This window comes from Plectropomus leopardus, chromosome 14, assembly GCF_026936395.1.
Source record: "Plectropomus leopardus strain MGB_pleo_1.0 chromosome 14, ASM2693639v1, whole genome shotgun sequence".
Classification (NCBI taxonomy): Eukaryota; Metazoa; Chordata; class Actinopteri; order Perciformes; family Serranidae; genus Plectropomus; species Plectropomus leopardus.
In genome coordinates, this window is record NC_142189.1 from 33,276,490 (window position 1) to 33,348,578 (window position 72,089).

At 40.7% G+C, this 72,089-nt stretch overlaps 2 protein-coding genes across 2 annotated transcripts in view; one reads left to right on the plus strand and one right to left on the minus strand.

Annotated features, from left to right (window-relative positions):
• Nucleotides 1–8,103, plus strand: part of LOC121954043 (leucine-rich repeat transmembrane protein FLRT2) — an 8,385-nt gene extending 282 nt beyond the window's left edge. Inside the window, exons 1-2 of the mRNA XM_088087699.1 lie at nt 1–947; nt 3,251–8,103. The exon at nt 1–947 is cut by the window's left edge and continues 282 nt beyond it. Coding sequence (XP_087943825.1) covers nt 3,699–5,714 — 2,016 coding nt within the window. The 5' untranslated portion in view covers nt 1–947; nt 3,251–3,698 and the 3' untranslated portion in view covers nt 5,715–8,103. The remainder of the gene's footprint in view (nt 948–3,250) is intronic.
• Nucleotides 8,104–21,790: 13,687 nt separating this feature from the next.
• Nucleotides 21,791–31,105, minus strand: LOC121954098 (uncharacterized). Its single transcript, XM_042501426.2, has 9 exons — nt 31,043–31,105; nt 30,629–30,650; nt 30,240–30,397; nt 29,639–29,783; nt 29,221–29,280; nt 28,872–29,110; nt 28,580–28,727; nt 28,220–28,329; nt 21,791–22,579 (listed from the first exon to the last, which is right to left on the minus strand). Exons 1-9 carry the CDS (start codon nt 31,103–31,105, stop codon nt 22,268–22,270), a joined length of 1,257 nt encoding a protein of 418 aa, XP_042357360.2. The 3' UTR covers nt 21,791–22,267.
• Between the last annotated feature and the right edge of the window lie 40,984 nt (nt 31,106–72,089).

Here is a 72,089-nt window from a genome sequence, read left to right on the forward strand (position 1 = left end):
CGTGCTTGTCTGTAACACCACTTTGTATATTGTTAGCTCTCAGCAAGTTGCAGCATTCATTAAAACTAGTTATAAAAGATACTCAAAGCTTGGTCATTCTACAAGACAGACAGAGACAGAAAGAAAGAAAGTCAGAAAAACAGACAGAGTGACAGGCAGACATAGAAAGAAAGAAAGAAAGAAAGAAAGCAAACACACTATGTACATCATGTACATCATACTATGATGATACTTTCTTAAATTGGATTTTAAAAAAAAAAGTCTTGGAAAAAAAAACAACAACAACATAACACACGTCTACGAAATGTCAGAGAGGGAGAGGGCTGTGAGGAGAGAGAGAGAGAAGGGGGTGTATGTATACAGAGAGAGAGAGAGAGAGAGAGAGAGAGAGAGGGGTGGTTGGTCCACACAGATAGTGGCTTGCGGGGCTCGGGGAGAGAATAGGCAGTCTCTGGAACACTTTACCCACACTATGGACTTCATATCCCGGGTTGCTCTCGGCGGAGCGGCGGGGGTCAGCAGGCTGGGAGCCTCTTTCTCTCCTCTCCTCTCTGCTTCATGTCCTCTCCTCCTCCTCTGAGAGCATCGGGGGAACTTCATCGGCAGCTCCGGAGCAGCGCGGCCAGCCGGGACTCTCAGGCTACCGGGGTGTGTTCGAGGAAGGCGGGAGGGGAAGATGTGAAGCAGACCGCTGGTGACCTGAACTTCCTTCCCTCCTTCCTCCCTGGCTGCTTCGGTCAGGACCTTGCTGCCAATTCAGCAAAATGCTCCAGATCTCCACATGCATCAAACCAAGTGAGAGTAGTGGGAAGCCGCGGCGGGAGCTGGGAGCGGACGCAGCGGACATAATGCGGACTTTGTGCCCGGTGTGAGCGCAGCGCTGTGCGGGGAGACGAGCTGAGTGCGCGCCTGGATGTACAGCACCGAGACTTTGTGCTCTCCTGAAGGTAAGAAAATTGAAAATATGTGCAAATGTTATGGGGCAATTTTCAACCTAGAATTTTATTTTTATTGTTATTTTCACATATATAAATTTTGTTTTCACATGAACTCAAAATAATCATCAGATCAAACAGTTACAGACAGAAATAAGCGGAAAAAAATCGCTCCAGTTTAAGATTTACTCCATTGTAATAACCATACACTTTTTTCATTAATGTCACCATGCACTTTAATTTCATTAGGTATGAACGCACAAAAAACAACCAAATAATGAAATAGCTCTTGGCGGATTATTCTTATCATGGACTGCGCTCTCTCTCTAAAGGCGCAAAGCGAATCAAACACCCGTCAGTTTATCTCCAAACTAGGGCAGGGAAACAACTATCTTCTTCAATAAAGGCTGCTTTCTGCCTGAGCAATATATATGTCACAGGATTGATGCCAAAGAGCCTGCTGATAAAAACCACGGTGAGGTCGGGTCACCCTAACAAGACTCAGTTTGATACCTTGTTTGCCCCCCCAAGGAACATTACATAACTTTGAACCGCCTTGGCCACAAATCAATGCAATCTGTCAATTGGCTGCTGCTGCCATTTTATTCATCATCACTACCACCCAGCTAACAACCACTAATAATACATTATCATCACTTCCACTGCTGGGACTCTATTGGATTATAAACTAGTGTGTAGCAGGGGGAGTTTTATTGATATTTTCCCTCTTGAATTTACCTGAATAATGAGGCTTTTGTTTGTGAGCCACCGAATACTGATGCTGCAGGAGATCTCTCCACTTTATTTAAATTCTATGACCTTGTGCGCACACCAGCACCTTTCCTCATTGTGCAAGGCCCACATTGATCTTAGTTTTGTCCCTGTGCAAGAAATTTGTCTCATCTTATCTCTGCTGACAGGCTGCGTTCATCACCATCCTGCACTCCACCTCTCCTCCAGCAACTTAATGAATCAAGAGGAGAGAGGAATGCAAAGTCCAGTACAGTGATAATCAACTTATGGCCTGCAGGACAAATCTGGCCCCCGATAGGGTGCAGTGTGCCCCCCCAATCATTTTCTAAATAACAAAAAGAAACCCAAAAAACTGGTTCACACTGGGAATTGTTTTCGTACTTTTAGTGTAGGTTTCAGAGTGCATAAAGCAGCGTCAAAATCAAGCTTGTTTATGAAACAGAGTGGGAGATTCCATGCATCCCTCTAATGTCCTAAAAATCCCAAATGTCTAAAAATCCTAGAAACATCCCCAAATCCTAGAAACGTCTCAAAATCTGAGTAATGTCCAAAAGTCCTGGAAATGTCTTAAAATCCAAGAAATGTCCAAGAACCAGAGAGATGTCCTCAAAGCCCAGAAATGTCCAGAAATCCTAGAAATGTTATAAATGTCACAACATTCTAGAAATGTCCTAAAATCCCAGAAGCATCCTATAATCCTAGAAATGTCAAAATAGTTATAAACATCTTTAAGTCACAAAATCTGAGAAATGTCCTAAAATCTTTTCATTGTCCTAAAGCCCTACAAATGTCCTAAATTTTCAGAAATGTTCTAAACTTCTAGAGATTTCTTAAAATCCTAGAGATGACCTAAAACCTTAGAAAAGTCATAAAATCCTAAAAAACATGTATGGGGCCTCTTGTCATTTTGCAAAAATGACCCCCCAAGCAGAGCATGATACTGGATAGTGTACTTGCCCCATCATCTGACACCCTCTTTAACCTCTTGATAGTTCGGATGAGTCTTCCCCTGTGCAGGAGCAAGGCCCTGTCCTACAGGGCCAGACAGTTTCACGGTGCTCATCATCGAGTCAGTGTGTCTCCCTCATCAGCTCACCTCACACCTCATTGCTCACAAAATACTTTGGCTGTCATGTTTTAATCCTTTGGATCTGGACGTTTTTTAAATGCTCTTTTTGTCAGTATGTTCACGTTCATGGTTATCAACTAGGGAAGGGGAAAAAAAAGAAGTTTGAAGCCGCTTAGCGTCTGTTTTCATTTTAGATTAGGGCCCATGTTATTAATCTGCACGTAGACTTTTAAATTTGTTTTTCCCACTATTTTCCCACACCTTTGCCCTCAGTATCTTTTCAAATATCCTTTGCCACTAGCTGTGTGTCTGAGGAATATGCAACACATCTTAAGTCATTTGTATGCGAGCTGCTCTGCTCTCCCAATTTACAAGGCTTTGCATTTGTGGGATAGAGAGGGAAAAGAAATCCTTTAGTCTTGAGTGGAAAGCATGCATTCTGAAGAGAGGGAAAAAAAGACACTGATTTTTCCATTTTTCTGTTTTGCAACAGGTTTCTGGATCCAAATGTCAAGTCGCAAAGAAGCTTTATCATTGTGGAACCAGCAGTGTGTGACGTGAGAGAAGGGGAAGTGAGGACGTCCGATGATAACGGTCCAATGTGTTGTACACAGCTCTGTCAGCATTGAGTGGCATGCAGAGAGCTCTACCCGCTGGTAAAACAGAAGAGGGTGAAAATGTAATGGACTTAACTAATGTCTCCCAGCTCAATTATGGACAGTGGCTGGCAAAGGAATCATACTGTCTAATGAGACCATTGCTGTTTTGTTGGGAAGCTTAGGACAACTAATTATCGAGGGATTACTCAAGACCTTGTTCAGCAGCAGCCTGGGCATGGTGCTGTTATTACACAAACAAAATACAATGACTGTTCTTTTGGATACCTTGAATCCTAATTTCTTTTAGTTTTTCTCTGATTTCGTGTATTTTTTTGGTTTGAAATGGAGATACAGTGGCGTTTGTGGAATAAGGACTGGGCCTCCTTTATACGGCCGTGGATACCTATACTGTTAGGCCTTCATCTCCAGTTCTCCCGGGCCTCCAATTGTCCCGAGGAGTGCCGCTGTGATCGAACCTTTGTTTACTGCAACGAGCGGAGCCTGACCTCAGTGCCTCTGGGAATTGGTGAGGGTTACAAGACTCTTTACCTCCACAACAACCAAATCAACAATGCTGGTTTTCCCTTGGAGCTCCATCACGTGGCTTCAGTGGAAACTGTGTTTCTCTACGGCAACCAGTTGGACGAGTTCCCCATCAACCTGCCCAAAAATGTAAGAGTTCTCCATCTGCAGGAGAACAACATTCAGACCATCTCCAGAGCAGCTCTGGCTCAGCTTCTTTGGCTGGAGGAGTTGCATTTGGATGATAACTCCATTTCAACTGTGGGGGTGGAGGAAGGGGCCTTCCGTGAGGCAGTGAGCCTAAAGATGCTCTTTCTCACCAAAAACCACCTGAGCAGTGTGCCTATTGGTCTTCCAGATGATCTAAAAGAGTTGCGATTGGATGAGAACCGGATTGCAGTTATTGCAGAGGAAGCATTTAGAAATGTCACCCGCTTGCAGCGCCTCCTGTTGGATGGGAACCTGTTGACAGATGAAGGGATTGCACCAGGGACCTTTCAAGACCTGGTCACCCTGAGGGAGCTGTCTCTGGCCCGCAACTCACTCACCTACCCTCCTCCGTTCCTCCCAGGGGAGGTGCTTGTCAAATTAAACTTTCAGGAAAATCAGATAAACAGGATCCCTGCCAGGGCGTTTGCAGGGTTGCACAAGCTGGAGAGGCTGGATATTTCTAACAACCAGCTGCAGTTGCTGACAGAGGGGGTCTTTGATGGTCTCGTCAGTCTCAGACAGCTCACTGTTCGCAACAACCTTTGGCTGTGCGACTGCAGCATCAAATGGGTCGTGTCGTGGCTCAAATCTCTGCCAGCCTCGCTCAATGTTCGTGGCTTCATGTGCCACAAACCTGAAAAGTTCCGGGGCATGGTGATCAGAGAACTGAGTGCTGAGCTGGTCCAGTGCCCGCAGAGCACATCAACGGCACCCAGGCCCACCTTGCCAGCTGACCCTGCTCTGGTTCCATCCCTGTCATCTTCCACAGACTCCCCCCTCATCACTCAGTCTCTTTCCTCCTCCAGGCCACCCTTTCCCACATTACCCACACTCTATCCTGTGTATTCAACCAGAGAGGGGGGGGTAAGGACTAAGCAACCTGTGGACCCCAGGAGGGAGACTTTGCAGGTCACGTTTGCCATACTAAATGGCTCGGCTATCCACGTAAGCTGGGTGGCTGCCTTTCCAGTCACCGCCTACAAGGTGACCTGGGCCAGGATGGGGCCCAGTCTGACAGGGGACACCGTCAGGGAGAGGATAGTGGGTGGGGATCACCGAGGGATCCGACTGGCTAATCTTGAGCCAAAGTCCACTTATCGGATCTGTGTCATTCCCTTGGATGCATTCAATAATTACCGCCCCAAAGATGATACAGTGTGCACCGAGGCCGTGACCACGGCGGCCTATTTCAGCCCTGACAACAACAAAAGACCGTCGGGGCCGGAGCAGGCCACACAGCAGGAACCCAGCTCGCCTTTCTTGTTGGCGGGGCTGATTGGTGGGGCCGTGATCGTGGTGTTGGTGGCACTCCTCAGTATTTTCTGCTGGCACATGCACAAGAAGAGCCGCTCCAAGTCCTCCACCAAGTGGAAATATAACCGCGGTCGGAGAAAAGATGACTATTGCGAGGCAGGCACCAAGAAAGATAATTCCATCCTGGAAATGACTGAGACTAGCTTCCAGATAGTCTCACTTAACAACGAACAGCTCCTCAAGGGAGACTTCCGTATTCAGCCTATTTACACCCCTAATGGGGGCGTTGGCTTCCGAGACTGTCCCCTGGAGAACAACAGCACAGTCTACTGTAAGAACAATGTTCAGGAAGCAGACTTTCGTGGCACATGATGGTTTTGGAGAGCATTTTTACTGACAATTACCCACACTTTACTGGACACTGTACAGTGTTAATATTATTTGAAACCCCTGTGTCTTCAAGAAATGTAATTTATACAACTAACTGGATGATATCTTTTATATAACAATAATGGATTTATAAGTTATTGGTTTCTGGAGTTGTGCTGTTTGAGTTCTGTGCACACAGACATGTACAATCAGGATTAATTTCTTTCTAAGTATTTAAGTGGAGATGAAACGCTGAACAATATGACTGCAGATCATTTGATTTTTACCTTAGGAAAGAAATGACACTGCATATCCACCTGGATTTGCCAGACAACTAGACTGTAATTCTTGTTTTTCCGACAGCAGGGTGCAGCCATCTTCCAACAAGCTAGTTGGTGATGTCACTGGGTTGGTTGTTCACTAAAAGTGGCAAGTACAACACCATACTTCAGACAACTTTAACTAGTTTTTAACATTTTAAGTGTTGATACAATGGAGTGTGAGAGTTTAAAACTGGCTGCCTGTGCTTTTTGTCTTTTCCAGTAAGACCAAATATAGTGATCAAGTAAAAGTGAACAGGACTAATTTTACATTCAGTGTTAGGTTGCTGCAACTGAAAAACTGACACATAACCCTTAACACCAAATATGTGCTCTACCATTGTCTCCATCAAGCTGTTGGACCACAACAAAAATGCAAGATGCTCATAACGTTATGTTAACATTATTAGTAAACAGAGCTAATGTTTGTCTAACCCAGTGAAAATATCCACAAGCCACCTCAAATCATGGTCAACATCACTAAGAAACAGCATGCATCACAAAGTATTGGTGAAATAAATTAACCTAATGATTCGCCATCAGAAAAAAAGGTCAGGGTTTAGAGATACTTCAGTTTGTCCTGTTTCCATGTGTGTTTAGTTATATGCCTGTAAGGTTTAGTGATGATCCTCCTCTCGGTGTCCATAATAGATGTTATCCCTGACGTAGGGGACAATATCGACATATTGCTGGCTCTTCAGTAAAACTTTGGAAACAAAGAGCTCCGTCTTTATCAACAGAATCGGCTCATTATGTCAGGCAGGTTGATGATGTTTGGCTTGGCCTAGATCATAGACCAAAAGTTTTGCTGTTTTCTTCTTACGACTGTCCTAATGGATCCTCTTCTAGTTTTGTATATTCATAGAAGTAATTCCAAACTGCACTCTTCCATCAAAACAATTAAGGTGGACCTGCACCCTACACTTGAAAATGATGATGCAATGTGTCCCACTTTTCGGGTGCTGCATGACTCACTTATGCATTACTCTACTCAAAACACCTCCCGCACTGACCGTAAAAAAAAAACATATTGTAAGAGAACAAAACATTAAGATCAAAACATGCTTCTTCATTCTTCAAACAACTTCTAATGACTAACAAGCGGACAAAAGATATGAACCCACCGAGTGACGTCATCAACTAGCTTGTTGGAAGATGGCTGCACCCTGATGGAAATAACGTGAAATAAAATATAGTTGTCTGGCAAATCCAGGTGCATATCAAGTTGAATTGCAGTGTCATATCTTACCAAAGGTAAAAATCAAACAAACTCGTCGTACTGTTCAGTGTTTCATCTCCTCTTTAAGGCTGGGTTTCCTTTTGTTTTTCAGTAATAGTGAATGATTTTGAAGTCATTGTATACTGTAACCACAGCAGATACAGAGTCCACCACACTGTAGTTTCAGTGCATCACAGCAGAGTCTCATAGGATTGTGTGTGAGAGGAGAAAAGAGACAGGCACAAAGCAGCTACACTCACCAGTAGAGGGCAGAGTTTCCCAGAAATCAGACAGTCCATCACACTTTCCGTGTGTGTATTTAATCAAGTCATCACAGTTGTGTGGCACATTTGTCTAATTACTATTACAGTCAATAGAGATGCAAATGACTGGATTTCTGCTCTTGGAAAAGGACATATTTTTATGCAAATGTGATTTTTCTCTGCTTCAAAAGGAAACTTAAAGGTCATACTCATTAAACATTCACAGGAAGTGGCAGGCCGCAGTGCTTTCACCTGCTTTTTCAAGATTAATACATCATCACTGTTAAGAGGTCACGTTATTAATGAGGCTGTGTTTGATGGTGGGTGTCACAGAGTGAGCAGCAAAAAAGCACATCTGCTATAACCCTTGAAGAACCGACTCTTTCCTTTTGTTCAGCAAAAATAATGTCATGGTATCACGGTATATATATGTGCCTTGAAGTTATCAGCTTACAATGTCTTTTGAATCCATGTTTTTTGCACAAAAGGTGTACTGTATATACATTCAATTGAATTGTTGTTATGGAAACCTCTTGATTATTTATTTACCTCATTACACATTTAATTAAAAATGTATCTCCAAAAATGAACTTACTGGTCATGATGTGTTCCACGATGATGTTTGACTCAGTCTGTTCAGAGTGTGCTTGTGTGGGAGAGCTCAGTGATAGTAGCAGAGGTATGTTTGGAGAGGGTCCCGTCCTCTGAGGATGACAAGTGTAAGCTCAAAAGTCACAAATAGATTGCATTTAAAGTCTACTTAACACAAAACCATATCAACAGCCTCACTGCTGAACTGCACACAGCTGTGGGCGAGCACATGAGAACCACTTACTGCCGCATTCAAACAATGGACTGAATCTGTGGCGGATTAGGTTATTTTGTACCTGGATGACAAACTAAATACGTTTTTAATGACATGTTAAGTGTTGGAAGTTACAGCTTAAAATCTGTTGTTAACCATTACAACAGCCCAGTTGCCAGAACAACATATTGGCATTGTATGTTTCTGCAAACCAAAAATATGTTACATTTCAACATGTTCTCATCCATTGTCACATATTACCGCTTTGTCAGAGGACTTCTGTGCCTACATATTACGCTCGAGGTATCCCTCTGTGTCTGCTGCTGACGTTCCGGGATGCCGCAACCAACTTCACACAGATGCCTGACCACTGTAGACCACTGTTAGAGACCAACAAACAACAAAACTGCTTGTTTTTAGTGAGTCTTTGCTGTGTTTCCAGCGGGGATAGTGGCACAAAAAGCATTTTATCTATCTATCTATCTATTTTATCATTATTTTTCTTGCTTTAACAGCACAACAGCATCAACACAAATTTGGTAGAAAATGTAATTTTATATTCCATAACAATGTATCAAGTACTGTCTTAAATCTGTATTTTCAAAGATCTGCTCTGATTTTAAATGAATAGTTCAGATTATTTGTAGTGAGCTTGTTTGAGGTACTCATCCATAGTCAGTGTATTAACTTTGGTAGATGGCAGTGGGCACGTTCCCCAGTTTGAAGATGAAAGCTTGAGTACCAACACAGAAGCTCAGCAATGTGTCGCTGTAGACTGCAGGCAGGGTTTGCAGAAAAACATATTTAAGCCACCTAAAAATTCAAAATTAATCTAAGTGGGGAGGTAAGTTAAGATAAGACCTTCAGCAGTTTATGGAAGAGATAACATATACAATGAAAAACGAAGTTCTACAGTTCAGACAATGTAGTTTGGCAAGGTAAAGCAAAATACTCTGCAGCGTCCACTTAGACTGGTATTGATTTTTTAGGTAAGCCTTTTTTAAGTGGCTAAGACATTGTCTTGCTGAGAACCCTTTCCACAGAAGTACATAACATAGCTTTGGTGGTGCTTCTCTGTACAGGGAGCATGCTGACTGCCATTTACTGTAGGTTATAGACTGACTATTGATAAGTACCTCCAGCCAAGCGTGACGCTAAAAGCCACCTTCTGTGTCCAACTGGGACATGCCTGGATGGTGTCAGATGAGAAAGCGTTCCAGGTGCCATTGCTATTTTACGCAGTGGAAGGCACCAGGTCCACATGCAACATGAACGGGCTGCAACACTTGAGAACTGGTCGCATGCACATCAAATGCTAAAGGACAGCATCGGGTAGATGTGTGGATGTGAATGTGTGTGGGTTTTTGTTTTCTATGCCTTACCATGTGCCTCTTTTGCCTGAACCTAACCAGTCATGACTCTTTGTTGCCTAATCCTAACCATAGACAGTCGCATTGGTTGCCATGTGCTGTTGTGTAGACATAAGGACCATGCTGTCATCCCATCATGTGCATTTGCTGACATCACGATAACGGCAGTGTAAACAGCTGATGCAGAAGGATACCTAAAATGTCATAAGTACACACAGAAGTTCACTGACAGGGCGATGAGTTGGGATTAGAACCTAATACAACTCCACCTTAAAAAAACCTAAATTTTCTCTGTAACTACCTTCAAGGGCCAAATTACAGAGATTTTTTTTTTCCTTGCCACTTGTCGTATCTAGCTACAGCTTCTCTTTGGACAAAAGATTTTTGACTCAAGGTCCACTAAGAGCTCATACAGTTAGTTGGCAAGCTGTCTCAAAAGTACATCCCAATGCTGATAGCGACAATAACTACTTCAGGGGGTTATTTTCTGTGTTTACCTTCAGTCAGACTTAGAGAAAGACTTTGTAACCATTGAAGTACAATTTCGTTTATTTGAAGGGCTTCAGAAGGCTTGTAGTGCTTGCCCAGACATTGCCCTTCTCAGATCTCTACAATGCAAGGTGGAGAGTGCAAATACACTATGACTCAGTTATGAAAGTCAGACTGGTACCACATTCAGAACAGAACTTGGCTTGATTTCATTAAAAAAAATAATTGGAAGTGGGAAATGAGCAACTGAGGAAGAAATTAACAAGAAATCAAGAAAGAAAAACAAGAAAATTGCCTGAAAATTACAACAAAATCAACCTAACAAGTAACAAACAAGAAAGTAAAAAAATAACAATAATAACAGGGAAATTACATGAAAAAAAGCTAAAAATAAAATTATTTAGTAAAATAATTTTAAGTATTGACTATGATAATTTGAAATATATTTATCAAGAAAACTTCCCTAGTTACTTAATAAATACTTTTCTAAATGTACTAATTTCTTGTAATTTTTGCTCATTGCCTTGCTCATTTTTTGCCCCCAAGAAATCACACCAGCGTGGTTCAGGTTTCATAGGGTTAAAATTACTTTTAACATTATACTTTAGAATCTAAAGTATAATTGGAGGATCTAAAGTTTAGATCCTCCAATTATCTTGAAATGTCAGCCAGATTTCTATAAAGTTTGATTTTGCATTATTCTGATGTGCATGTGGAGATGATGAGCTTCAAGACTTGATTCCACATCCCAGTGTAGAATGATCATCCTCTCTAATTTGAGTTGAAAATGTATCTTTAAAACTACAGGAAGAGTATAAATGATGAATAAGTGGTGAGACAGGATACTGCACTTCCTTGGTTGCCTCGGGGACATAAGGCTCTTATTACTCTGACTTCTTTATTCTGTATAAACTGTGTTGGACAGTATTTAATCTTACTGATGACCACAGATCCATATTTCTTGCCAGCAAAGCAGACATTAGATCTTACACAGTGGCGCAGGAACAAAAGGCAGCAGAGATGGCTGCAAAAAGACTCTAGCTTCTCTTCAAAACCATATTTTTTTGTTGTCAGTGAGCCACATTTTTGGATGATATAGTGGTGTATTACAGCTTGGGTCTTATTTTTGTTGTTTTGGCCTGACAGACTGCTTGTTACTTGACCCATAGAATTTATAAACCTCTGCACCTGCAGCCGAAGACATTGTGTTTGTCTGTCCCCCCTTATTCTTGTGAATGTGATATTTTAGGAACGCCTTTAGGGAATTTCTTCAAATTTGGCACAAACATTCACAGGAGCTCAAATATGAACCAATAAGATTTTGGCACTCAGTGTTCACTGTGACCTTGAATCCATCTCATGCTGGTGAATGTAATTAAACAACAAGGCCTTGTGGGAATGTTCTGAAATTTGGCACAAACATCTATTTGGACCCAAAATGAACTGATTTTGGTGGTCAAAGGTCAAAGTCACTGTCACCTTGCATCTGTCTCATTCTTGTGAACGTGACATCTCAAGAACACCTTGGGGGACTTTTAAAAAAAAAAAATATATATATTATTATTACTCATTATTTATTAGTATATCTTTAGTATTGTTTTATGTATCTAGGAGATGCTTTGCTCTGTCATTGTTATATAACAATCACAGTAGGAACTTTTGACTTTATGCATTGGTGACATTAATCTTGGCTGTTCTCCATGATGTTTTTTTGTTTGTTTGTTTTTTATTTGTTGTGTCTTTGCAGTAACATCCATATTTGAAACATTGTCTACTGTCATTGCTACATATGAGTCTGGACAGAGGTTACATAAACTGCTACTTGACTGGTTGGCAGAGGCATACAACCACAAGGCTCTGGAGAATATTATCAGAATTGACAGACCTGAAATACAAACTGCAAAAACAAGATCCAAGTTGTAATTAACTGGAATTATCGACTCAGCTATTACTGTGTGGAGAATAAAAAAATAAGGTTCTTTTCTTTCTCTTATCTTAATACAACACTCTCATGCTATATATATATATATATATATATATATATATATATATATATATATATATATATATAGTATACAGTATGACGTGATAGTTAGTGATCATTGTGATCTGCCTGCACATACCGGCTGTAAAGCTGTAAATCCCATCCTACACTGTAAAATCTGCAGTTCTTGTTTGTGCAAAAATGCATCCAGCACAGTTCAGCTGTAGTTCATGTGAGGCATCAGCAGCCTGACTTAGACAAAGAAGGTGGAAATCTTTTATTTCAGTGCTTTGGAAACTAAATGCACTCAAAGAACCCAAACTTCCAACCATGCACTGTTGCAATAACCAGAATGAGTTGACATGAACAAACTTCCATTGTGTTTGTGTTGTTTGTCCCCGCATTTAGAGCAGACTGGATGTAATAAAAGTAAATTGCATATGTGAAGTAAAAAAGTAGATTTCTCAAAAATATACTCAAGTAAAGAGCAGAAGTACTTAAAAAAAAGGAACATGACAAGTACTAGTTCCTGAAGGAAACTACTTTTTTTTTTTTTTAGCACTTGTACCACATTGCTACTAACCCCTGCTATTTCATCAGTGCTTGTCTCATTGACATGATTCTGTATTTTCAGACAGGTAAATGGAAGAAAGAATAGGTGCTGAGAAGAAGCAAAGAGGGCACCGAAAATGATCGAGAGCAGTGAAACTGTTGTGGGAACAAAAAGAGGGAGTTTTGCACTCAAAAAGAATAAATTACAAAGACACCTGCTTGGATAAGTCTAAGGCTGCATTTGCACTACATGGTTCAAGTTAATACAGTTCCTTGCACCCCATTAAGCCACAAACAACCCAATAGAAAGAAAAAAATGTTGCGATTGTACATTTCTGCAAACCATAGATGATATGATCCACCAATCGACAAAATCAAGATGGCTTTTCATCCAAGTTATGAATAATGTCAGATATTCTTGTGTTTGTTACCTTTCTGCCTACAAATAAAAATGTTTCCAAGCTTTTTTACCCCGACAACTGTTGGAGTGCAGCATGCTCTTCGACTTTGGAAGGCCATCTCTGTTCATTGAAGATAAAGGCTTACAACACTGCCATTGTCTTAAGTCACAGATAACTGGAATAAAAGTAAAATTCTTCGTTGCTAAAGCCCAAATGCTCAGATCAAGCGATGCCAATGATCCTACGTATCCATATTTTGTAAAAATGTACAAATTCAGCATTGTATTCTTGTGCCTGTGCTTCCACAACTCTTCTAAAGCCCCTGGGTGTTAAATGCAATTTTCAACTACCCTTTTTTGCTCAAAGGCCAGATTGTTAAAATGTGATGAGCCTCTTTTATTGCTTTACCAATCTTGTGGATTGTCAGTTGACAGAAAAACAACAGGAATAGTGGCCAAAGTGGGTGGTGCTGTACCTCAGTCTTAAAAATGGCAGATAAGCTTTTCACAGCAGCTGCCCTCTTGCTGCTGTTAAATTGCAACTCTGCTGTTTGCTCATGGAAATCAGGCTTCATTCCAACCAGCAGCCACTAGCTGAAGTCCGTAGTGAAGTTTATTTGTTGAAAATCGGCCCCACTGGTAAATATATTGCTATAGCACCAGTCATGATATGATGTATTTAGATTTGGTGAGCACCATTATATGTGATTGCATTGTGACAGCCTCAGCCCAGTTCCTTCACTAGAGTTATGTGGACAGGCTCAGATGGATCCATCTCATGATGGCTGTTATTCAACTCCTGCAGTAAAGTTCGAGAAAGGCAATGCAATCAGTAGAAGTTAGTCAGCTGAAAAGATTTACTGTCCATCTGTGCAAATTACAGTTGTAGTGTAATGACACCAGCAGCCAGGTGTGTTGGTCCTGATGTGGCCTGTGCTGTGTGGCTGTTGGTAATGAACGAGTCGTGTTCCAGTCTGGTTCTCCAGAACCTCGAGCTGCAGTAGAAACGAGCAAGTATAAGTCTGCTAAGGACAGGACATGAAACTCACTGTAACTACAGTGAACTTTTGACTCACTGGATATAAAAGACATTAAAATCATATTGAGCCATATGCAGTGACAAAACATTCAGAATGTCAAACTGCAATTTAATTATTTGGTAGTTACTTGAGTTAAGAAATACACACTTGTTTCTTTAATCAAAATAAGTGGTATAAATTTTACATAACATTCTTGAATTTCAACACGTTCTCATCCCAGCTCATCCAATCCTCCTGTGTCTGTTGTTGACATTAAACATGTTCTCACTCACGCTCTGTCAGTGACCTTCTGCGTGTACTTATGGCGTCTTAGATATCCTTCTGCATCATCAGTTGACGCCTCAGGATGCCGTTGCTGTGATGTCAACAAATGCACATGGTGGGATGCTGCAGCAATTATACAATGGTACATGGCAACCAACGCGACTGTCACGATTGTTGGGATTTGGCAACAAAGTCACGGATGGTTAGGTTTAGACAGCAGAGGCACATGGTAAGGTGTGGAAACAAACAAAAAAAAATTAACATCCACATGGGAAGTGAACTCCAGACTTGTGCATGAAAGTCAGTTGTCTGCGGGACCTGTTAAATCCATCTGCATTCTCAAGTGATGCAGCCCATGTGCGTTGCATGTGGACGTGCACGGTTCTGTCTTGCTGTCCGACGGTGTACAATAACAACACCACCAGTTCTGTCTGAGGACATTCTCATCTGATGCCGTCCAGACGCATTCCGGTTGGACATGAAAGGTGGCTTTTGATGTCATGCCCGTACACCAAAAGCACTGACAGGGCAGACATAATTGAGGAGTTTGGAGTGAGAACACGCTGTGCCATGCTAGGATGGCGTGTCAATGTACGTCTGTTGCATTGCATTCAGTCTTTTCAAAATACACTCATTTTTACAGTTAATGTACATTTTCCATGCATTAGATACATAAATTAAATACATATTTCAACACGTCTTTATCCCAAGTTGTTACATGTTGCCACTTTGCAGTGGATTTATGCATCTACGTGTGTTGCTTAAAGTATCCTTCTGTGTCTGCTCCAGTATGCCGCCACCATGACGTTAATACAAGCACATGGTGGGATTATGCTACACGTGGTTATGTTTAGGCAACAAAAGCACATGGCAACCAAAGCGGGTATGTCAACAAATTCACATGCTGGCATGTAGGGGTAGGGTAAGGCAACAATGGCACAAAGTGTAGAGAAAAACCCCATCACAATCACACAGAAGGAGAACACCAGACTCCCACATGAAATATCATGTTGATGCAACAGGTTGGCGTCAACGTGACAAGTGGCGTCATATCATATTGTCGCAACAGGTACATTTATTTTCTTATGCATTAAAGGAAGTGGTTATGTTAAGGCAACAGAAGCATGTAGTGGATAGATGAAAAGTAATACATTGTATTTATATAGAGCTTTTCTGGAAACTCAAAGTTGCTTTTCTTACAAAAAAGACATTCATGCAAAAACATCATGATTTGGCTCTACATTCACACAGGGAGCAAACAGCAGGCTCATGGTTGAGAGTCCAGGGTTTGTTGAACCCATTCACCAACCCTCCCACCTGTTTATTAAATTGTTACTTTGTAACAATTTATTTAACATCAGCCAGCATGCATTATCTCCTGTTTGCACATAACGTTCAAAAATGTTCATATAAATACTGTTCATTTCAACATCCAAGTCATACCTTTTATCTGCATATTATGATGCATCTGACTCACTAACAGTAAAGTGCCTGAAAAGGCAAAATTATAGGGATACTTAGCTTCATCATTCAAAGTTCAAACTGATTCGAATAGAGTTATATAGTCATGCACTTATTCTTGTTTTTCAACCCTCACATCCAGCTGTGCAATCATAAAACCCCCTTGAATCATACAATAACGTATGCAAGTCATAAAGATAGATTTTTTTTTTTTACCATTAAACCCATTTCATGTGAATGTAGAACAACATACATTGATTTCTTGTATACTACAAAAAACATACACTTATTATACAAGATGAGACAATAAAAATAGCGCATGTGTTTCCTGGTTCTTTTCATTGTTAACTACTCCATGGGCTTGGAAGACATGCACAACATAAACATGACATTACATGCTGGAAACATGGAGACAGTGTTAATGCTAAGTCGATAAGGATCCTTTGTCGTGGTGGACACATGAATCCTGAGTCAACAGCATCACACAGTGGGCTGTGGTTAATGTAATGACCCCATAGGTAGTATGAGGAGCAAGCATGTCTGCACAGAGAGGAAGTTGGATGAGTCAAAAGAGAGTAGTTTTATGCACATCACGTAGGTGGGTGCAAAGCTGTCAAAAAACAGCGTACATCGGAAAATGGTAAAATTAAAGGTATCATTAGTTAGTTAAATAAGAGCAATAAATAGATAAATACATAAATAAATAAATAAATACAAGGAATGAATACAAGCAGTAATGGTGCTCATTGGAAATATAACCTCTCATCGCTTACTGTTCCATCCAGAGGGTACTCGCACTATGTAGGACGTTCACTGCTAGTACCAAGGAAAGATAATGATTATAAACCTGTGTTCTATGTTTGTAGATTACACCCTCGTCTTTTTGGTCACTGTGTGGTCCTTTTTAAAAGGATCGCCCTGTTGTCAAAATGATTTAGGTACAATGCAAAACATATTCAACTGAAAACCTTAAGGATGTGAATACCTTGAAAGCACTTGTGACATAAATATTTTAATTATTTTATAGGCTGGGAGCCAGGTCCAGCCCTCATGATGTTTTCTTCTACCTTCTTTATATTTTCTATACATCCCTTTTAGCTCATACCTTGGGCAATCACAAGCTGAAAACGGGCACCCCCAACTCATGGCAGGTTATCATAAAACTCAACACTTGGTTCACATTGCCTGCTAGTAGACTATCTGGAGGGCTTGACTGAAACTGAAGCTTGTAAACTTGGAAGTGAATAGAAGAAAGGCAGAAAAATTCATTGTATGCTGATGAAAGAATTATTTTTTCAAAGAAAATTTGTCCAGCAAACAGTTTTGTTTTTTGTCTTTTTGGGCATTTTATGGATGATAATTTCGAAGAGAGGGCCAACAAGACCTACAATTTTATTTTGCTACCTTCCCATTTGTTTCAGGATACTTCCTGCCAAATTTTATACATCTGTCACTATGTATGCCTTTGTAATACCCTAATACTTGCATTTATATCATTTAACCAGAAACATGTCCCAAAAAAAGGTGTTTTGGGCCACCCGAGACCAAATGGTCTTGAGTTGGGTGTGCTCTTTATTAAATTGTGATGGCCCAAGGTACAGGCTAACAGGAAATCACTGCGAGGCAGCTGTCGCTCAGAAGAAGAGCGGGCCGTCCTCTAATTGGAAGATCAGTGGTTTGAACCCCAGCTCCTCCAGTCGACATGTTGAAGTATCCTTGGGCAAGATACTGAACCCCAAATTGCTCCCAATGCTGCGCCATCGTAGTGTGAGTGCGTATGAATGTTTACTGAGTAGCAGGTGGCACCTTGTACGGTAGCCTCAGCCACCAGTGTGTGAATGTGTGTGTGAATGGGTGCATGAGATATGCAGTACAAAAGCACTTTGAGTGGTCAGAAGACTAGAAAAGTGCTATATAAGATCAGACCATTTACCATTTAGCAAAATAAAGTTAGCAGAAAACATCCTGAAGGCTGGGCCTGGCTATCAGCCGATAATATCTAAATCCAGAATCATGATGACTACTTTGCAAACTCCATCTGCTGATAAAGACCGTGAGATGTGGGTGGGAGGAAGAGAAGCTAGCTTGTATAAAATGTTCTTGTGTTAAGGTTTCTTAGTCAAAAATTCAGATATTGATCCTGCTCTGGATTTTGTTTGACGGCAGTGTTGCATCAGTAAATTCCATACACAGTTAAACCACATGAATAACAGAGGAGAAGAAAACACCATCTCAGAATACCTTTGTAATAATTCACCATGGTCTACTTTACTTATGGTAATTATTGGGTTTCACAGTTGATTGTAAAGCAGTTTACCTACGATAAGAAATACCACATATAGTAACTTAACCAAGGTGTTGTACTCGCCCAAAGGATGTGAAGTGATTCAACCTGATGTAACTGGTTTTAAAGCAAAGCAGTGGTGGACTGAATCAAGTGTCTTTTCCTCTTTAATTCATAGTGGATGGATTAAATAGCCCTCTGATTCTCAGGAGCGTTTGGCTTCCATTTCTCCTGGTCATTACTGTGGTCAGCTTGCATTAAATTGCATTAGAGATCCACTAACAGCGTCCATTCCCTCTTTACACACACACACACACACACACACACACACACACACACACAATTCTCTTCCACACACACAAGTATTGATCTCTGGAGCTCCAGTGGATTATGAAAAATGGCTGCCAACCTTAATGACACTTCACCTGAGATAGACTGCCTCTCTCTGCTGCTTTGGTAGTGAGGTGAAAATGCGTGCACAGGGAAATCAGTGGTAAAATGTTGTCCCAGCTTGTCCCTGTATCTTCTTGCATTGATTAACTGTTGAAAGTGAGAAATAAAGGAATAATTTATGCTTGAAATAATGGATGGATCGCATAGTGGAGGGTCATTTGGCGGTGTTATAGCCTCACATTGCGGCTCAGTCATTTCATCAAAGTTAGAGTAAATGTTTGTACTTCAGTGCTATAGTGGGTAATGTTTCATTTGTACAGCAACATTATATTAATGTTAGCCCTGGGATTTTATCAGTGTCACTACAGCAAAGAGAGGATGAGCCATATGCAAACAGAGACAGGCTCTATAAATATAACTTATTTACACAGGTACATTCCTGAAAAAAATAATAATAAATAAATAAAAATTAAAAAATAAAATAAAATAAATAAATAAATAAAATAAAATATATATATATATATATATATATATATATATATAATTTTAGTCTGGCATTATATATATATATATATATATATATATATATATATATATATATATAATGCCAGACTTGCTATCAATTATAGCAGGGTCCACATATCTGATGTCAATTTGGAGCCTGAGGTGATCAGAGTGATTGAACAGCAAAGAACATTTTGTATTTTGCAAAACCTTTATGGAGCTACAATAAATGTCGTCATTAATGCACGCAAAATTTGTTTCAGTTCAAACAAATCAATCCTGAGAAAGCTGATTACTTTTATTTGTTGTTTAATTTGCACAGAATTAGCAAAATAGGTCTGGAGCACATGCTCGGTACCAAAGTTTGGGCAATTTTTTGATGAGGTATTTCTTATTTTTTTAATGACACCATACAAGCATTTATCAAAGTTGTGTTGCTGCAGAGTACAATACTAATATCATTTGTTTATGAAAAAATCACCAATTCTGTCTGAAAAAAGTCTAGATGAAAAAAAAATTGCAGATAATGTAAAGATGTAAAGAAAGCATAAGTATAAAGTGTTTGTGCACTACAAACCCTGACAAACTGACTGACATTTCTAAAACATAGAAAGCAGATCCATTCATCCCTCCTGTCATCTATCATCACTCAGGTGGAATAAATCAATAAAAAATAACACCCTGCTTAATTCACTCCCTGGCTCTACTTTATTACTACTAACAAAAGAACCAACCTACAATCAATCAATCAATCAACCATCATCTGTTCTTCGTATGAAATTATACCAGGTACGTCAGTGATATCTGATCCCATCAGCTCCTCTAACTTGTGCTCTATAATTTAAACCTTTTTGTGTCTTCTTATTTCTTTGGCTGTTGCTTTATAATTGTCCACATTTCTGGATGGTTCTGGTATCTAGTTGTGGAATGATTTAACTATCCACACATCCACACATCATGACCCCAACAAGACATCTGCACAGTTGCTCCTCCACTGCACGGCATATACAGTAGCAGTGATGCACAACAGGAACTGGACAGCACCTCACATTTTCATCGTCACACCAGTCCTTATTCTCCATTAAGCACACACATCCTCTGCTTCTCTCCCAGAGTCCTCTCCTCTGTCAGATCTGCATAAATAATAGGAGTCACCTGGGTGAATGCTGCTGTCCAGGATTTTGCCAGTGTCGGGAAATCAAAAGGCATTAGAGCACCTGATATGTTAAAAAATGATGCAGTACAGAGGTTGTCCAGCTTATTTCCAGCACCTGTCCAAGGACTAGCAGGATGCGAGTTCAGCTGTTGCTCATCCCTCTCCATCTTTTCCTCGGTGCTTATGCTGTGTTCCATTGCAAGTCGGAAGTTGATAATTCCCTGTTGGTTTTTCTGACTTCCAATTCCAATTTGGTTACATGCAGGTTCATTGATGTAGGTAGCTTACAGAAACAGAGGGAATAGGCTTGTAGCTTGTATTACATGCTCACAAAGACTTTTATTAAACATACATCAACTGAATGGAAATTGATATGCCACTGCAAAGTAGTCAAAGCATGTTTCACAACACAAACACCATGTAAAAGTAAAAACTGATGAACAGGTAAATCTGCTTACCATTCACTGTGTACACTGCCATATTGATGTGACATCTTTTCAACCGACTCGGTCTACATGGATATTGCCCGAGTTTCATATTTGGAATTTCAACTTGAATGGAACATTGCACTTTTCCGAGTTGGAGGTTGTTTCTTTCCAGTGCATACAAATGTATGCTGCAGTTAGCAGGACTGCTAATTTACATCTGTAGTCCCTTTGCAAGTAACAGATATTCGAAAGCAAGAAAGAAAGAAAGAGAAAAACAAAACAACAAATCATACAGAGGAAAAAAGTGCATTCGCAGTAGCAATGTAAACTGTATAGCATAAAGTGCATGGTATATAATGCATGGTGCAGAGTGCTTTGTCTGTGCAGAATAACAGATTCAACACATTAGCTAACACTAAATCACTGTGCAAAACCATGGATCACTGGATGAAAGGAAAGGTCTGAAGAATGCAGATGAATTGATCCTCTCCTGCTGCCTGGAGTGGATTGGAAACTTATCCAAAACAGCAGACGATGTTGACCAGACGATGATCATTTAACCTTCACTGGAAAAAAGGCCACTCTAAAAATAAGTTAAAATTGAAATAAGCAAAAAAATCTGCCAATGGATCAAGTGAAAATTCTCTTGATAAGATTTCTTAAAATAAGACATGATATTTAAGCCTTACAAGGTAAGAGAGATCTTGAAATTAGCTAGGGAAACTCATTCTTAGTTCTATTTTGCTCGTATTGTGAGGTTTTGTGTCTCATAATAAGCTTGTAATGCTTGAAAGTAGTATTTTCCCCTCAAAAGTAGCATTTTTTGCTTTGCACCATCCATGTCATCCTATTCATTCCAAGTGTATTTGACTCATTGTAAGTCCAATAATATTGACATTCATCTAGATTTATGACCGCCACCTACTTGAAATGAGATTAGAAAGTGGTGTTTTGAGACAAAATGTCTTGAAGTTTGCATTCCTGACTATTATTAAGAAATACTTTTAGTGCCATACTAATCCATAACGCTCCAGCCTGTCATCCTCTCAAGTCTATTTACCCAATTGTAAGCTCTACAATAGTAAAACTGTTCTGGATTTAAGACATTCACCTACTTGAAAAAAGACAGAAAAAATTAAAACTAGTCTTGCATCGAACAAACTTTAATTGCCAGACAATAAAGTGTCCCATAAACACAGGTCTGTATAAAAGATACACAGATTTGGCATTTGTATCTTTTTTCTTTACATTTTGGCTCACAGTGTGTATGGAACTGTAATGTGATAACATAGCAGAATATTGCTAAATATCTGGACAGGTCTAAGGTTGGATCCAAACATCTGACCAACATGTCCCACAACAAACCTGCAAACTCTGTGCTTTGCACAGGCAAACTCACAGCACAGACACACCAATTATTGCTCAGTCTGTAATATTCATCCTCAATACAAAGTGCTGATAATTGTAACATTAGAATTTAAAGTTTTGGTCTAACATTAACATGAACATCTGACCAACTAGTCCTTCAATACACCATTGACCACTCTCACACAAACACTGGGGTAACTTTCAATATAGAATCAAAGGCGAGCGCTATCCTACAGTCCACATCTGACCACTTGCCTTATTGGCCAATAAAAGCTTTCCACTCAGCCATGCTCTTCTTGTAAGATGATGTGAGATCTTGCTCATGGATTTTGTCCAAGAGGACTCCCTTTTGTATGACTGAAAGCAGAGTGGCTACACACTTTGGGTACGTAAGGTGTAGGGTGTAATAGTATGCCATTAGGTATAAGGCACCCTCGGTGACCTTGTCTTTTGGAAATGTAGTTATTGGCACATCTCCTACCGCTAGGAGGCAGTTGGACGGACTCACGATCAGGACTGGACAAGAGAGAGGACGCTTCTTCAAGTAGGCATTAGGGTCCTCTTTTTCCTTAAACACATAACAAAGACATCCCTATATCAGGATAATACACTTTTGTTTCAGGGATCATTCTGGTACTTTTGAACCTAAGCTGGAAAGCAAAAGGGTTGTTAACAATCAAATATAACTTTCCAAAGCAAAAGTAATGAAAGTTGCAGTATGGAGAACGCTATATCTGAAATCGCTGTTTTTAACCATCCCCAGCACATTTACTGTTCACATATGTCTAGCTCTCCAAAACCCTAAAAATCAAGGCTAGGCTAGTCTGGCTAGATTTTCAATAAAGTGACAAAACCTGCTGCCATGTACTGCATTTATTTTTGTACATACTGTGAGACTGTATGTGACCCCAGTGGGGTTGGGCCAATTTTAAGAATTTCAAACCAGGTTGATATTGTAATGTCTGCTGGACATCTAATAAGACGAAGAACGCTTCTGTAACTTGGAACACTCATGCCGTTTATTAACGTGCTGCGGCCATGATACAACACCAACAAAAACCCCCTTGTTCACCGAACTCCCGTGCCTGTGAATCCTCGCGGCATCTACAATGATGCATTCAAGGTCGCCTATCACTGTAGGAATTTCCATACATTACATCTCCCCCACAAGGATATATTCTCTCCCTTATGTTTGCCAAAGTCAATAACATCTTTAGTCTGAGAGGCTCTTTACAACTTAACAATCTTTTCTATCTCTCATGAAATTTGCAATCTACATAAGAACATGACTACAAATTATGAACAATAAGATTTATCCATTTGACTTATCTTACTTAATTTACAACACACTTCTCTGTCACTTTCTTTCATTTGTTTTACTGTTATCACAGTTTTTTTTTTTTTTAAGATATGTCCTCACAAATCCAGCCGTGGGGCTGGCCTACTCACTCTACCAGAGCGAGTCACAGTCACTGTCCCTGGGGAGCGTGGGGCTGCTGCTCCCACCAAGGTGTCAGTGCTTGCGTGTTCCATGTCTATTTCAGTCCCAGAATCCTCAGTCATCTCAACAGTAGTCTGCTCTGTGGATGGAGTGGCGTGCACTGGTACTGAAGGAACACTCAACAAATGGCGTCGATTTCTCCTGTACTGTCCTCCTTGAGCTGTGTCCACCACATAAGATCTAGGAGTGGAACTGACTCCACGAACAGTACCTGGTGTTGACCATTGTTTCTCATTGTCCAGTTTCAAGAGAACTCTGTCTCCTGGTTCAGCAGGGGAGACTCCACCTTCGTTCCTTCGGTCGTAGTGGTACGCTTGTCTCTGCTTGGCTGCAGCATCTGCTTGCCTGATTTCCTCCCTATCAGGCCAGGTCGGGTCCAGATTTCCAGACAGTGTAGGTAAAGTTGTCCGGATTTGGCGACCCATCAAACCTTCCGGCAGGACTGGCTCCAGTGGATGATGACGGGCGTGGCTCTGTAGACCATCAGAGCCAGGAGGGGGTCTTCCTGCCTAAGAATCCCTTTTCGCTATCTGTACAGCTCCTTCGGCTTGTCCATTACTCTGAGCGTAATGTGGACTGGATGTTATGTGAATAAAGTCATATTTCTCGCTGAACTGCCTAAATTCCTCTGAGACTAGCTGTGGTCCGTTGTCACTTACTAGAACCTCTGGAATACCATACCTTGCAAATGTGGCTTTTAGCTTTTCTATAACCTGACTGCTGGTGGTCACAGGTAGGTGCAGGAGCTCTAAATACCTGGAATAGTAGTCTGACACTACCAGATAAGACTGTTTCTTGTGCTCGCACAAATCTACACCTACTCTTTGCCAAGGTCTGGAAGGTAGCTCGGTTGGCTTTAATGGCTCTTTTCTCTGTGTGTTTCTGTTCTCCTGCAAAACTTGCACTGAGTTACTTTAGTTATTATGTCCTGTGAGATTCTTGGCCACCATACTGACTGATTGGCTCTCTCTCTGCATTTAACTAGCCCTTGATGACCATCATGAATCCTCTCCACTATCTCTGTTCTCATGCAGGTGGGGATTACAATACGTTTTCCTCTGATTACTAACCCATCTATCACTGATAACTCCCCTCTCACCTTATAGAAATCCCTGACTGATGCTGGTACTCGACTTTTCATAATCTGGCCACCCTAACTGGATGAACTGGCTCACTGCTTGCAGCCAAGGGGTCGGTGGCTGTGTGGTCTCTGATCTCTTGCATCCTGTGTGGTGATGCTGGAACATGGCTCAGACTGAGTCTATGTGTGCATCCACATCGCCGCTGGACTTCTCATCACCCGGACTCTGCACAGGGCCCCGGATAGAGCGTCCAGCTACTGCCAATGTCTTTCCAGGTGCATACACAGCCTCATGCGTTAAAGCGCATCAGTCTCATCAACAGTCTCTGGCACCTTGGGGACGTTATCAAGGTCTTTGCTGTTCATTATGGTACTAGGGGCTTGTGGTCTGTAATCAGTTTAAAAGCTGTCAAGTCCTAACAGATATTTGTCAAAGTGCTCACATGCCCAAACACTAGCCAAACATTCCTTTTCTATTTGGGCATACCTGGTCTCAGCATCCCTGAGCCTCCTGGAGCAGTAGGCTACAGGTTTCCAGTCCTCATCATGCTGCTGTAACAGGACTCCTCCGAGCCCATAGCTGCTGGCGGCCAGCCGACACCACTGTGGGCTTTTTAGCATCAGAGAAAGCGAGTACAGGTGCCGATGTTAAGGCTGTCTTCAGTCTCTGAAGGCAGTCTCGCTGGTCCCCACAGCCATTCCACCCTCGAGTTCAGCAGTGCATAGAGTGGTTGTCCTTCTGTAGAGAGCTCTGGGATGAATTTACCCATGAAGTTGACCATTCCCAAAACCGCTTGAGCTCTGACACATTTTGGGGTTGTGGGAATTTTTGGATGCCAATCACTTTCTCCGGTCAGGTCTCACACCGCTTTTCATCAAAGATGTGCCCCAGGAAAGGCGAATCTGCCGCTGTCTGAACTTGCATTTTCTTTGTTCAGTTTGAGGCGGCCGCCTTTATCACTTCAAGTACCTGCTCCAAGCTGCCTATTGTGGATCTCCTCAGTTTCTCCGTGTACCAGGATGTCGTCCATGTAGACCTCTGTTCTTCCAGCCCTTGTAGAGTCTCTGCCATTTTCCGCTGGAATATTTCTGGAGCGCTTGTTATTCCAAAGGGTAGTCTGAAAGCATACCTCCCAAAGGGAGTGATGAAGGTGGTCGTTTGCGGCTTTCTTCATGCAGGGAATTTGGTAAAATCCACTGGCAAGGCCCAGTGATGTGAACACTTTCACCCCTGGAGCCTGGGCATGATTTCCTCTATGGTAGGTAGCACATACTTTTCTCTTTTCACTGCACGATTTAGCTTCCTTAGGTCTGCACAGCACCGGACCTCTTTCCTGTTAGGCTTTAGAACTGGGACCATGGCAGCACCACTCTGTGGGCTGTGTCACCTTTTCGATGATGCCCTCATTTTCCAACCGGAGTAACCTTCTTTACTAGAGGCATAAGTGGTAGTGGCACACGTCTGGCAGTATGCACGGGCGATGGCTGTGCATCCTCTTTGAGCATGATTTTAACAGGTTCAGTCTTTAGCAGGCCGCATGGTTCAACACAGTGCTGACATGCTCCACTCTCTTAACTAAACCCATATTTACTGCTTCTGGGCGGCTGAGCAAACTGCTGCTGTTTCCTTTAATCACATACACAGGAAAAGTGTATTCTTTACCTTTGTAGACTGTATTAGCTCTGAACCAACCTATACATTTGAGCTCACCCCTGGTCCAACAAAGGGTATCTCTGCAGGGCCCAGTCTATAGGTTTTGGGAAGAGTCTTAAATGTCTTTTCACTTATGACGGTCACATCTGCCCTCAGATCTATTTTAAAGGCTAGTGCATTTCCAATGATAAGAGTAACAGTCCATTTGTCATGGCTAGCTGCTTCACTAACCTTCGCCCAGAAACTGAAACTGTCCCATGCTTTCTGTGACTTCGCTCAGTGTTTTGGCACGACACACACGTGCCCCAGTGTCCTCTCTTGTTGCACTTTTTACAGGTGCTCTTAAAAGCCGGGCATTTTCTTTTATTGTAGTGCTGGGTGCCGCACCTACCACAGTTCTGTACGCCCTAGGACCGCTTTGTAGCTCCGCTGCGTGCCGTGGTTCCTCTCCTGTGTTGTTCCTGTCCTTGTTCGTCAAGGTTAACATTAGCCACCTGTAGCTCGTGGGTTGGTCTGGAGGCTAATCTGTTTAGCAACCTCCTCTTGCTGGCGCACTTGCTGGATAACTTAGCAGCGTCAAGTCTGCAGTGAGCTGAAACTTCTGAGACAACTCCTTGTCTCTAATGCCCACGACCAGTCTATCTCGGATGTGTTCATCTCTTTGGTCGCCAAACTCACAGTTTTCTGCTAGCTCATACAGTACTCTTATGTATGCTTCTGCTTTCTCACCGGGTAGCTGGCTCCGTTGATAAAAGCATGCCCGTTTGTGTATTAAATTCCGTCTAGGAATGAAGTAGTCGTCGAATTTCTTCAAAACGGCGTTGTAGTCTTTCTTGTCATCCTCTTCTTCAAACTGGAATGAGCTGAATATTTTCTCTGCTTCACTGCCCATCGCGTAAATGAGCGAGCAGACCTGGACTTCCGTCCTCTCTGTTTAGCTTAGCCGCTGTCCTGAAGCCAAACCGTTGCTTCCACTCCGGCCATTCCCCGGGGCTTGCAAACTTAAACTCCTCTGGAGGATTAAACTTCGTCATGTCGATCGGTTCTGGTCACTTTCCGTCACTTCTGACACCATGTAATGTCTGCTGGACATCTAATAAGACGAAGAACGCTTCTGTAACTTGGAACACCTTGCCGCTTATTAATGTAACGTGCTGCGCCATGATACAACACCAACAAAAACCCCTTGTTCACGAACTCCCGTGCCTGTGAATCCTCGCGGCATCTACAATGATGCATTCAAGGTCGCCTATCACTGTAGGAATTTCCATACATTACAGATATGATGTCTCATGTCGTATCATATCACAGACCTTGCAAGCTGATGAGTTTTCCACAATAAAAGCGTGTTGAGAAATTAAAGGTATGACTAATCTGAAACACTAGAGGGATTAAAATTTGAAACAGATAAAGAAAGTGTTTACTTTTATGAACAGCATCATGCAGTAACTTAATCAACACAAATCGGAGCAGCAGCTCAAAATGAGAGGCTTCATAAAGCAGGCTACACAAACAGGGTGTAGTGCCTACAAGCTGAAGCACCTCCTCTCTCTGCAGAGTCGTCTTTTGTGGACTTCAGTCTGAGTAGTCGCTCTGTGTGCACAACTCTTAGCTATAGTACATCATAACAAGACGGAAGCAGCACAGGGTAAAACTGAACTAATCAGCTACCCCTAAGCTCCCACTAACTATTCAAATGTCACTAGCTCGCTCTACCGGACATTACACAAATGTTGGTTTAGTCGGCCAGCAAAAATCAAACCGGTGTAGGCGTGTACACCAGACCTGAGTGGCAAAATCAGAAGCCTGCCCAACCCTACTAACCAGTGAAAATCCTTTTTTCAAAAACAAATGTCTCTTTGAGGGCTAAGAACATATAGTATGTGAATAGGAAATGCATTGGGAGCAATCAGAGGAAGCGCCTTCAGTAATCTTAAGTTTCAAATGGTCCTGTATTTTTCACACAGTTCACCTGTAGGACATGCACCAGAGCCTCACTCGCATCTCGTACCCTCTTTGAAGGAGCAGACGTGGAGGGGAACAGTGATGGCAGCTGGTGTAGGATTTCAACAGCCTGTTCAGCTGTTGAGGCAAAAGATTCATTACTTAAACACTTGGACAAAATGCACAAAGTAAAATCTGATGAACAGTATATAACACATTCCTTTAAAAACAATAGAAACATTCAGCAAGTGATGGCATAGCCATCATAGATGGAAAAAGAAGGATGACAAGAGAAGACACTAGCACATGAACTTGACAGTTATATGCCTGAAGGTCTGCCCTGACTGTGATCACTATAACAAACAACAATAAAAACATAATTGTTTACCTTTGTCCATTCCCATTGGAGGTTTCAGCATCTTTTTCCATACACCGAAAAACTGCACCTTCTGGCAGAAGTCGTGCCATCTTCCTTTCAGTTCATCGATGAAGTTGCCATTATCCTTGTCCAGAATGCGTTGAAGCTCATCCATCACCTATGAAATATTGAATATAACATTTAAGATATGAAATATACCAATACACACATATGAATGCATCACTTAGGAGGAGGTAATTGGTATATAAAACATTGTGTGTGGTACGATGTTTTTAATTATGCACAGTCAATAATGACTTACATGTCCAGTGTCCTTGAAACAAGGATATGCCGCTAGAATCTCGTCGTGTCTGTCTTCCTCACGAACAGTATTCGAGTCAATGAATGCTCTTCTGGCTCCAAATTCCAAATCCAGGAGATGAGCGACATCCTGGTGGTTTGGATTTTTTCTTTTACACATGGTCTGCAGGGTCTTGTAGTGCTTGGCCAAGGTTGCTGGACTGTCTGCATCTGGACTGTCAATATCTGCAGGCTGGATAGCTGTTAGAGCATAGAGCATACATACTGTCATCAATCTGCCTCACTTAAAAACAAGTAATAAAACTCACACACCCTCACAAACACAGCCAAAAGCAGTTGGACAAACTCACAATCAGAACTGGAGGGAGGAGAGGGCACTTCTTCAAGTGAGCACCGGGGTCTTCTTTTTCCTTAAAAGCATAACATAGACATGCCATTGTCAGAATAATGCACTTTACTTAGGATAATTTTGGTATTCTGGAACCTAAATAAAAAATGTCATTCATTAATACATAACTGTTGATATGAATGAGCAGTTATGGTAATAAACGGTTGCCTGCTAGAGTCTAAGTGCTTTAGGTTCAGCTTCATTCTGTTTTGATGCCTGAAGTATATGGGCCAATACCACATTGACTGACAATTGGCAAATCTTAACAAGTGCAAGGAAACCAAAGACTGTTAAATAACCCAATAATGTCGATCTAATAGTTTGTCAGAAATATAAATACCTCACATGGGCAAATTTTTCAAAGCAAAGTTAAAACTTACCTCCTTCTTTACTGCCTGAGTCTGAGCTGCTACTCCCTTCTGTGGAGCGATCCAGTATGATTGTTGAGTCGCTTGAATTAATTTCATCTGTGTCGTCTGACTGCTCAAGACGGCACCTCTTTGTAGAACTGCAAAGATAAGTTAATTAATCAATTATTTGGCAACAGTTTAATTAATCACCAACTATTTTGACACTATTGATTATTTTGAGTCATCTCTTTTTCTTTTTTTTTAACATAAATGTCAAAATATGATTTCAGCTTCTCAAATGTAAGTCTTTTCTTGCTGTAGTCCTTTATGACAGTGAACTTGTCATGGTTCCTGCATTCTTCTCCTCCCCTTCACTGCCAGTATTTTTCCACTTACCTCACTCTGACCTGCTCTACCTGCCAGCCACGCCCACTGCTGCAGCCTGCTCTCCCACAGCTGCACCTCATCATCAATCAGTCCAGTATTTAAGACACTCCAACACGTTCACTCACTGCCAGATTGTTCCTCTGCTATTATGCATGACTCTCCAGCGTTTTTTCTGCCTGATTTCCTGTTGCCGACCCAGCCTGTTCCCGACCAGCTCTCTTCGCCTGCCTCCCCGTGTACCTACCTGCCTTCTGTCCCCGACCACGTGTTCCGATTCGGCGTTACGGAAATCTGAGGCTCCTCTGGCAAAGACCTCACTGCTCGACCACGACGATCCTCCTGCCTGCTCCTCAACGGTACCGTTATTCTTTCGGACTGCTTCCCCGGCTACGGATCCTCTGCCTGTCCCCGACCACGACTCAGCATTATCCCCGACAACATTCCCACACGTGTTGTCGGCTCGTCGAGCTACGGGGTTTCCTGTTCTCCAGCCACAGTAGGTTCCAGCTTCGTGTCTTCGCTTCGTGGGATTCCCAGAAACATTGTTTGGGTTTATCACCAGAAGAACGAACTGAATATCTGTGAGCTGATCTTCGTTTGTGTTGGTTTAAATAAAAGTTATTACCAACTCACCTTGAGTTTTGGCGTACTGCATCTGGGTTCATACACACCCCGTTTCAGAACTGAATGTCTTAAGATTGTGAGCAAAACAAGACCTCTGAGAATGTAACCTTGAGCTTTGGGAAAAAGTTCTCAACAATTTTCACAATAATCTGACATTTTATGGACCAAACAACTGATTGCTTAATCTAAAAAATGATTAACTAATGAATCCTTAATGAAAGTAACTGTTATTTACAGCCCTACCTCTTTAAATGTCTCCCATCTGGATGTGTTTTGGGGGGGGGACCTCACATTTTGCAATCTTTTGGATAGTTGTGCGTACACAGTGACCTGCACAAGACACATTTAAAACATTTTTCAAACTGCTACTTAAAGTGTCCAACATGACACACTTTGGTCATCAACGGGATGCAGTTCACTTACCCATGTAATCTTCATGCCTTGGTCCTGCAGCATGGGGTAGTACTGTACTATTCTTTTTGCCATTGCGATAATTTCTGGTTTTGATGGGTATCTGTGTGATTCTGCATCGCCTGTTGCCCTCAAGATTGCAATCATACTGGTCATGGTGTAAAACCTAAAAACGTGGTCCCATGACAGTTTTGCAAAATATGGCTTTTTTGAATTGCCTGACATACCACCTCATGTGACCATAAAACCGTTTTTGTGATATATGGGAACCTTTTTTTCAAATTGACGTGTTTCCATTCGGCATATTTTATAGTCGCAATTTTAAAGTGTGCAATTTGAGGGTAAATGTCACTACCTCGTGTCACTGAGAGTGTCTTGACTTGTCTTAGACACACACTGTAACCCTGATCTGTAACCCTGATCCTGTCCTTGGTTTATGTCTGCTGTTTAACCTGTGGATGTCAGCCCTGTATTTCTACTCACATTTCTTGTCACTCTGTACTGTCAAACTGTCCGATACAGGACTGTGTTGCACACTGAGGAGCAATTTGACATGAAACAACATGATGAACCTGTTTGTGACAAGTCTTATGCTGATTGATCCCAAAATGAAACAAGCACTCCCCAGCCTGGGTCTTCAACCAGGGGTGTTGTTTGACAAATTAAGTTTAAAAAAAAAAAAAAAAAAGGTACTGTATTATTTTTTTTTAAAAAAAGTGAAAATCTAAAATTCTACAACATTAATTCTATGGCTATTTATAGCAATGAATCCTTGTGCAATCACGTGAGCTAGCTAACACTAAATCACTGTGCCAAACCTATCCAAAACAGTGAGGTGAACAAGTTAGAGAAAAGTTTTACACAGAGCCGATCCGTCCTTGTTCTGTCTCTTTCAGCGAAGGGGTCCTTGGCCTGAACAATGTTAAATCAATCAATCAATCAATCAGTCAAACCTTATTTATATAGCACAAAAGAAGCTTTGTAGCACAAAGTGCTTTATAAACAGACAGATTAACGTCAGATAAAAGAAAAATACAACCTGCCACCCCACCATCCACCCCCACCCTGCATGAGGTTAAAACATTCATCTACATCTACATTAATAAACTAGGTAACAACAGGCATTATCAACTGAGGAAACGCTATCTCAGATGAGGTCAGATGAGGAAAGAATTAGAATAACAATTAAAAGAGTGTATAAATACAAAATAAATACAAATAATTAATAAATGAGTGAATAAATAACTATATAAATAAATAAATGAGTGAATAAATAACTATATAAATAAATAAAATGTTATACTAGTGTAAAGAATACGAGCAAATAAGGTAACAAGAGGTAAAATATTATTAAAACAATAAATAAGTTAACAAGGAGTAAAATAGGAACAAAAAATAAATAAAATAAATAAGGTAACGAGAGGTAAAATATTTTTCAATTAAAAGCTAAACTAAAAAGGTAAGTCTTGAGATTGCTTTTTAAAACATGAACATTATGTACTGCCCTCATGTTCTCGGGCAAACTGTTCCACAGATGGGGGCCGTAATGATAAAAAGCTGCTTCACCGTATGTTTTGGTTCTCACTTTGGGCATTAAAAGACCACTACCTGAGGACCTGTAGGCTGTACTGGGCTCATATTTTAAAAGCAAATCTGATAAATAAGAAGGTGCAAAACCATGAAGAGCTTTAAAAACCAATAATGAATCTTAAAATCAATTTTAAAAGATACTGGTAGCCAATGCAGAGACTTTAAAACTGGTGTAATGTGGGCTCTCTTTCTGGTCTTTGTCAGCATGCCATCCATCCATTCATCCATTTTCCTCCGCTTATCCGGGGTTGGTTCGCGGGGGCAGCAGCCTAAGCAGGGAAGCCCAGACTTCCCTCTCCCTGGCCACTTTCGTCCAGCTCTTCCCGGGGGATCCCGAGGTGTTCTCAGGCCAGCTGTGAGACGTAGTCTCTCCAGCGTGTCCTGGGTCTTCCCCGGGGTGTCCTACTGGTGGGACGTGCCATGAACACCTCACCAGGGAGGTGTCCGGGAGGAATCCCAATTAAATGCCCGAGCCACCTCATCTGGCTCTTCTCAACGTGGAGGAGCAGCGGCTCTACTCCGAGCTCCTCCCAGATGACCGAGCTTCTCACCCTATCTCTAAGGGAGAGCCCAGCCACCTTACGGAGGAAGCTCATTTCGGCCGCTTGTATGCGCAATCTTGTTCTTTCGGTCAATAGCAAAGCTCGTGACCATAGGTGAGGGTAGGAACGAAGATCAACCAGTAAATCGAGAGCTTTGCCTTTTGGCTCAGCTCCCTCTTCACCACGACAGATAGGTGCAGAGTCCACATTACTGCAGACGCTGCACCGATCCGCATGTCAGCATGCGTGCAGCTGAATTTTGGATCAGCTGCAGCTGAAAAATATTCTTTTTAGGAAGCCAGAAAGAAAGGCGTTACGATAGTCAATACTGCAAGTAATAAAAGCATGAATAAGAGTCTCTGCATTGACCTGAGAGAGAAACTGTCGCACTCTGGCTATATTCTTTAGATGATAGAAAGCCTTTTTGGTGACATCCCTGATATGGGGCTCAAAGCTGAGGTCTGCATCAGATATTACTCCAAGATTTTTTTACTTGCTGACAGGGGTTAAAAGAAAGTGTTTGGAGTTTTGCAGACAGTCTCCTCTATGAGATCCAATTAAGACCCAGTAAAGACCCCTGCTCTGCAGTTAAGGCTAGTTTCTTCATATAATGGGTAATGATTGACATTTTATATGATTTTTGGATGACAGTAGTATAGTACAATTTTTTTTTTTTTTTTCATTTTTGGATGACATACTATACTATGACGTTTTTTGTTATTTTAGACAAAATGATGTACTATGTTTTTTCAGATTTTATGACGTCATTCTACACAATGACTTTTTTATGATTTTTGTATTACATATTATTCTATGAAGCTTTTTTATGATTTTTGTATTACATATTATACTTTGATGGATTTTTTTTATTGTTGGACGACACACCATACTATGTTTATGTTTTTTATTTTTTCAGTTGACATAATATGTTATGATGTGTTTCATAATTTTTGAACAACATACTATATTATGACTTTTTGTATAATTTTCGGATGGACCTACAATACTATGATGTTTTTTATGATGTTTGGTCAAAATTCGAAACTATGACTTTTTTTAAAATGATTTTTGTACATAGGGCTGGGCGATAAAACGATAATGATATCAATTGCGATATAACTTTTCCTCGATTGAAATATGAGACGTAGTCGATAGAATGTCAATAGAATGCATTCCAGCCATGTTTTGACAGACAACAGGAACAGCCAGTGATAATAAGAACAGTGCCGTGGCGAACCAAATGCAGTGAACGACTCTAGAACAGCTGAGTGTTTGACAGCCACAGCATTTCATTATCGCGGATCAAACAGCTGATGGTCCAACAGCAGAGCAGTGAGACAGACAAACAGACCACAGCTTCTCCTCACAACACCGCAGTGTATGAATTTGCCAAATTTGTAGAGGTGGAAACTGACTTCGTTAGACTTCTACAGACTACTTTGTGTTAGTTTCACGTTTAATCAGACTTTGGATGGAATTATTTAGAAATACCAGGAAGCATTGCTCGGTGTCTCATCCAGCCGCTTGTGCTAAACTCTCATTATTATTACCAGGGGCAGATGTAATATTTTGGGGGCCTGAGGCCACAAGCACATTACCTTATTTTTACTTTTACTCTAACTGGGAATTTGGGCAAGCTGTTGGCAGCTATAGGAAAAGTAGGCCTACTCAAAAGGTTTTTTAATTCCTGAGTAAAATGATTAATAGCACAGATATTTCACAGAAGATTCACAGAATAGTCCAAGTCAGAGTCCTGCGGTCAAGAGAGGTTGGCCTATTATCAGCACAATGTGCTTAAATTTACCTGAAGTTTGTTTAAGATGGAGCTTTTAATTTTTATATAATGCTGGAAAGATTAATAAATAATAATAAATCATATGTTTATTACACTCCAACAAATGGTCATGCTCATGGTCAAATGAAACTGTGTCAGTGAACTATGAGGGCAAAAAACAAATCAGAAAAAAGAGCAGAAAACAAAATAATCATTAATTAATCGTAATTGAGGTAAAATGTTCAATTAATCGCGATATTGATTTAAGTTATGAGGTTTGGACCTTTGCTGGGAGGATTTTTTGTAACTGGACCTTTTTAATGTTAGTTGAATAGGCCTGCCAGTTGGTGATGCCTGTTCTACAGTATATTTATCATGTTCATTATCTGACAGAAAATAAATATTTAAACCAAAATTAACCTTATGATATCTTCATATCTCACTTAGGAGTAAAAGGGAACCTTTAAGCTTGACAGAGTAGTATAGTGATAGTGATTTGATGTATATTGGATGTGATATTATACCATTACGTTTTTTAAGGATTTTTGTACATCGTGTAGATGTTGTATGATGTTTTTATGATGTTTGGACATTATACTACACTATGATGTTTTTTTATGAATTTTGGATATCATACTATACGATAACATTTTTTTTTAATGATTTTTGTACAACATACTACAGTATTGTTAGCCACCCCCAAAAAGGGATACTCATGCGGGAGGAAGGATTATTCGGGATAAGGAATATCACATTATCTTCTTTTACTGAAGAGTTGCAAAAGTAGTACAGTCTGGAGAACGCTTTAACTCCACTGCTGACAAACTTTCCACACCTGAGCAGGTGAGCAAACACAACGACATGCTCAAAGGTGAAAATTAAACTTCAAACCACCTACGTATATCTGGTAGCATGGTAACGTTTTTGCAACAAATACTGTGGTTATTTCAACATGTCAGATTATCTGAACATGACTGATGCTCAGTGCAAAATATTATGGGAAATAGGAAAAATAATAGCAAAATAATACCAGTATTACACTAACCCCCTCTTTCAAACAGCTGGATTAAACAATCAGTCATTTATTTCAACTCTCCTGACAATGAACTGGGGGTCGCACTTCACGTCCCCTAAGAGTTTCCCTTGTAAGTGGTCCTTGGCTGTCTTCGTCTGAATCCGACGTATGTATCTCATTCTGGTGTTGGCGTGATGCAGCTTTCCTGCACCTGCGTGCTGCAACCTGTCACTTGCATTTTCTTCTTTGATGCTTGGAAGGGTCCAACCCAGATACATGGTACATGGTCAGTAGACACAAGCTTTGGTGCAGTTGGAGGTGACTCAGGTGGTGTGAACGGCTCCTGGCACTGTGAGAGGACTTAGTGTCTCTGTAGCCTGATCCATGCAGGAATTATGTCACTCGTGTAAGGCTTTTGCCGATCATGGTGCACGATCTTCTTTTTGCAGAGTCAGGATCTTAAAGAGCACAGGGCCACAGAGAGCTTTGATTATACATGGGCCTCTCCAAGGGGCTTGTAACTTGAGGCTGAAACCTTTCTTTTTTGTGCTGTCTCTGACATCATAGCTTTGCTGCTGAACTCAAGTCATGAGTCCTCTTTTACCTCTGCTGAGCTGCATGGAGATGCTGCTTTTTGACCATGTTTGCATTCTGCCACCCCTAACCAGATGTCCTGCGGCTGATGGACCTTTTTTACCAGCATTAGCATGTTGAATGTGAAATTGGTGCTAGAATTCTGTGCATTGCGGTATGCAGCTGTTGGGGCTGGTGCTGATCTACATAGCAACGGATCATCTGGAGAAGTGTACGACTGAAACGCTTCATCTGTCCATTTGAAGCTGGATGATAGGGCACAGTCCTGGTCTTGGAAATCTGAAAGAGCTGGTAGATGTTCTTGAACAGCGCATTTTCAAAGTTATGGCCCTGGTCTGTATGTAGCTCCAATGGGGCTCCGAAGCACAACATGAAGTTGTTGACCAGTATCTTGGCTGTGGTTTCTGCTCCTTGGTCTTTGATAGGGAATGCCTCCACCCAGCTGATGAACTGATCCATGATGACCAAGATGTACTTATTCCCAGAGGATGAGGTGGGAAATGGACCCAGTACATCAAGGTGCAACCGGTCCATAGGTGCTCCTGTCTGGTAAGTCTGCAGCCTGGCCTTTCATGTAGGACTGCTTGATTTCCGGGCTTTGCACTGGGGACATCGTTGAATGTATTTACAAAGATCACTTTCCATGTGTACCAATGGTAGCTTTGCCTCAGACACTGCAGGGTCTTCGCCTCTCCCAAATGTCCAGACTGTGGTGAGACTGTGGTCATGGCAAACCTGCATGACTTCGGTTTGCAGTGAGGCAGAGATCAATAACAGCAGGAATGGGTTACATCTGTCCGCATTCTCCCAACAGTAGTGCATAACTCCTTGGTGAAGTTCTATTTGTGGCCAACAGAGCAAGTATTTTCTCTCGTGCATCTTTGATCACTTATTCCTTCTCGCTGGACCATGTGTTCCAGGAAAATGACCCTGTCTCTCAACAGATTAGTATAGCACTTCTTTGGTTTTAGCTTAAGCTTGTAGCTGTGGAGGCACTCAAAGATGTCTGCTAAGTGCTGCAATTTTTCCTCAACCCCACTGCCTAGGATGATTACAGGTATATCATCCAGGTAGATGAGAAGCGTTTTCCACTTACACCCTCGGAGGACCAGTTCCAAGGCTCTTACAAAGGCCAAATGGCATCCTGGTGTACTCATAAAGGCCGTACCGGGTGATGAATGCTGTTTTGCCACAATCTTTAGGATCCACAGCAATCTGCCAGTATGCACACTGGAGATCCAAGGTGGAGAAGACGGTGGCTTCTCCCAGGATTTCAAGACACTCGTCTATTTTAGGCAGTGGATAAGCGTCTTTCAGTGTAAGGCTATTCAGATGCCAATAGTCAACACATCAATGGACACCGCCATCCTTTTTGCGAACAAGGAGTGATGCCCACTCAGAGGAGGATGGAACAACTACTCCTGCTTCCAACATTTCTTTGAGGTGCTGCTCTTCCTCCCCACGGACACCCCAGAGGTGTCCGTCGGACTGGTTGGGGTACTGGTCTTGCAGTCCCAGTATCAATTTTATGGGTGACAGTAGAGAGACAGCCAAGGTCTGTATCACTGGCTGCAAAGAGAGACTTGTACTTTTGAAGGAGTTCAATCAATGTCGTCTGCTGATCACTGAGAGCCCCACTTGATAATGTGTACAGGTCTTGCAGGTGTTCTGGTAGATCTACTGCATTTGTTGCTACTTGTCCAACCACTGGCCTGGCTTTCTCACTACTTTCCTCCTCTGGCACATTTTCCCGGTGGCCACTCTCTGGATCAGATGTGATAGGAGGGTCATCTGGAAAGAGCTCCACCAAAACACCAACACAAACTCCAAGGGGCAGGGATGCTGTGGCACTGGAGAAATTACAGAGCCTGAAAGGGACTATGGGTTCCATGTAGATGGCAACACTTCCTGAAGAGACGGCCTCAGTTATGTTGAGTGGTTTCAGAACTGCTGGGAGCCCAGGCTTTTGCTTATCAACTTTTCCCCAAACAAGGCACTCACTTTCAGGTGGCAGGGTAATGTTGTTTTCCAGGAGCACAGATGCCACAGAATAGCCATTGCCATCAATGACCCAGGAAGGCACTGGCTCCTTGCCAACAAACACGGCCAGCGTAGACTGTCATGTCAGCTGCTTGCATTGCGTCAAGGCTCAGGAGACGAGAATTGTGGATTTGGCCAACAAAGACTTTACAGTTGAATTTCCGTCTCCTAATTTCCAGGGTCACCTCCAGTTCAACAAAGGCGCACATTCTGCTTCCAACTGCAACATTCCGGACAGAGGTTTTTCTGAGAGGTTTCCATGCCTCGAGTGGGAGCATATTTTTGACCTCTTTGGATATCACCATGGCTTCTGCTCCAACTGCTGGAACACGTAGGCCATATATTGTTATTTCCATTTGTAGGCTGGGCCCTCTTTTAGTTGTGTGTCCTAGCTGCGGGGTGGGAAGTTGATTCTCCTTACTTGCAGGTCTCCTTGGGGCGCCTTGCTCACTACTTGTGGGAATATCTTTGTGGCTCACTCTCTCATGATGTGCCCTGCTTCCCCACAACGGGAACAGGTGGTTCTACTGGCTTGACTTGGGCTGGGTGATTGTGTTCTCAAGCTTTGAGAGGGCAGTTGCAGTGCTGGTTTCTTTCCACTCTCTTTTTCTTGTGTTCTGTTGCCATAACATGAATACCGCTCCACGCCCCCACCGTCTTTAGCCATCGGCTGCAGGTGCTCCAACTTTAGGTGAAGCTGCTCCACCTTGTCCAACAGCATTTTAAATTGTTCCTCAGTGACATACTTGGGGCTCTGTAAACATCTGAAGGCAGGGAAAAGTTCATCAGGTAAGTCACCTTCTTTATCTGCCCAGGAGATATGTCTAGCCCTTCCTGTCCTTATCTCGGCATCACGGCCCAAGGTTGCCTTAAAGTTATGTTTGTGGGCTTCAGCTCGCTTTTGTGCCAGTGTTTGTGGATCACGATTCATTACCTCATATGCCACATTTTGGCTCTTCAGCCCGTTCAAAAAGGCATCAGTAGCTAGCTGGTCCAGCAGTAATAGGTCTGTTCCAGAGTAAGCCAAGCTCACAAGGTGTCGCACCTCCTCAGCAAACTGCCGAAGATTATTTTCCTTGACAAAGCTCTCCCAGCTTCCTGCGCAGAGTTGAAGGGGGGTCTTTTACACCAAACCTCTGTGTGAGTTGTTCTTTAAGGGGGGTGTAATCTTCACGGATGTGTTCCGGAAAGGAGCAGACATAGTGAATAGCAACCCCACGAAGGCACTCATGGAGCTTATCAACATGCTCTACACCAGTCCATCCGTACCTGCGTGCCTGATGTTCAAAGGGGAGCAGAAATTAATCCGAGTCCTCTTTGCCACAATAAGTTGCTAGCTTGACTTTGGAAGCTTTATGGGGCGGTTGACGCATCATGTCATGTCGATTTCCATTGTTGCCATGAGTTTCATATTGCTCGTGTTAAGCATTGCGTGCTGGAGTGGAAGGCATTCGCTCATCTCTGTGTCGCACAGCTGGGTCATGAGTGGTTGAGGTAGGAGGCTGACCTGCATTGTGTGACCTCTTCCCAAATACCTCTAATTCTGCTGCAAACTGTATGTCCACCTGCTAGTTTGCCCTGGAGGTTCTAATGTTGGTGGAGGAGGGGTTACACCAGCATACTGACTTTGATTACTTGGCACTGTTGACATTGCTCTTGTCATTGCTTGTTGCTCTGGTGTCACATGCTGCAGGACTGGTGTTAAAAGCTATTGAAACTGTTGGGCCTATTGATCTAAAAGCGCTTTGACCCATACCCGTGGCCCCGGATCTGAGGGTCCTGCTGTAGCTCTCAACAATTCCTCATTCTCATCCATTATTTTCTTCTTTCTAGTTTTTTTCTTTTCTCTCTTTTTTATTTTTTTAATTTAATTATTTTTTTCTTCTTTCTTCATTTATTGGTTGACAACATTTCTTAACAAAAAACATTGTATGTTCAGTTTTAAAGTAAGGAAAGGTAACGGTATGTTGTAAAAGCTGTCAACATTAGTTTTTTAATTGTTTCATATTTGAAACAATTCAAAAAGCAGCATCTGCTGGTTAACCCAGCAGTGTTTATGTTGTTTGTGTTACTAATTCATTTAAGTGGAAGAATTTAACCGAGGGATAGAAAAACAATTGAAAACAGAAGGACGACCATTCAAGTGGTAAGTAGTGCTGTTACCTACTTCACAAACTGAGGCTTGCATATTGAAGGGTCAGAGAAAGTAAAAAATTCTATTTGTTTTCTCTCTCTCTCTCTCTCTCTCTCTCGCGCTCGCTCTCAGATTTGTTGAGGCCTGATGGACTTGAGACCCAAATTCCTTGGTAAGCTACAGGCCAGTCTCAAATCTGGCATTTCTGTCTAAGGTCCTTGAGAAAGTTGTCTTAAAACAACTTGTGAATTTCTTGTCACGCAATAATTACTTTGAGCCACTACAGTCTGCATTTCGGTCCCATCACTCTACAGAAACAGCACTCACAAAGGTCCTGAATGATTTGCTATTGGCAACTGACTCAGGCTCAACATCAGTTCTTCTACTGTTGGACCTAAGCGCTGCCTTTGAGACTGTGGATCACGGTATATTGCTTGACAGGCTTAAAAACATGTATGGAATCTCAGGCAGAGTGTTCGAGTAGTTAAAATCATATTTGTCCGACAGATCTCAGTGTGTCCAACACAACTGTAATATCGGAGAAGCGGACAGTCAGGTATGGGGTTCCACAGGGGTCTGTCCTTGGTCCTTTGTTGTTTTCTTTATACTTGGGGTCATTGGGTGATGTTATACGTTCTTTCGGGATTGCCTTCCATTGTTATGCGGACGACCTGCAACTGTATGCACCAATTACTGTTGACAGTTGCTCGGATATACTGAAGCTTGAGGCCTGTTTGGCTGCGGTGAAGAGCTGGCTGGCAGCAAACTTCCTATGTTTAAATTCGGACAAGACTGAGATGATGGTGATTGGTTCAGGGAGACTAAATCATCTAAACAAAATCGCTGGCTGCACCTTAGATGATGGCATCATTCAGTGCAAGGACACTGTTAAAAACCTTGGCGTGACCTTTGATCAGTCTCTTACATTTGTCTCCCACATACGAGAGGTGACAAAAATAGCCTTCTTCCATCTTAGGAGGATTGCTAAGATCCGCTCTTTGTTGTCCTTTAATGATGCCGAGGTTCTTATTCACTCATTTGTGTTTTCAAGACTGGATTATTGTAACGCTCTCCTGTCTGGCTTGCCAAAGAAGAGCTTTCACAGCCTACAAATGGTTCAGAATGCAGCAGCTCGCATTCTGACAGGAGCAAAAAAATATGATCATATTACTCCAGTGCTAGTTTCTCTCCATTGGCTTCCAGTTCATATTAGAGCTGATTTTAAGACACTTCTTTTAACTTATAAAGCTGTGAATGGCATTGGACCATCATATTTAAAGGAACTGGTTGTTCCATACGAACCAGCAAGGTCCTTGCGCTCCCAGGGGACGGGTCTGCTGACTGTCCCTAGAACTAAAAAGAGGACAGTCGGTGCACGGGCTTTTCATTCCCGTGCACCGTCTTTATGGAATGCTCTCCCCACTGACATACGGCAAGCTTGCACAGTAGAGGTGTTCAAAGTTAAAGACCCACTTGTTTTCTATGGTATATGACTCCTAACCAGTTCTTAGCCATTATTTTATCTTGGCTTTTGTTTTATTTTCTTAGCCACTGTTTTTATTTTTATTTTTATTTTTCTTAGTCATGGTTTTTATCTCTTAGCCACTGTTCTTATTCTAAGCCATTGTTTTAAATTCTTAGCCATTGTTTTTAATTCTTAGTCATTGTTTTTATCCGTTATTGCCTTATGGTTTTATCTGTTGTGTGTTTCTGTAAAGGACTTTGAGTTGAAAGCACTATACAAATAAAGTTATTATTATTATTATTAGATGGAATTACTACACTTTTTTATGATTTTTTGAAGCCATACTATACTATGACTATGCTGACTATATTATGAGTTTTTTATAATTTTTGTACATCATAAAATAGTATGACATTTTTTAATGATTTTTTGACATCATACTTTAATATGATCTTTTTTTCTGATTTTTGCACAACATATTATAATTTGACTTTTTTCATAATTTTTGGATGACATATTATACTATGATGTTATTCATGATTTTTAAAACACATATGACATTTTTTATGGTTTTTGGACATCAATAAATAGAATGGCATTTTTTTATGATTTTTGGATGACATATTATACTATGATGTTTTCATGATTTATGGACATCATACAACAGAATGACATGCTTTTTCTTTGCTTGTTTTGGACAAAATACTATAGTATGATATTGTTATGAATTTTGGACAACATACCATACTTGTTAAGGCAGTTCAAAATTGGGACCCAAAAGCAGACACCAGAAGACTGAACTGTTTAGCCGGTTTATTTTAGGAAAAAAAAAGGAAAGTTGGTTGAAGGCTTGGCTGGAGTGGACAGGCTGAGGAGGTTGGATTCGGTGGAGCAGGGCAGGCGGTGGAGTGGAAGGTGGAGAAACCAAATTGGCTGCTGAAGACAGAGGTGAGGCAGGTCAAGTCTTGTAAAGTGGTGGAGCTGGCATGGAGGATCTGAGGCACAGAGGAAAAACAGGTAAACTGGTTGTTCAGGAACAAAACCACAAATGAGCCAAATAATCATAGGTAAGGAGGCCTAGACGTCTGTACCGCTACAGAGACTGAACGATCTGGCGGAGTCTGGAGGTCTGAACCAGGGTTATATACACTGCAGGGCTTGATTGGAGATTAGGTGCAGGTGAGGAGAACCAGCAGCTGCAGGAGATCAGATGGGCAGGCAGGAGGAGGGAACCCAGAGTCCACGCCCAGCAACACAGAGGCAGGAGGAGAGAGCCAGAAGTCCACGCCCAGCAACACAGACAGACTGAGACAAACATGACACAATAGGGAGGGGAAGAAACAACAGGAAAACACAAGGAAAGGGAGAGGCTAAGCCTAACCCCTAACAATACTGTGACTTTTTTAAAGATTTTTGGACGACCTACGATAGTATCACATTTTTTAATAATTTTTGGATGACATAATATAGTGTGATGTTCTTCATGGTGTTTGGATGACTTACTATACTATGACATTTTTTAAAGATTTTTGGACGACATATTACACTATGAAGTTTTATATGATCTTTGGCAACATACTTTACTATGACGTTTTTCGTGAATTTTGGATGACATATTATACCATGACATTTTTCATAATTCTTGGACAACACAATAGACTATATTGTTTTTGATGAATTTAAAGGACATACTACGTACTATACACACTATACTATACTATACACACTATAACCTTTCTTTCTATTTTTGGTAGGGCTGTCAGTCGATTGAAATATTTAACTGCAATTCATTGCATGATTGTCCATAGTTAACTTGCAGTAAATCGCAAATTAATCACACTTTTTTTTCTGTTCTAAAGGTACCTTCAAGGGTCCTTTTTCATTTTTTTGTACTCTTATCAATATCGGAGAGGACAAATATGCTTGTTTTATGCAAATGTACGTATGTTATTCCTGCAACAATCCAGATTAAAGACACTTACTCTATTCTCTAACAGTTACTCTCCAGAGTAACCTAACTGCATGCTGAAAAATATACTGAAAGATAAAACTTCAGCATATTTATGTAGAGAAACTGTGATGGCTCGTTGGAGGCTATCTGCGACGCAGGGTGCATACTCAAACAGGAGCGGCCTAGCCGCTGCAGTCATGGAGCGTGCATCGGTGGTCAGTGTGCTGACTTCATGTTCAGTGTCCCGCTGTCTGGCTACGTGCATTAGGTCCACTGTAGTCTGCCTGTGGCAAGGAGGAGGAGGAGGGCTCAGCCCATTAGCTGTGTGTTTGGCTAGCAAGTGGTATTTAAGACTGCTGTTTTCTGAATTTTGTTTTTATGTTTAGTATGATACATTATATTATTGTTCTTTTTATATTTATTTATATTTTTATTTTTATATTTTATTTATATTTTTATGTATCTTATTGTATATTTTACCCCAAAATATTCTATGGCCCATACTATACTATGATGTTTTTGTTGCATTTTGGATGAGAATCTATATTATTTTTCTTTTATTATTTACTGACAATGTACTTTGCTATGACTTTTCAATGATTGTTGAATGACATACTATACTATGACAGCCACCAAGGTGACTGTCAACAGACTCTTTATTCACTGGTTGCACAATGAACTGACACATACAGATGAATGTACATGAGACAGAATAACTGGCCTGTGGTACAGTGTCCACCTACACAAAGAAGGAAATTAGTGTGCCGGAATGTTGCTTGGCAACAGTCCAGTCCCAGTCCAGTTTTGGAAATATTTGTGTTGGCAGAGCCAAATAAATTGTTATGAAACAAATAAATCATAAGCTGGCATCGCTTGTGACTGTTATCTTATGAGTGGTGACTGTTGAACTGTTGTATAAAAAAAATATCACACTTGAGGTTGTGCTGTTGTGCCGAATATGAGCACGACTGTGATTATCTTCAGCTCTTCAATTATGGACTGATGCCTATGACTGAATCCCAGCCGTGCTGATGTTCAGTCCAACATCACACCCCTCAGTTTAAGATTGTTTAAATACATTTAGTCAGGACAGAAAACCAAAACATCTGTCTCTCTCGTGCAGGATTTGTCTTTAGAATGTAAAGCAGTTCATTAAGGATGTGCTCTGCAGTGAGAAGGGATCCTGTGTTGAAAGTTGGTGGTCTGGCTCTCTTTGTTTCTTTCATTCGACCTTGACTCAGCTCTGTGGAGTCCAGTTGGCTCCTCTAATCTGCCTGCACTCTGAGCCTCTGCCTATTGTTTGTATTTGTGTGTCTGTGTGTGTGTGCACGGGCACTGATGTGAGTCGTGGTGTGGACAAAAAGCTTAGTTATAGGATGCAGCCTTTCTGGCTCACACAGTGTGTCCTATTATCACCAACATATTGGACTGGTAGGCTACATTACTCACAGTGTTGGCACAGTACCAACAGCCTCAGCTCTCTTTCATCATCATCTGCAATACTGCAGGTTTTGCATGATGACAGACTGAGAGTATTATGAAAAAAAATCAGAATCAGTCAGCCCTGTCTGCTCCACACCTCCATCGGCACGGGCTTTAAAATGCACAACAGAGCCACGAAATTCAAAGCCTTTCCACCGAGTAGTTCTCTCTTCATATCCAGATTTTATTGTATTTACATATCACATTCACTGTAAACATGTGCTGCCATATGGTAAATGGACTGTAGCAATTTTGGTGATCCCCTGACTTTTCCTCAGTGCCACTAGTAGGTTGACATTTTTGGTTAATGTTTAAATGGCTCTATCATGTAGCGATAGCGCTTTTTTAAGTGTTTTCAAGTGCTTTCACGGGACATGTCACATACACCCATTCACATACACATTCACACAGTAAAGGCAGAGGCTACCTACTAGGTGGTAACCATTCACACGCTGCATCAGGAGCAAATTGGGGTTCAGTATTTTCAGGTTTTCAATTGTTTGAGGTTTGACTCTTTTAAATATTTTATTCCACTGTGTCCTCTTCTTCTGCAATGGATTAATGGCCATGCCTGGATATTAACTCCATCAACCATTTATCTCCATAGAATCCAACCCGATCTCATGTTAAACGGTAAAATTCAGCTGCTTTTACAGGGCTTTTGGTGTAAGATTACAACACCAAAAGCCACCTTTTGGGTCCATAATATGCCGCTCGATGGCGGCAGCTGAGAATGCAGACGGACAGAATCTGTTGCTGTGTTATTACACGCCAGTGGATGGCGTGATGCACCGCTGAATGGCACCTGGTTAAAATGCTGCCAGTAACAACGTAGTATAAGAAGCACAAAGGTCCCTGGGGTGGGCAGGAGGGGCGGTGGAATAATCCAACAAACCGCTGATTTTTATGCAGGAGTCCACTGTTTACTGAATACGAAATACCACTTTGAATGCGATGGGTTTTTTTTTTTTACATCTTACCGTGTGCCTCCCTCCCCTAATCCTAACCATACATGCCAGCATGTGCTTCTGTTGATGTCTCGCATAATTCTGTCATGTGCTTGTGTTGACATCAAAGTAGCAGTATCCTGGACCAAAATAGCATAGATCTTAATATAGAGCGTAGCATCTACACATGGAATTCCACTGCAAAATGACAGCATGTTGAATAATCACACTATATTTGATGGAAGCAAGCATTAATTAACATTTTCTTAAAACAATTTTCTGGAAATAAAAAAAAAATAAAAATTTGGATGGGAACTTGGCTTAAGTCAAAAGTAAGACGAGTCTCATGAGGTGATTATTCTGGACAACGCATATCTGGTTGCTTGAAGCAGGTTTAATCACAAGAATGATATATTGCATACAGCTCTGTCCAAAAAGAAAACCTTGAACTCTGAAATTGATTTTACAAAAGAGTCTACAATCATGTCTGCAGCTCTGTGAGGCTGCACTTAGGTGGTCCTCTGAGCAAACATATAATGTCAGCATACAACGCTAACATGCTAGTGTTAAGCTGGTATAATGCCTGCGCTGGTGGTCATCTTCAGCCCATAGCAACGGTCATCTGTAATCATCATTCAAAAAGAGAAACCAGAAGACTGTCTTGACGCTAGTTAGCCAGTTTGTACATTTCCTTACGTGGTATGAAAGTCCTCAAATCTTCCAAAGACATGTGCAGGTAAACCAGCCAAACCTCTGGTTTAGTGCTCTGCTAATTTAAATGGGGGTACAATAGACTTCCAAAATTTTATTGGACTGAATGGTTCAAATCCTAATAGTTAACTGAAAAATTTCAAAATACGCCCTCCTACTGACGGTCTCCCCTTTTTGTCCTAAGCCCCCCCCCCCACCAGACCAGTATATGTACCAGCCCCATACAGTAACCCAGTGCAACAGTAAAGCTAAAAAAAAAACAAAAAAACTGCCTACCCTTGAGTTAACACAAACTTCTTGCTGAGACTGATGGGAATAGCGGGTATTTAGTCATAAACTAAAAAAAATAAAATAAACTGGACATGATAATAATATGATGATGATGATAATATGTATGTATATATGTATATATGTACAGTCTCTTAGTTTTTTAGTTTTTTTAAGCGCATTCCTTTATATTCTATTAATAATGTGTGCTCTTTATTCTCTTGTTCTTACTGCATGGCGCTGCTATATCCCAATTTCTCAGTTTTGAGATCAATAAAGTATATCTGTCTATCTATCTATCTATCTATCTATCTATCTATCTATCTATAACGGCACCAGTTGAAAAAAGTCTAAGGAAAACCATTGTCATTTCAATTCATCCTAAAAAGAAAAAATGTCTAAACCCAATGGCAATCCATCCAATAATGATAGAGCCATTTCAACATGAACCAAAAATGTCAACCTACTTGTGGCACTGAGGAAAAGTCAGGGGATCACCAATGTCAGTCGAGTTTATCCACGGGGACTGTGGAGCAAAATGTCAATCCACTTTTGACAATCCACAATCCTCTCCTCGTCCTTTCTCATATTTTTCAGGCTTTGATAATTGTGGAGAGAAAAACAACAAGGGAAAGGAGAAGCCAGGTAAATCCATGAGAGGATCAGAATATCATTGGCATGCTTTTGGGGCTACAGGTACATTTTTTATGTAAATTGACTATGTCTTATAGTCTTAAATCCTGGCTTCCTAATGTGAACTGTGAAGTCTGAGTATTGTACCAGAAAATCTTTTGGATTGTGCAACATCTTCTCATCCCAAGTCATCACATTTTGCTGCCTTCAGTGGACTTCCACATCCACATATTATGCTCTAGATATCCTTCTGTGTCTGTTGTTTTGGGGCCCACAACCAACAAAAGCACAATGCAACCAAGCAGGGAGGCCAACAAATTCACATGGTATATATTAGGCTACTAAGGCATGGGTGGTTAGTTTTAGGCACAAAAGCTGCTGGTAAGGTTTTAGAAAAGAAAAAAAAAATCATGGTTTGGCTCTTAATCCAAATGGGACGCTAACACCAACCTCCTGGGTGAAAGTCCAGGATTTCTCAGACCTATCCAACAACCCCCCTTCCACCTATGGACTCCCTTGTGTTCCTTACATAACATTGTTAGCATCAGTGTTTTAACCTGACATAGTCCAGCGGTGTATCATACAGCCACGACAGGGTCCGTTTGGCCGCTTTATCAACTGTTGCTGCCTGTCCACATATCATACTGCTGCGCCTGGTGTTGCCTGGCCAATTGGCAGTGTATTACACAGCAAAAGGTTCCATCTGACTGTGTTACAAACTGAGAAAGCCCTGCGGCTTATCATACCACTGCAGAAAGTGGCTTAATCTTATGCCTCAATCACTAACAAAGTGATAGATGATGCATTTCGGAATGAAAACAGGCTGGACAGTGTGACCGACTCACAGACGGGCTTGGTTTGATGCAGTGACCTGCTGTCTGATGTTGCTGAATATTCCTATGTGATCTCAATTATGTCTGTACATTATTTGACTAGATGAAATTGTCTAGTCTTTCTATTTTTTGCCAGTACTTTTTTTCTGCATGTTGTAGTTGGGTGGCATCATGAACAGAGAGAACACATTAGGGCAAGGATTGAACCCTGAGGGACTTCACATGGAAAAATGATCTGAAACAGCAATCTCTCCATGGCAATGAAAGAAAAAATCATTTGTGTTAACAAAGACAAATTTAATAAAGAACAGAGTTGACTAAACATGAATGTGTAGGCACATAACTCAGTACATTTCCATGCACAGTCAAGTGGAGCTACAGTTATTGCTCAGTTAGGCCTTTTAATTGAACTGCTGTCCTTGTCCCAGCACCAAGCACCGGGGGATAATCCATTTATTGATGGAAGTCCGACTCCACCACGGTAGGTGGAGTTATGCCCTCTTTCAGCTAGTTGCTGATGTGTGGTTCTCGCTCTGGCACTTGCTCATACCTTGGTCATGTTTTTTTACAGTACATCTGTTACAGTTAGATGTGCAGATTGGAGTGGACAACTTGGTGACTGCTCCTGTTCTGATTGTTGCAACATTTGTGAGGTGTGGAGTGTCTCAGACTGGACGTTAAAACTCACAACACAAATTGTATTTGAGAGAAAGGAATCCACTCATCAGGCTGTATATTTTCATTCAGTTTATTCTTCTTATTCAGGCACAAACCCTTCCAAAGCAAAGTGTCAAGCTGATAAGTGTGATATAGAAATGTTTTATGATGGATAATGCCAGGAATGCTCAGTGAGAGCATCTGCTTGACTCTACATCCACACACAAGAGGGATGAAGTGCTGTGTGAGCACCCATCGATTACCAATCCAGTGTCTTCTCCCCAGTGTACACATTCTCATATATAACCAGACAGCCGTGATGGATAAGTAGCAGAATTGCGGATTTTATGATTAATTAGATAGTATCTGTTGTTAAGCCTGTCTGAGGTGTAAAGATTGCTGGAGTTGCTGTGACGTTAATCTGTTCATCCCCCTCTCTTTTAGGCTCTATTGCCAGCTGACAGTCCTTTATTGCCTCATGATGACACACACATGCCTGGGAGAGGTTGTCACCGTTTAGCCTATTTGACACAGAGAAAAGAGATACCTATTACCTCTCTTCACTCATCAATAAAATGACTGATTGTTGTTACCTGCTTTGTTACAGGGTTGTTTATCCAGTTGTGTACTGGGTTTTATGTTTCTTGCACAGATTTTAATATTTACTCAGCAAAAACATACAAGTGATATTTTGCTACTAGTGCAGACTTTAATTGTACAAAGTCATTCTTCTATGCATTTGGTCCACATATCACAAGCTCTAGCTAGATTGTCATGAAATTACATTCTCAACCCAACTCATCACATGTTGCAGCTTTGTCAGGACTCCCACGTCGATATATTATGAGTTAGGTGTCCTTCTGCATCTATTGTGGATGCTTCTACTCTGATGTCAACAAATGCACATTGTCGGATGCATGATGAAAATGCATCATCTCATTGTCAATGCATGGAATGCCACAATGTTAACACACATGATATAATTATTGACCTTTAACTCTAATATGTTTCTGTGTTCTGAGAAGTTTTGAGACATTGACCTCCAAAAGTCCAAAAATGCATGAAACTTAAAAAAATAACACCTCACATTATGTCAATTAGTTGTCACAGAATACAAAGATATGAATAATTCAATTTTACCAAAAATGTCTGATAGAATTTTGATGATGATAGTATTTTATCTGAAAAATGTTCTTACCCAAGTGAAAAAGGACAGTTCTCTCCATGACAACATTGCAAATTGACATTTTACATGATTTAGTAAAAAATGGGATTCATGCAGCCTGAGTGCTTTTACTCTTTTCATGTCCACTGCGCAGTAATAAAAGAGAAGACATGCAGCTGCTCAGCATGGAGGAAAGACAGAGGAGTTTAGAATAGGAGGCAAGAACACATCTCATTCACTGCTGGGAGAGAACAAGAGTTGCACTATAGACGAGCGACTCAGCCTCAGCAATAGAAAATCTCTGCACATCTCTCATCCTCTAACACTGCACTCCATTCTCCCATCTCTCTCTTCCGAATGAGATTCTTCCTCCAACATTCGCAAAGACCTGATGTCCTTTCATATCTGCTGCTCAGTAATGACCTCCCTCCCTCCCTTCTACCCTCCTCCCTCTCTCCTGCCACCCCTTCAATCCAGCCTCTGTTGCCTGTATATCATTCATCACTGCTAGGTCACTTAATGAGAAACCTTCATCGGGCAGAATCAGAGGGGAAGTCATTTAGATTCAATCAATACTCAATGAAGATATTAGAACATGTGCTGTTTCTCCGTTATGTAACCTGGTGCAATAAGGGATGTAGTTACTGGTTAGTGCACACAGGATTAGATTAATAAATCCTGGTGAGAAATAAAGAATATACATTTGGTCTAGAGACAAGTAATCAATTGCAGGAAATTAAAAGCACACAATGGAATATAATATACAGGCTAGAACAAAATCATTTTTATGTAACGTGGACTACAAAATGACAAAGTTTCTTGTTTTATGTTCTAGTGACGGATGGATCATATATATATACATATATATATATAAATATAAATAAATAAATAAATATATATATATATATATATATATATATATATATATATATATATATATATATATATATATATATATAATGTCTCTCATTGAGCATCACTATCTGGGATTCCCCACTGGAGGCAAGATGGAAGCAGTAGGAGGTTTCCTGTCATCCAGTGGTGTGTCTACATTTGTTTTTACTGGGGTGGCGGAGCACCAATGCAGGGATGGCATGAAGTCCGAGCGCTGCTGCAGGCACTCGCATCGGCATAATTTTCCATTTTTGTCTCCACTATCCAAACCTACTTTAATAACTATTATTGCAGTCTACATTACTGTTTAGAGTATAGTTTAAAAGACAAATAGACCCACCAATCACAATACTATAATCAGAAAGTCTGCGGTTCAATCCACGGCTCCTCCAGTCAACATGTCAAAGTAGTCCTTGGGCAAGATGCTTGACTGCAAATTGTTCCCAATACTGTGTCATTGGAGTGTAAGTGTGAGTGAATGGTTATTGAGTAGCAGGTGGCCACCAGTGTGTGAATGTGTGTGTGTGAATGGGTGAATGTGACATGTAGTGTGAAAGCACTTTGAGTGGTCAATAAGACTAGAAAAGCACTATACAAGTGCAGTCCATTAACCATTTACAACAAACATGCACAAATGTAAAAAAAAAAAAAAAGGCTTCCATACTTTATTAAAGCAATTGCTCCTCCAAGTAAATAGAAGAACAGCAAGTATAAAATCCCAACAAAATTTTAGTGCCAAAAAGATTAAGCCTGATCCTGTTGTGAAAGCTGATACTGACACATTAGGCAGGGAGAAATGTCTGCAGCACAGCAGTGGGCTGAATCCTCGTCCTCTGTGAGTATTCAAACCATGGATGCAGGTTATACCACAATGGGTTAAATGACCTCAGCAGGATACAATCAATTTTGTGCCAACACCTTGTCCTTTGTCATGATGGCTATTTGCTTGATGAAACCTTACATATTGTTTGGTGAGTTTAATCCATTATTCGGATACCTAATAGTGAACCACTTTTCACTGGCTTTTGATCAACTTATATTAAAACAGAATATTTCCCAAATAAAAAAAATCACAAACTGAAGAAATGTAGGCTCTAATATGCTGAGCATGAAATGACCCATCATATATGCACATTAAAAAGGACTGAACAGATTTTATGAGTAGATGAGAGGAAAACAACATCAACTGTAAACAGACAGGTTGTGGAGCTGAGGCACTTCTGCAGTATTTGTGGAAGAGTTTTCCAGGGTAAAGAGATGATGTGATGTACTGCTCATTTTATGAATAATTACTTCCTAGATAATTATTACATAACCAGGTGGTATACTAAAAGCACTCAGCGAGTGCAATGTCAATGCACAGTTGACATATCTTATGCAAGTTCACAGAGGAACCAGAATGAATCTCTCTAGTTTGAGCTGGATAACACTGCTGATTAGCAAAATGTATGTGAGGAAATCATAGTCATATCACCATCCAGTCAATAGACAATGGAGATGACATTAAGGACATGTGATCTTCTCCAATGTCCGAAATGTCACACCAAAACATTAGTCACAATGAGTTGTCATTTGCATATTAAATTCCTTTGTGATCTATTCTGCACCAGCAATGTACTGTAAATCTGATGGCAACGTTCAGTGAGAACGCACAAAGTGATGTGACATTCAAAGCAGGTGATGGATGGCTATAGAAGCACTTACCTTCAGCCCCTGCAGTCTGGGCCTCAACATCATTGCCACTGTTGGCATTTCTAAAGGCCCTTTTCCATCAAACTGAACCTGGTGCTGGTGCTGGTGCTGGTTCCACATAGGAACCTCTTAAGAACCACTTTGATTTTCCTCCGGCACCAGAGCCACTTTATTACATCACTAAACACGCCTCCAAATACTTCTCTGGATTCCTAGCAACACTAGTGTCACATACACAGCATCCACAATGGAGGACTTCGTGCAATATTTCTCTTTAATAACCAAGACTATGGCGGGTCACCATAATCTAATTTGTCCCGCTATAGTTGCAATTGAGCTAAACTGGTAATTAGGAGCGGTTTTAAAACACCAGTTATTTTTAGTGCAGTAGCGGCAGAGACGAGCAGAAGGACATCAGGGGCATTGAAAGGGAAACTAAACCGTTCACTCTGCTGGGCCTAAAACTCTTTTTCACTTACAAAAATCTGCAAATATCTTCTCTCAATCATCGATCTGATTAGCTGTGACATTCAGCTGCGAAGGAGATAAAAATCTCTGCCTGCTGCGAAGCATTCATTCAGCACATTCAGCACTCACTGTTTGTTGTTTGGCCCTTGGGCTGTTTATATTATGTCATTACAGGCAGCGTTTCGACCTGACGCAGTCCTGCTGTGTTTCATGCGGATACGACAGGTTCCATGCAATCGCATTCTCATGAGGAGCCACAGGTGCCACATGGCCATCGCCAGTGCATAATAAGACCACAACCGGTTCTGTGCAGCCGTGTTCTCACCTGACACTGTCGAGCAGCGTATATGCCAAAAGCACTGTCACAGTGGCGGTATTTTAAAAGTCTGAATGTAAATGAACGTGTTCTCACATACTTTTCACATGTATACTAAAGTAATGCACCAGAATTTTTATAATGCATTTAATCATGTGTGAGAAATGTGTTTATAACATACGTAATCAAAAAGGCTGCAATCAGTGACAAACATGTTGACAGGAGTCAAGACAGAGTTAGTATAAAGAGCAAAGGTTCATGTAAGAGTGCAGGTGGCAGATAGTCAAACAAATACAGGACTTTCCACAAGGAGACCAGTGTTTGGAACAGTGTGACACCAAATGGACTTAGAGTGACAATGTAGCTTGAAATAATTCAGTTTCCTTTGTTGCAGGTCCCAGGTGATGGGGCCAGCAGGCAGATTACTGTATATAACTGTCTGTATATAACAGAAGAAACGAGGAGCAGAAGTTGTTGCTTTCACCATGGCAGCTCTCGTATGAATTTATTCAAAATAAACACAATATTTCCATCTTTCTATTATGCTCTCAAATACTCAAAATGTTTCACCAAAATGCTTCAAGTACACATATAGCATACAGTATTAAACCCTGTAAATATAGCATACAGTATTAAACCCTGTAAATATAGCATACAGTATTAAACCCTGTAAATATAGCATACAGTATTAAACCATGTTTAACCAGGAATACAAACCCTTTCCCATTACTGACATTACTCTGTCATTCATTTCACATTGTTCACAACATCTCAATCAATGAGGCACCCATTTAACTTCCTGAGAGCTGATACACACAGTAGTAAACAACAGTTCAACTCAACACAGTACAATCTGAAACACCGGAAATGCAACATACATAACAATTTAAACACACAGAAGAGAAGAATAACCTGTGCGCGGGATATCTCATACAGCGGGAGTTTAGCACTACACTGGGCAGCAGCCATTAGCCCTCCGATGCTAACGCAGATAAACAAACTGAGACGGTTTCCACAATCTACACACGCTAAGGCTACGAACCTTATTTTACGACATTCTAATCATGTTAATCACACTAATAATCATGTTTGTTACTTGTTATGACTTGTTTAACATTGGACCAACCTGTATATAACAGAAGAAACGAGGAGCAGAAGTTGTTGCTTTCACCATGGCAGCTCTCATATGAATGAGGAGCCTCCGCTCCACCGAGAAAGAGACGCTCCCGGCCACTCAACATTCTACTACCGCCACCTAGTGGCCCCTTTGTGTCATAACATGACATTAACTTCTACTTTTGATACTCCCCTTAAACAGCATTATATTACAAAAAAAATACATTTTCAAACCAATGTGAACACATTCTGTGTGGGTCACACCTTCCTTTGAAATTTACAAGGGCCCCTTTAAATAAAACCTGAGGCCCATTGCAACTGAGCGTAAGCAACGCTGAGCATGGTGTTTTTTGTTTTGGCGCCCATGTTATCAAATGAGAATGCCCACTGGCTGCCTGAGCAGCGCTTGTGAGGCACCTCTCAGCTGTGTGTCAGCTGCAGCACATCTACATAAACGGTTATTTGCCATTTTTTTATGACGCTCACGTTTGTCAGCAAGAATAGATGGTGAAAATGATGTTTTGATGATTATATTTTCTCTATACCACTTTTTACTGCAGTTTAAAAGTCACTCTCTGTCACATAGATGAGGAAATACAAAGACGTCTTACTCCAACTTCCCCGCTTCCCTTGCAAAACAAAAGCCCTTGGACAGCGTCTCTGTGGACAGAATCCCATCAGTTACTGATAAAATGCATTTCATTTTGAAACATTCACAGGACCGTGTTGTCGGCAATACAGGAGCTTGTATAACTTTAGAAATGAGTTGAAATTGTGCTTATAAATGTGGAAATACAGTACTAATATCTGCGGGCCGTGATGCAGCAGTGATGTTGCAACAACGCTGCATGTGTGAACACCATATCCATGAAACACACTGCTGCTCAGCGAAGCTGATGTCTCGCGCTCCTGACACGTGCCGTGTGAAACAGGCCTTGACATCCATGTTTCTCTCTTTTTTCCCAGTGGGATCCACAGAAAAGCTGTTATTATATATACAGTACATACACTTTTATCAAAAAAATGATAAAAAGGACAACCAATAACACCTTACTGCTTACAGTGTATACACTGTACTTATGGTAGACACTGAAGTTGTGTGATTATTCAGATTCAGGGACATTTTCATCATCTACCATTTTGGAATCCTGCATTAAATAGATCTTGGAGCTCCTGGTTGTTAGACACTAATTGCTAAGTGCTGTTACTGGTTAATGAAGCTTTATAATGGCTGCTATTGGCTGTTACACATTCTTTACATAGTCTTTACAGTCCTCTCTGACGAAGAGCATTCAGCTAAATGAGAAGCTCTTTACCAAACTGAAACTGCTGAATCTTTCTGACTCCACAATCTTTTCATGACCTCTTCTCCAGCAGGCAAGTTGTATTTGCATCTTTAGTAACATTTTAAGTAACCATACTTTGATGAACAAAAACTTGTTTAAATACCCTATGTTATATTTTTTGAGTGAGTTCAATACCAAAAATCAAAGATAATCTGCTTTAATCAGGTTGGTTCAGAGACTGATGCTAATATCAATATTTGGTTTAACAAAAAGAAAAGTGACCAAGCTATGTTCCGAGCAGGACATTTAACAGCATAAGAACAAAGTCATATCTTTAGCAATGCAGTGCCAAATGTAACCAATATCAATCCTTATCTGCAATAAGCTAATATTGTCCTTTATACAAAACCACTTGGAAACTTTCAGTCAGGCTCTGCTTTTATTTTTAATTAGTTAAAATATTATAATGCATCATATTTCATTTGATAGTCAAAGGTTAAAATGTGATATGTGTGATTTCTAACAAGAGCTGTCAATAACTCCAGAGAAAAGGCCAGTTAAGAGGCTATGCTTGCGTTTTCCAGCAACTTAATATTTTTCACAATGATCAAAGACATTTTTAGACTTAAGATGTATTTGTGTTGTATGTCAACTTTTCTTCTTAAAGATGCTGGACAACAACGCGTAAAGCTATTTGCAGCCATTTTTATGCAAATATTTAGTTGCTTAATTGTTTCTTCAAACAGAGGAAACAGCTGCCGTGCAACACAGCAGGTTGATTTAAATCCCTCAAGTACTAGAGATATGGGCAATTATTCAGAGATCTGGCCAGTAAGTAGTAGAGTGGCATAAAATGGAAATGGTAGAAGGCAACAAAATCTAACTCAAACTGAGCTTCTGTGCAGTACTTGAGAGACCCGTGGTCATATCCCAACACTGAAAAAAAACAGACCGTTCTCATTCTCAAGTCATCAAATACTGCTGGTTTTGCAGTGATTTCGGTATATAATCCTGATGCTAAGACACCTGCCACTTCAGCATGATATGCTGGCTGGTGGCGTCAGTTGACAACATCGCATGACAGCATGGCTTGACAATGGGAACCTGTTGTGCCCATATGATACGCTGCTGGACAGCATCAGGTTGAATTATGCTGCTGATAACTACGTGATATAAGGAGCACACCAGTCCCTATAGGACAGATCCAACAAATCTTGGACTTTCACCTGGGAGTCTCGTGTTTACTTCCTGTCTGAATGTAATGTTTCTTTCCTACACCTAACCACATGCCCCTTTTTGCCTAAATCTAACCATCCATGCCTCCAGGCGTTGGTTGTCACATGCTTTTGTTGCAAAATCCTAACTATGTACTTTTGTTGACACCCTGGCATCGGGAGTCGTCCCCTGGAAAGCTAACAGTTAACGAATAGATGAAGAAAGATACCAAGAGCGTAATATGTGGACGCGGAAGCCCACTGACAAAGCAGCAACATATGACGACTTGGGATGAAAACCTGTTTGAAAGAACTGGGCAAAAAAGGTAATATAAAAAAAAGAACGTACTTTTAACAATCCACAACAGAATGCAAGACCTTCAGATTATTTTCCAGTGCTTGATTGTCCTGTCCCAGCTCTCTGATTGTCTCTGATTAGTTTCATGAGCTGCAGACTGCCTATTGGGTAAAGTTAGAGAGCTGTAACCAATGGGGCACACATTACTCTCACACGTTACCCCACTGCTTCTCAGTGATAATGGAGCTCCAGGTCTTCCTCCCGGCCTAATCAGCATTTTTAATAGATGAAGCACTTAATGAAAATAAGACAAAGAGCATCTGATTGGACAATCAGAGGTAAATAATAACTTCAACTCTGTGCATGGAGGAGCAGAGGGGAATGTAGATGTGCTCTGTCTCCATCAGTGTGTAAATGTTCCATGTTGACTACACCCCTCTGACTGCACACTAACACTTTTCTTTTATATTATCAGAGTAATTAAGGCCACAGGCCTAGTTTCCTTTTAATGGGTCAGACTTGTAAGACATCACCATCGAATAATGACATCTTTGATCTCACACTGCAAACAATAAAACCCTCCATAAAAAATGCACAGCTGCAAAAAGGAGCCCAAGAGTGTATCTTGATAGCCCTCATAATCTATCTAATCCAGCCAACTTTAGTGAGTCAGGAAAGGGCAGGGGATTCATTTAAACGAAGGGTATTGATTGAAGCATTAGACCTGTCTGAGAGGAATTAAACTGTTTGGGAGTGTGCCTAAAATACCAAGCAGGTCTCTGCAGCGGGAGGGAGGGAAGGAGGGCAACGGTACATTACCGCTTCAGCAAGGTAAACTGGACCTTCAATTGGATGCCTGAAGCGATGCCACGGCTCGCAGCACACACAGCAGCCTCAGCAGCTGAATCACAAGCCAAACAGCCGGAGGAGAGGTGAGGAGCTGAGACTGCTGCAAGGCACACAGGAGGCTTTGATGTGGGATATATGTTAGCTTCATGTCAAGGACAGACTATTACGGCATACTATTTTGTCGAAGTTGATAACATTGATATGATAACAGCAGCAGTGTGTAAACCTGTATCCCATATGTCAGAGTACAATAATGTAAGTGGTTATTGAAAAGGACAACCAGCTGTATCAAATATTTCATCAAGGAATGGTTCGATTTTTAACTGTGAGAATACACACACAGCGAGGTGCAGACGTGTGAGCTTCAATGCAATAGCATCAAATCCAAAACACACTGCACAGCTCCTCCTCATCACGCCACACTGACATAAACACGCAGACCTGCAGAGGCACAGGGTCTGAGCTCTTGCTGAAGCCGTTGATATTTTTACATCAATACGACACAATTTCATTTACAATTCTACTTTATCCTTGATATCACATCAGATATAAATTGTTGTGACATCATTTTTTGTGTTATACATTTCAAGAATAAACCTGGATCAATATCCGTTTTCTTAAGCTGCTTTAAGATGCCTTTCACAAGCATTTATACCTTTGAGCACCTCATACCACTTCACTTCCAAAAATCTAAACTAATCTTTGGAGGAGGAAAATAATTTGTAGGGTGGTGTTTCAAAAGCAGCCAGGACCTAAGGAATTGACTCAACAGTGCATTATTCTGCTCTAAAGTAAACTGATCGCAAATCCTGTTATCTAGCTAACTACCTACACCAGTAAGCAGGTGTTACTTACATACAACTTCACTTTAATAAAACAAAACTCTCAACAAATCTCTTAAAGGATGATAATCACTAGGTGGGTTTCCATTACAGATCTGAGCAAAACTTGAGCGATATTTTTGAAATGTTGATAAAACACAATGGCGAGATGACTGCGTTTTCCATAAATGACACTCTGTGACTTCTCCTCTGACAATTACATTTCAAGAAGCATGGTGATGGATGTTCAAAACATTAGCAGCTTTATTTCTAATGCAGCCATCACACAAGCCATCATTATTTCCAATCCAAGCCCACGTAGGTGTGTTATGGAGCCATAATTGAAAGGCAAGCCCCTTATACGTGGGAGCGGCCACATATGAGGGATTTCTGGGAGGTGATCGTCCACGAAAGAAATTGTGGATTCAAAACTTTGGATGATCTGCTCAACTTTTGAAGAGTTATGTGATGCAATAACACCACATGTAGCGCCTGCTGCATTATGCCCGAGGAAACCAGTTTCTACTGACAAGCATATAGCCATAGCATCATGTGATATGGAAAAGCCAAAAAAGTTTGAGTTTTGTCGAAATTGGCATTTACATTTTATATTTGCAATTTCAATTTTGCACAATTTAAGGGGCAGTTTTATGGAAATCCGCCTACTGTTACGACAGCCCCATGCACAAAATTCAAAGCTTGACAAACATCCCATGATGAGGTTGGTAAGCTATGATTGGATAATTACTGTTTGGGGGAGGGGTTAAGTGAAAGGTCAATTAGTGTGTGTGAGCTGCTGAATGAGCCAAAATGTGTTTGAGAAACTGCCAAAGATTAATCAAACATAGTTCCCTTGAGGCAGACAGAATCTTTTTTTTTCAAGCTTTTTTTTCTTATGCTACATAAAAATAATGCTTAGACACCTAGCAACAGCCTCAGAGCTGGGAGATGACCAGGTCTGATAAAGTCAAGGAAAAATCAAACACATGGAAAAGTTTAAATTTTTAGAGGCACAGGGTGCATGACAATAAAAAGCTCAACATCAAAGTGTAGCCGAGCTTTAAATGGGGCTAAATACTTTGTGGATATAAAAAGATATCCAGTGAACAGTGTGATTACCATGTCATACAAGCTCTTGTGGGTCAACTCAGCATCAAGCAAGCGCTTTCCTGTGTCAAAATCCCACCATATGCATACATTCATGCCTCCCCTTGCATGCATAACAGCCATTTCAATGCTTCCATGACCTTTCATTTTCCCCGAGTCCAATAAGGGAAGTGCCGAAAAGGCAAAACCTGCAGATTAATCACAACGTCCCCCTGACATAGAGCTTTGATATCACCCCCAATGAAAGAAGCAGAATGGAATAGTGTTCCTGCAATACTACCAGCGGATTAAGTTTCCTCCTGTCCTGGAAATGTGCAGCTTGCAGATCAAAGTGTGAAGATTGTCAAAGTTGCGCTCTACAGCTCTGCTTCAGCTCCGCTTCCTGCTGTCTCCTGATAAAACTGTCTCTCTCATCTGCTCAGTGTCCTGCCTGTGTTGTTGATGCTTTTTTCTTTGATTGCAAAGAAAGTCAATATCTTCAAGAACATTCCACAAAGCCACCAGGAATGATGTTCTAATTAAATTGATCCAAGATGACATTTTCTTTTTAGTTTCACTCAGCATGTCAGTCATGGCTCCGACTACAATATTCCAACATAACCTTGTCAAAACATAACAGAGTGTGTGTCTGGAGTGGAGCCTGTGGCCTCACACTGCGCTGCTCATTTACATGGAGTGAAGGTCAACCGCGGGCTCATCTTGCTCGACGGAGCCTCTGTGGAAGATTTGAATTATTTACACTTCATTCCACACTCGCAGGACAATGGGTAATTGTGCTATTTTGCAGAAAGAATCACATTAATATGAACAATGAATTAAGGAAATTGAAAAAGAGAGATTTTTGCTTTACTCTGCTGCTGTTCCACTCCAAGGACAATCAGAACACAATTAGAAGTTAAAATGAAAAGGGGAATTTGAAATTGGATATTTGATGTTAAAAGTAAATAATTCTATATTGTAGTTTATTTTATTTTCATTTTAAACACAACTTTGTATTTATTTATTTTGTAATTTCTTTACCCCTTTGCCATTTTGCATTGAATTTCAAGTTTCTCTTTAATCCATAATGTAGCCTCATCCTCAGCATTGTACAGTCTTAAGTGCTTAAATGCAGACTAGGGAAGGGGAAGCCATACTGTTTATTGCACTGGATGTATTAACCTCTTGAGACCTGGATTGACATCACTTTTTTGTGCTGTGTTCAAACAACTTTCACCAGTATTATAAGCTTTGGACCCTGAGCAAAATGGTTTAATTTCTTTTGAAAACATGAGACAAAGGCAATGAGCAACTTGGTAAGAAATGTCAAGAAAATTTCAAGAAATGTGTGGTTTAAAAAAAAAAAAAAAAAAAAGCTAGGGAAAAATGTGCAGAAAACCACATTTGTAATGGTAATTATTCTATATTTAAAGTTATGTTACATGACTCTACTCACACTTTTTTCCAGGTAATTTCCATGTTTGTTTTTGATTTGTTTTGTGATTTACTGTTTACTTATTAGGTAGTTTTTTGTGTACTTTTTGCTAATTTGGGGATTATTTTTCCTTAAGTTGCTCACTGCCTTCTTCCAATGTTTGTGAAAGAAATCAAGCCAGTCAACATTGGAGGTGAGCCCTGTTAATTTCAATGAAAGCTGTTCTATGACGCATGAAAAAAAAACCATTTTTTATTTCCACATTCTGAAATTACCTACATTTTCTGCACTGTAGGGCCCACAGAGCAAGCACAGACTTAGAGACTTACAGTGGCTGAGCTTGGCTAACTTCTGGGTTTGTGCTATGATAAGTCGAAGGGGGATCAAATGACTAAATTGTGACAATATCACAACTTGTGATATTGTGATGCTGATTTACAACTCAACTCAACTGATTTACATAAGTCTCCCTCACAATGTGAGTTTACAGAAAGAAGTATTTTGGGCCCCATGGCATCATGTGACAAACCCAGACAATGTAATTCCACGTTTGGCCACTATATAAAATTGCCTTCAAAGCCTGGCGCTGTTCCTGGGGGCTTGGCTGGGGAGTGTTCTTCTCCATGGCACATTTGGATGTTTCACAAAGGTTAATATCATAGTGGGTTGCTTTTAACAATATGTCAGTGACACTGTAAATTAATTTTTGCAAGCATATTGTCAATATACTGCTTATTTGAAAGTAGTCTAAAGAAACAAATGCTGCCATACAAAGGCAAAGTGCAGTATCTGCACTTTTTGCGAAATTCTCTTTTTATTCCCACACCAATTGAAAGTGCAGTTTCTGCACTTTAATCTGTTAGTATCTTGTTTCATTTACTAGATATTTTGGGGTTTTTAGTTTTGTAAGATTTGAATTGCAGTTTTTTTAAATTTTTTTTACTAAATTTCTCAGGGGTATATGCCCTAGCCTTTCAATAAATCCCCATGTGTGCAAGAGATCCTGCATTAGACAGGCTGGGGTTAAGTTATACAATAATAACAATTTTGTTTTTGCGTTTATATTCATGTTTTAATTTAATTTAATTTCTATTTATTTAAGAATAGAATAGAATAGAATAGAATGGAATGGAATGGAATGCAATGCACTAACTTACATCTCTTCAAGGAAAAAAGTGCAACTCTGGTCAGAGTTTACTCACACAGAGAACAACATAATGTCAAGTGAAGTGGTCTAAACTGGACCACATATACCCTATATTTGTGAAACACAATTCCATGACTTTTACAAAAGTTTCTGGGGATATTTACTTTTCTAAAACTTCTTCAGGCCTGGAAATTGCTATTTATTGATTCCATGACTTTTCCAGGTTTTTCATGACCATACAAACCCTGTTCAAGTCATACTTGCTTAATAGATCAATTAGGCAATTTTCTTTTTTTTTTTTCGTGTCAACATAATGTGGAGCACTGCAAGCTCACTGAATAAATATATGTAACTAAAATGATGTGGGTGTGTTGGTAGGGATGTCAGAGTGTGGTGTGTATGTCTGTATTGAAAAATTATTGTGTGTGTGTGTGTGTGTATATGTGGAACCAAAACACAGGCACTGAAATCCCTATGGAGAGAAATGGCGGAAAACCATAAAAAAAAATTTGAAATCATGGCCATTTTAGCATAAAATCGTGCATTCAATCTTTGAAGACTTTCAAAATGAAGTACTAGTGTGAAAATGGTCATTTTTTAGTGTTTTCCTTGCAATTGATTCATTTTCTTCATATTTGCCCTGAAGAACAAATACATACTGATTCCCTGCTTTCAACTATAGGCTATTCTACTGCTGGTCATATTTTCCACTGTGTTGTCTCTCTCCCCCTCTGTCTGTGTGCATAGACACGTGCGTACAATTTCACCCATCCACCCACTCACACATACATGCACGTGCACGCACAGTGGTCTGCGTGTGCGTCAAGTCAAGTCAATTTTATTTGTAGAGCCCATTATTACAAAACATGGTGTGCCTCAGAGGGCTTTACGGTGTACGACATCCCTCTGCCCTTAGACCCTCACACCACCCAAGGAAAAACTCCAGAAAAAGAACCCCTGTAACAGGGAAGAAAAAAAAAAGGAAGAAACTTCAGGAAGAGCGGCAGAGAATGATGAGGGATCCCTCTTCCAGGTCGGACAGACGTGCAATAGATGTCATAAATAACAAATGAAATACAATTGTGGCAAAAAGGGAAGAGAAAGAGTGAGGGGGGAGGGGGAGAGAGGGCGAGAGAGGCACAGCAATAATGGAAACAGACGCATGTTATAATACAATAACGATAGGTGCGAAATTATCAAATGCACTCTATGATGATATTGTGGGTCATTGTGGGTCCATGAAGATATTGATAAGAGTCTCATGCATATATTGATATGGAGGTGTCCAAAGGCATGATCACAGCATCGGCGCAACCAGGACTGAGAGCACAATCAGTATCAGTGCAGCCGCAGCACGAACACATCCAAAGGCAGGGTCACAGCGCTAGCACAGATATCACAGCGATCAGGCACAGCCAGGGTTGTGGCCAGGATCCAGGAAAGCGAGGAAACAAGGGAGCAGTAATGCTTTGGAGAGGCAACAGGATTAGTGTAGTGCAGTTCAACAGAACCGAGGTGGTGAACAGTAAAAAGGATAAGCACTCAATGAGGATCCTTGAGTCATTGATCAGCAATTACAACTTAAATATGAATACCAGAGAGCAGTAATAGAAAAGAAAGAAAGAGAGAGGAAGCAGAGCCAGAAAGAAAGAGAGAGGAAGCAGAACCAGAGTGGCAGGTCTGAACAGACTCAAAACCACCCCCGCCTGATCGGGCCGAAAGCTCTGCCACCTCTCCCTCCTCCCCGTCACACAGACGGGGATTTCAGCTGGGCACAAGAAATTTGTGCTACAGGAATATACACACTAACAAAACTAGGGTCACTAAATTGCTATTATGGCTTAAATATAAAGGTCAGAGAGCAGTGTTAGTCCCCACTGCTCTCTGACCCCCATAGAAATCTACATCTGTGTAAACTACATCTTTGTAGTGGGTGACCATATGAACCACTGGTCCCCATATGATATGTCCCCATTGTTTTTTCCTCATTTGCTCTGAAGTAAAGGGATAAAACCAAAGTTCAGAGGCCCTAAATAATGTGTCCTGATCATATGCACATGCACATACACATACACCTGCACAGAGATCATACACACACACCTGCATTCCTTCAAGCAATGAAAACACTGGGCATCTTGCAGCACATAAGCACATCAGTATTGTTGCTAATCATTGACATATCCCAGACTACAATGATCCCCCTCAAAAGAACTCCTTAACATTTAGCATATGGAAAATAATAATTAATTTTTTATGTTTTTCTCATTACAAAACAGTAGCATTATACAAAGAAACGGGCATTTAAAGGGTTAAAATTCTGAAAATGAATAATTATTTGGTATTTTTGAATAGGTATGAAGTTGTTTAAAAGATTAAACCAAAGAAATGGAAAATTGTATATATTTATTATATTTGTATATTTGTATAATAATATTTGTAGAATATTTTAAAGCAGTTTTAGGAAGGTCCCTTTTTGGGACCTAGGGTTCTGAAAGGGAGTTTTTCTTATTATTGTAATCTATACAAAAACTAAAAATGCATAGAAGTCAGTGTGGTTGCTAATCATTGACATATCCCTGACTGTGATAATCTCTGCCAAAAAAATCCCCTTTGCATTTAGCATAAGAAAAATAATTATTTTTTTGGTATTTTTCTCAATAAAAAACAGTGGTATTGTGTAAACAAACTGGCAAAATTAATGAAGTTGTTTAAATAAGTTAACCAAAATAAACTGGAAAATAATATAGTATATAGTTTTAGGAAAGGTCCCATTTTGGGACCTGGGGGTTTCAGAGTAAAATTTTTAAAGGGGGCACAGAGGGTTAACCTTTATAACCTGGATCAACATCAGCTTTGTTGGGCTGCATTCAGATGCCTTATACAACCTCTGAGACCTAAGACAATTGTTTTTATTTCTTTTGAAAACATGGGAAAAAGGTAATGACCAACTAAATAGACAAAAACAAAAAATTATAATAAAAAATCAAAAGGTAACAAGAAAACGACTTGAAATTAGCTGTGGGAAGATTATTAGATATTATATAAAAAAGGGGGATGGATGTTCAGAAAATTACATTTAGAATTATTGTATTTATGTGTTTAAAAATATTTTACTTTTTTCAGTTTTATTTTTAGCACTTTCTGATGGTCTTTTTTCCAACTTTATTTTCTATTTTTTTTTTCATTTTGGTTATTTTCAGATACATTTCTTGTAACTTCTATGTACTAATGTCTTGCTTATTTTTGAGCCATTTCTCATTAAGTTGCTCATAGCCCGAAGACACAAACCATTTTGCTCTGATGTTGTATTTTCCTTTATTTTGTACTTTTTTTTTATTTTAGAATATTCTTGTTATCCAATTTAATGGTCATTTACACAGGAATTTGCATTAAGTTTTCGTTTCTGTTAAGCATTGTGTTTACCTGCACATACAGCATGTATATTTGATATCAGAGCTTAAATTTTATTTGTGTCAACAGAAGTGTCCAATTTATACATTCTGAAAGAACAACCTCAAAGTCGTTTTTGTTCTTCAGGGCTTTACCAGGCTACACACTGCTGGGTCTGCTGTAGCTCAGATTTTCAATTGTGATTCTCATCGTGGATTTGCTAATGGATTCTGGTTCCTGTACAACTGTCAATCAGATTTTTACTTGAGTGAAAAAGAAACCAAAATAAGAAAGTTTTTGTTTTTCTTTTTTACCTTTTAAAAAATGACAATCAAAATTCAAATGATTTTCATCTTTCCATGCAGATGATGAATGTGGTAGTATTGGTTCTGGGGCAACAGTTCTCAATACCAAACCCTACTTATTATCCCACAGTCATCTAAATTTCTGTTCTCTTTTCCTACAATTTCCCCAACGTTTTTCATCCCCCACACCTTACACCATCACCAATCTGCTCACTGACAGAGATCAGCCAGAAACAGGGATTGGGGCATCAATTCAATTGATCCGTACAACTCTTGTCTTGTGCTGCTCTATTTGGAGCTTCAGAATGACTGATGGGTTTTTGCTCAAAGACACTGTCACACACGGCCTGAGATCAAAATCCACTGATTGTCACCAGCTACAAGAAGTTACTCCAACATTCATCAAGAATACCGGCTAAAAGTGATGTCAGAGAGTTGGGTTTTTTATTTCAAAATGATGTAACATGCATTGGCCCCGTAAGATGGCTGCTGCAGCACCCCAAAATGACAAGGGATGGAACAACACAGTCTGATAATAGTTGGCTGTTCACCATAACTACTAGACTGGCTGAACATTTGTTTTAAACTTTGAACGGCAGATGATACGGTGCTTGTCAAAAAATATATGAAAAAAATAAATGTTGAAGATGTGCTAATGTAATTAATTCCTCCAATCTGACGTGACAACATTATCACAGTCAAAGTGCCAAGGTCACTTCAGAGGTTGTACCTGTATTTTATTCTTCGACGTGCAATAATTTTGGCCAAAGAAAAACTGGTCTCAGTGTGCAAAGGCCTTAAGTCCAACAGGAATATTTGCATTCTGCACATTTCACCAATAAGTACACCTGAGGATGTCCCACTACACTGAGTTAGGGTGAAAAACAAGAAATATTTTATCAATCTCCAGTTCACTTTCATAAGTGGCTCCTCATAATGTGATATAATCATATGATCTGATGTTACGTGATGTCGTTAAAGGCTCTAGAGTAGCTGTAAGGAAGGATCTTTCCGTGTTTTATTTCATAAGCAGCTAATAACTCCTGTAAAATTGAGTTATTTGATGAGTGACATGGCCTAGCTTAACATTCTCTGGAGAGCAGAAACAAAACTTGTGAGGGTGAACAGAGCGAATTAATTGCTCCCATCGAAATACCGTGCAACCCTTTCACAATTAGCATTGTGGCTTGGGGTATTCAAACATCATAAATAAAAAGCTTTGTCTTTGTGGAGTACATTTCAAATAAATCTTGTCTGTACCAAGATTATCTGGGTGAACACAGAGAGTAAAAACACACAGAGTAAGTATGAAGCCCACAGAGATCAAACAGAGCAGGAACAGCAGTGAGAAAGTCATTTGAAGGTAGACGCGCTCCCCTGCTCTCTGTTTCTATTTAATTTCTGATTATCACACAGATATGTGGTGTGATTATTACAGAGCGACGCCAAATGCCTATTGCCCTGTTTGCTCAGGGCTCCTCTCCTTGGCAAGGCAATCACTGATGAATATTTAAAGCTCTCCCTAACAGAAATAGATAGGCAGGGTCATATGAGGTGTCTGCACAGAGTGTCCCCCATCCTGTTTCGATGGCCACATTCAAGGACGCTCAAAAGCTCATCAAAGAACTGAAGGTTGACATGCTGATCTGAGGCCAGCTTCAACAGGAAGCAATCATTTTTCAAAGTAATGCAGCCATAACACCCTGAGCAACCTGATCAAGTGTGTGGATGTCCATTTATTTCTAACAGAGATAAGTGACAAAGAAGACTCAGCTTGGTGTGGATGGTCAACAAGCATGAAATCCTTAAAAGAAGACATTTTGCTTCAACAGGCAAACAAGCAACAGAATGTACTACCTAAATCTCTTGTGTATAGTATTTAGTGGCATCTAGCAGTGAAGTTGCACAACTTCTCCCATATGCCAAACCGAAAGAGCAAACAACACGTTCTTATCCCCGTCACATGGTGCCGCTCTTTGAGTGACCTTCAGCATCTACTTATGATGAGTTAGGTATCTTTCTGCATCAGCTGACGGATGCTGTTATGGTGATGTAAACAAATGCACGTGGTGGGATGATGCAGCACAGTCCTTACACAACAAATCATGGTAACCAGCGCCAACTGTCATGATGGTTAGGATTAGCCAACAAAGTAAAGGATGATTGGTTTAGACAAAAGAGGCACATGGTAAGGTGCTGCCCAGCAGTGTATGATAGCAATGCCACCGGTTCTGTCTTAGCGTGTTCTCATCTGATGTTCTCCAGCTGCATTCCAGTTGGATGTGGGCGGTGGCTTTTGGTGTTTTCATATGCAGAAAGCACTAAGCAGACATAGCTGACAAGTTTGGAGTGAGAACGGACTAGAGCTACAGTGATGCAAACATGCAAATATCTAGTGCCAGTGTTTGGTTTGTCCAATCTTAACTGCTGTAGAAACAACAAGGCTGACTCTGTATGAAAATATAAGCAACTCATTCTAATTAAACAAAAGTATTATTTTCAGGTGATTATGAACCAATGAAAACATTGTTATAGTTATCATATTCCATTTCTGCCTGTAGATGCCCCTAAATCTTTAAAACCTAAGCTGTTTGTAAATAAGTCTGTATTTTATGATGTATTTATCAAACTAAAGCCCATTATCCTAAATCACAGTTTGCCTCAGAGGGCTTCACAGCACACGACATCCCTCTGCCCTTAGACCTTTACATCACCTCAGGAAAAACTCCCCAAAAAACCCTGTAACAGGGGGAAACAAATGGTAGAAGGAAGAGTGACCAGGAAAGACAGATTTGCAATAGATGTTGTAAATAACAGTTAAATCACACTAATGACAAAGAGGAAAGAGAAAGAGAGAGGGGGAGAGAAGCACAGCAATAATGGTAACAATAGCGTATCATATAACAATAGTGATAGATGTAAAATTACTAAATGCACTCTATGATAGCATTTGATGTTACATGTAAATATTGTAGGTGTTGATAAGAGTCCCGTGCGTGTATTAATAGTGGAGGCATGACTCATAATAATGCAAGTAGAAGGTCGTGTCAAGCAGGATCACGGCATCTGCGCAACCAAGGCCCATGACACAGGACACAAACTGTGGCCGGTTTCATGTCAGAAACGATGATCCACACGCTTCCCACCTCCCCTCCTTCCTGCCCTACACAGACTTTCTCCCTCTCTAAACTACATCAGTTGCAATTATTGCAGAGGAGTTTCTAAAATTTGAGTTAGCTGAAAGTGCATTATGTGTCATAAAAGATAAACTAGGCCATCTCTGCAGTAGAAAGACACAAATACTTTTCAAACTTGGCATTACATGACCAGAGAAAACAGAGAAAAAGGACACTTTTGCTGAAGAAGTTGTAAACCTACAACTACCAGAGTGCTCTGCTTCCACTGGTGGGTGATGTAATGTGGAATGGTCTGTGTAAGTGCTGGTCCGTGTAAAACAACGGTGGCTGGATCTCGTTTGAGGAGAGGAATATGCAACTCAGTAAGATAATCTTGGTTTTAATTTGATCAGTGCTACTTAGTTTTATGGTTTGATCTGTTTTTTGTTTGTTTTTTCTTTCCTTTTTTTCTGCAGGAAGCAGTGTGCCCCCCCTCCCTATTTTCTAAGTCTCACAATTACAGCAAATGGGGAGTTAAAATATGTTTCTGAAAACATTTAGGGAAGTAAAAACGGCAGTGCATGTCAGCATTGGTGAAAGGTGTGGACTCAAATGCAGACAAAGAGGTAGGCGGTATGATTTCACCAAAAAAACTGCTTTAATAACAGCTGATAAAAAAAAAGCCCACGCATCCAAGTAATCCAACAGCCGACAAAGTACAAGCCAGAGGAAGGAGCGAAAATGAAACGATAAGAGCAAAACAGCGAGCAAAGACAGGACCGGAGAGCACAACAGACGGACCAACAAAGAGTGAGGGGAAGACAGGGACTTAGGGCACACCAGAGCTGTTTGGTCCACTTTAAACGGACCAGAGTTCATTTCCTCTGTTAGTCTGCTTTGTTTGGGCAGGTGTGAAAGCTCATCCGAACTCTGGTGGGTCTCGGTTCGCTTGCAAGGGAACCCTGGTGCGGTTTGCTTACAGTGGGAAATGCAAACGGACTATCCAGCGAACCAACGAGCGGAAGTGAACCAAAGAGAGGAAATTATGTCAGAGCGCAGTGCATTTTGGGTAGACAACAATTAGGTAACAATTAGGTTTGAACACCAAAGTAAAACCAAAAACCCCAAGACTGCATAATTTTGGTGTTGCTCAATTGTTTTTGTGGTGAACAAGCCAGCTGAGGGGGATGGATTCCCGTTTTCGGTCCTGGCCAGTCGATGAGCCGGGTTTTCCTGTTCTTCATGCTATTTTTCTTCCTGGTCAGTGCTCGTTTGGGGTGGTATCGGTATAGCTGTTGTAACTGCGTGACGTTGTCCAGGCAGTTTGGTCCGCTTTCAAAAGTGCAGTGTGAAAGTCAACCAAACCAAATGAAGGTATGAAAGTTTTCGGCATTCCCTGCCCAATCGAACCGAGTCCCCCGGTCTATCCTGGTGTGATAAAGGTCAAAGAGAGGAGGAAGGCACAAGGACTAAAACACAGGAGGCTTATCAGGTGAAACTAATCAGGACCACCAACAAGGAGGGAAAACACATAATGGGGAGGAAGTCAAAAGGCAAACATGACACATGAATATTCAAACTACAAATAATAATAATAAAAAAAAAAAATATATATATATATATATATATATATATATATATATATATATATATATATATATATATATATATATATTACCCAAACCATGACAATGCAGTAACGTAACCTTGATATATATTAATCAGCACTGCCTAGTTTTACTGTTTTTGTAAGATTTTTGGCTGAGTTTGAGAGACAGAGAGAGGGGTAGGTGTGTCTCTTGATCAGCTGTGTAGTCTTTGAGGTG

Coding starts and splice junctions, on each gene's coding strand:
- LOC121954098 (XM_042501426.2), bottom strand. CDS start 31,105: ATGGCAAAAAGAATAGTACAGTACTACCCCATGCTGCAGGACCAAGGC. Junction 29,111..29,220: donor TCCTCCCTCCAGTTCTGATT/GTGAGTTTGTCC, acceptor ATGCTCTAACAG/CTATCCAGCCTGCAGATATT. Junction 28,728..28,871: donor GTTTCAAGGACACTGGACAT/GTAAGTCATTAT, acceptor AATATTTCATAG/GTGATGGATGAGCTTCAACG.